Source organism: Dryas octopetala, chromosome 3 (assembly GCF_963921425.1).
Source record: "Dryas octopetala chromosome 3, drDryOcto1.1, whole genome shotgun sequence".
Classification (NCBI taxonomy): domain Eukaryota; kingdom Viridiplantae; phylum Streptophyta; class Magnoliopsida; order Rosales; family Rosaceae; genus Dryas; species Dryas octopetala.
This window is the reverse complement of record NC_141368.1, coordinates 11,038,066-11,110,154: the sequence shown is the minus strand read 5'-3', so window position 1 is coordinate 11,110,154 and position 72,089 is coordinate 11,038,066. Positions and strand designations below refer to the sequence as shown.

Here is a 72,089-nt window from a genome sequence, read left to right as displayed (position 1 = left end):
ATCTCAACTATTTTAAATTTTTAACTCACAAAGTCACAATACATCTTATTTGTCTATATTTGTTTTAATAATAGAGACTTGATTCAATTGAGATCATAATTTATTAGATATATATTCATTGTTTTTTCATATGTATTGTAATATTATCTGTTAACTTTCAAACATTTTGAGTTTGACCTTCATTTTTCGGTGGGCGGCAATGTGTGATTTCTTTTCAATATTTTAGGCACTTCTAGCAAAATTTTGTAGTTTCTTGTATTGTTCTTTGAAGGTCAGTGAGGACTATATATAATTAATTTTTTTTTAATGTATTGGTTATTCTTGGCAGTTTGTCACTCTCTGAGAATAATTGAGAAGATTTAAGGAGATTAATAATTAAGATGTAGATGATGTTGGAAGTATTTGTAGGGCGGCACGATTAGGACCATAGTTTTTTGCTTCCACCACACATCCCGTGATGGAAAACATACATAATTGTATTAAATGTGTACAGAGAAACAAAATTGGATTTGTGCATGTATCATAACCGTGGACACCGATCAATTAATATGTATGATCTATTTATCAATATGTCTATGATTTGTACAATTGTACGTGCTTATTATTATTATTATTCAGTAAAACCTTTAAAGTCAACCACATAAAACCTCTTTCTCTTACTAGGGAAGAAAACTAAGGCCTAAGGGTAGGTAGTGAGCATAATGTTGTGGAGCACTAGTCATACTGGAGAGGGTTAGATAAATTCAATTAGATATTCAATTATTGTGAATGAAGAGTTGAAGACCTAGCCTATTAATATATAAGTAGGATTAAGAAGAAAAAAAAAGGTTATTTGTATTTGACACTAACATGATATATTTAATATTTATACTAGTGCGTGTTATAGTATATATATATGGATTCATGTCAAATAATAGTGGTTTCAACCCTTTCACTTCATATTAAACTCGAGTAGCCTATCATATTATCTTAAACAGTAATGTTACACTTACCACATTTTTATATCACAATTTCATACCATCTTACATGACATTCATACATTGGACACTAAAAATTAAAAAATACAACCTAAAAAAGAAAAAGGAAATACCCTTCCAGTAAAGTAATGACACATCAGATGGGATACAAATGTGAGAGAAAAAATGTGGGACAATTAGCATTATTGTATCTTAAAATTTGTCATTCTAGTTAAATTTATTAGTAACTCATTTGAGGTTGAATGCCCAAATGACCCAAATTCATAAGGACTGTGTAAGAATGACCAATTTTCTTAAAGGTTAGAAAACTAGCCCATTTTACATGGGAAGATCATGATGGCCTCACTGAGAAGTGGGCTTCTTTTGGGTAGCTTTGAGAATTGCAAATAGTTTCAGGGTTGAAAATTCAACTTTTTTGGTATATATATTTAAGCGAGGACATCATGGATTCATGATATGTTCTTCCATCCAAAATTCGTGAGTTTTCTAAATTTTAGGAAAACCTCTCATTTTTGCATACCACCTTTTATTTATGATTATAGGTAGTGGTTATAAAACCTCCATTATTTAATCAGTAGTGCTAGAGATCTCTATTTTTTTTTTTCAACTTACAGGATATTTATACAAAAAAAGTTAGAATTCTTAACATTTTTCATAATTTGTTGGGCTGGAGTACACTTATACACTCTTTTATATTTATAGGATATCATTATTGTACATTTGTACCGGCTTTGTTTTTGACCTTTTCCTTTTTTAGGTTCTTTTCTTCTAATACTTCTGGACCAGGCCTGGCCCATGAGTTGTCCTCGTGGATATTATTCTGGGTTTAAGGCCCACTTGTACTCAACTAAAAATGACAATCCAACATTAAGCTGTGGTCTTGTGGATAATAGTCATAGGTTTAACTTTAGGCTTATTAGATCTAAATCAACATGAAGGGATGCTACACCTACACCCATATTGAGTATTTGAGTGAGCTAAATCAACATAACAAAACCCTCTTATTTAGAGAGATTGTCTTGGACTTTGTTTTTGGCCCACCCTAACCTTTGATGGCCGATCCATTAAGACCTTCTAAGATGGGCCATTGGTTGGCCTGCGGCCCAATCGGATAGTGGATCACTGGATTGAGTAGGCGATTGATTCGTGAGACCTCTTTATATATCAATTTTGCCATCAGCAACAATACTAAAATTTATTTAATATTTTAGGCAGGCATCATCCATATTTCTCTTTGAAAATGTAGACAAATAAACAATAAATGCTTTACCGTGCTTAGATTTCATCTTCCATTTCAGTCCTCAAATGCATAATTCTGAAATGTCAAAAACCAAAAAATTGCCGAAACCCAAACAAATTAGAGAAGAGAGAGATACGTAAGCAATGAGAAGTGCGAAGAAGACGGCTATGGCAAGAAGGAAGCAGCTGCCCTCTCTTTATTTAATTCAATGGATAATGAATCAACCTCTTCTACAGTGATCGGTCCTCAAGCTTGGTCATGTTAACCAAACTCATCCTTAAAAAATTAAATATTGAATTGACCTTTAAATGCTTCCCAAACTTGTACCCAAAGGGCCCAAACTCTTTTTTTTTTTTTTTTTTTTATTTATAAATAAAAGGTTGGTCCATATAAGAAAAATGAGTTAATTATATTAATGGTCCTTGAATTTCACCCTATGTATTATTTGAGTATGCAAACTTTACTTTTACGGTGCATTTGGATGGAGAAAAAAAAACTTGAAATTTAAACAAAACTCAGCATTTAAAAAATTATATGCTCTAATTTCCTTATTTGGGTACATAAATACAAAATTTTGCAAATTCTATGTGAAAAAAAACTTGGAATTTGAAGGCTGTAAATTCTAAATTTAAATTCCACCTAAATTGGTGTCATTTTCAAAATTCCAGTTTTTATAAAATAAAAAAAGTCGTATTCACCCATCACCTTGCCAATTAATCACAATACCACCACCACTACCACCATGCCACCGCTACCACCACCACCACCGTCACCACCACTGCTACCGCCAACGCTGCCGCCACCATCACCACCACAACCACCGACACCACCTCCGCCGCCATCGCCACTGTCGCCACCACCACTACCTTTGCCGCCACTACCACCACCACTGTCGCCACTACCACAACCACTACTGCCGTCGCCACCGCCACCGCCACCACCACCGCTACCAACACCACAACCACCAACACCACCTCTGCCACCACCACTTATGCCGCCACTACCACCGCCGCCGCCACCATCACCACAACTGACACCGCCACCACCACCACCACTACCGACACTGACACCACCGCCACCACCGCCAATGCCGCTGTTGCCGCCACCTCCAATACTCCAATTTTTGCCGTCACCATTTCTTCCACCGCTCGTGGGCCATCACCCCTACTACCATCGTCAACTGACCACAAGCATTATTTTTATTGTTGCCACCATGCATCACCATCACTCTTTTATAAAACTACTATAAATTTCGTATTTAAATTCCATTATGATTACATTTATCCAAACAAAAGAATTTACAAATTCTAGAATTTTAAATAACGTCATTTTAAATTCCATCATTTGTGAATTCCTAAGTAGTTTCAAACTATTTCATCCAAACGCACCATTAGATTATTGAATCCACAAACTTTTTTATGTTACTCACTTTAGTCAACTTCATCAAATTTGTTTTTCAAGTTTCCGTCAAATATTTGCACGTGATAAGTATATGACTAACTTTTGAGGGACAAAAGCGTTAAATTTTGAGACCTATGTGTTTGTCACGTGCAAATATATGACGGGAATTAGAAAATAATTGATGGAACGGACTGAAATGAATAACGTGGAAATGTTTGTAGACTCAAGAATCTAAAAGTAAAGTTTAATAACTCAAGTAATTGAGACTCAAGGTAAAGTTTGGGGATTGTTGGTCTCTCAACACTTTCTTTGGAGATGCTGTCGTCAAATTATTCCATGTAGTGTTAATCTTTTTAGAATTAATTAATTTGGGCTACACTTTACCTATTATTTGTAACATGTAATACACCTATTTATAATATTTAACAATTAGGTCACTTTATTGTAATATCTAGGTTAGTTGGCTTCACTCCACTCTCTCCCACCCTCCAAAGCCAAAGAACATGCCAAGTTCCTCACTATAACAATGCCCAGAGAGTTATCAGGGAAGCCAACTTCACCCTCATGCCTTCCTTATCAGTAGCAGGTTTTTGATTTTTTTTGTTTAGCTCAGTTTCTGAAACTGCAACTTGCAGTTTCTAAAACTGCAGTTTCAGTGGTGTAGAACACTTGATATGGATTCTTGATTTTTGTTTCTTTAGCTCAATTTCTGAAACTGCAACTATACAATTTTTAAAACTGCAGTTTCAGTAGTGTAGAATACTTGATATGAGTATTTTCTGAAACGCTAAATCCAATTATGTTAAGCGGCTCAGAAGAATGTTAGAAAAGAAACTAAAGAAAAAAAAAACACATAAATGCTTTTTGGTTTAGGATTTAGACCTTTTAGCTAAAATTGTAGAGGTTGACAAAAAAAAAACTGAAATTGTAGAGATATGAACTAGTTCAATTAATTAGAGGGACCACTAGTACTACCCAGTTTCTTTGATAAAGATTTCGAGATATGAACTAGTTCAATTAAGCTGCAACATAGTAGAGAGATGGACATAGGAGAGAAGAGAGATAAAGGGAGAGGGAGGGAAGAAGAGAAGAGGAAGAAGAGAGGGGGAAAGAGAAAGGGTCTGATACAAACGAAGACCATGAACGCCCAGATTTGTAGAAGATGGCCCGCAAAGGAATTATAAGGCTTTTGGTGTGTTTTGAGTAATAAAAAAATGTGTCAGTACCTAATAATTAATAGACTCATCTTTTTATGTGCACCCTTATTCAAACAAAACTGCCCACTCTTTAGCTCATTTTGTTCTGCCTAACCATGGTTGCTATGTGTATGGTTGGATGTGAACACCACTTCTCTTTAGCCGTGTGAGTCTTTGTATGAGGATTTCGATCATGAATAAAATATCTCTCTTCCTCCGAGAAAAATATAATAATATTAAATATGCACGTATTGTAACATAGAAAAAATGTAATACTACGTAACAATTTAATCGTGAATATAGAGCCACTCAAACTCATAACAAGCAAGTTGAGTTTTGCTATGAATGGGACCCTTCCTTGCCATTCTGACATGGCAACATGTAATTGGTCACCGGAGAGAGGACCCATCCCATTATTAAATAGTGAGCTTATATCCATAAAAAACATCTTTGATCATCTCTTATCTTTTTTTTTTTGTCTGATAATCATCTGTTCTATACTTCTATATATATGCAAGCCAAGAACTAAGCAGATTGTCAGTCTTCCCCAATTTTTTCTGTAAGCTTACTTCAACTTTTCTTTTTCGGCTTTTTTTCTTACTTCATATTAAGTTTGTTTGGTTCTGAGAAAGATAAAGAAAGTAAAAGGACTGATGACTTTGAATTGTTATTTGTTTATCTGTTCTGGTTACCAAAACGTTGGGTTACTATTATTCTGCTTCTCCCAATTGTTGATTATAGGCTTTTTCCTTTTTCTTCTATAATACAAAATTTCTTAGCACCCAAACAAGGAATTTGGTAATTAATCGATTCTTTGCCTTATTAATGTTTCCTGGATTTCTCCGAAATCAATTGTTCTCTTTTCTGGGTTTTGGGTTTGAATCAAATTCTTAGTTTTTGTTATCATGTGTGTGTTTGTGTGTATATTTTCTTGGATTTTATCGCTATAATCATTGTTCCCATGTAATCATCAGTCTTTTCTCCTTATTAAAGTGCCCAACTGCGTATTTGATTTCATTGTTTGGTTAACAAATTGGTTATGGCTTGCCATTAAAATTTGATCCTTGTTATGCAGTAGATTCAACAAAAATGGCAAAAAGCACCTTCAAGCAAGCACATGAGTTTGGTAAGTTTTGGTGTTCCTATACTTGTTTTTTTTAAAAAGACTTTATTATAGTCTATTTCATGTATGTCAGTTTCATCAATTAAATTTGTGGTTGTTTATGTCTATGAAGTCAGTTGCATAACCTACGGTGTCTTTCATATGCAGAGAAAAGGCGTGCCGAGGCTGCAAGGATTAGAGAAAAATACCCAGATAGAATTCCAGTAAGGACAAAGCTCTATTTTTTAATTCTCTATTTCTCTTCTCACTGTGCTCTTTGTGTGTCCAATTTTTGCCATCCACATAAAAGGTTAGCTATTATAGTCTAAAAGTTATATGAGATGCACTAGTAAGTTCTGCTAAAATTCATTGTTTGTTAAGTCCCCTTAACAGTGGTGTATCAATTATGATGTGTTGTTTCTCAATCGAGGTATGACCAAAATGGGGTACTTATGAATGTGATGGGCTTTTGTTCCTTATACACTATATGCTTTGTTGAATATTGGACTCTAGTTGCCTAATAGGGGATAATGGCTATATGAGCTACAAGCCTACAACTATGAATCTTTTGCATCTATATGTTCTTCATGTGTATTTTAAGATTATATATGTTATGGGTACAACCTTTGTAACCTTATGGTGTTCCTTTTGGATCCAGATTGGTGAATTTTTCCCTTTAGACATGAAGATCAAATTCAATTACTAAGCATCAGATCAAAATAGTCTATGTTGTAGTTTGGTAGTTTTTGTTTGCTACTTTGATATAAGTTGATAAATGGGCAATTGTTTACGTCTCTCCTTGAATTGTCAATTATTTTTTGGCAATGGTTATTAAGATGGCGATTCTTGATGTTTTTCTAATAAGTGCATGTCTAGCATTCAGTCGATGCATGACAAAATGATAATATTGGTTCGAATGCATCATAATAGTACACAGTTGTGGTATATTCTATTAATTTTTGCTTTTGTGCTTCAAAGGTGATTGTGGAGAAGGCAGAGAGAAGTGATATTCCAAACATTGACAGGAAAAAGTAAGCATCAGTTTCATGCCACTTCCTGTTTCTGAATAGTTTTGTGAGTTGGTTAAAGCTCTCTGTATTTTCATCATCATCATTTTTTCAATGTATGAGGTTTTACCCCTTTTGGATAAACATACACACCCATCCACTGGGTGTTGAACGGTACCTAAACTCTGTCCTACCTTGTTCTTCAAGGGGGAGAAGGTGTCACTTGGTGAAGTCCATTGACCATGCCTGAGAGTTTTCTCAAGCTCACTCTCTAGTTTTCACTTTAGCTTTTCAATGAGGGCTCATTTTCTTGTATTGTAGTATAAGTTTTTAATTAACCCACTACTACTTAGGATACCACATTAATGCTATTATAGTTCTAACTTGATTGACTACATGACAGATACCTAGTTCCAGCTGATTTGACTGTGGGTCAATTTGTCTATGTCATCCGTAAGAGAATTAAACTAAGTGCAGAAAAGGCAATCTTCATATTTGTGGATAATGTCCTCCCACCTACAGGTATGTAGTTCTCCTCTCCCTCCCCCTCCTCTGATGCTTAAGCTTATGGTGTAAATTCAATATGATAATGGATTTTTATCATGGTAAATAGTTTAATTCCTGATTGTAATAAAAATTTAGTTGGAAAAATGTTTAATAAGGTTCTGGGATATGAATAAACCTTTGCAATAGTACTTGCTACTTGGAATTGTAGAAAGAGTTTGAAGAAATTCTGACAGTCTTCTTTCTTTTTCCCAAAACAATGAGAGATTTTAGTTAGTTATTTATTTATTTATTTTCAAATTCAGTTGGAAACATGTTCAATAAGATTCTGGGATATAATTTTACTTTTGCAAAAATATTTGGAATTTCATCCAGGTAAATAGTTTGATTCCTGATTGAACTCAAAATAGTATAATTCATGATCAATGATTTGATCATGGTAAATTGTCCAATTCCTGATTAAAGTCCAAATTTAGACATAAAGATGTTCATTAAGACTCTGGGATATGAATTAAACTGTTTCAATAGTACTTGGATTTTTTAGAAATCATGAAGTCATGTCTACTTTTTCTGAAAGATTGAGAGTATTATATATATAATTTTTGTTTTGCAGGAGCAATAATGTCTGGCATCTATGATGAAAAGAAGGATGAAGATGGATTTCTTTACGTGACATACAGCGGTGAAAACACATTTGGATAGCAGATCAGATGTTGCCTTATTTTACTTTATTTTTTTATCTTTATATTTACCCATCTCCATTGTTGTTGCATTGTCTTCAACCATTCCAGTACTCTGCTTTAATACATGTCTCCTCTGTGCTTATCTGTACAGGAATAGTTTGTAAATAGATTTTCAGCAACCTATAAAGATGCAAGTCTAATGAATAATTCCTTTCTCATTGATTTGTGAAAGTTCATTTTCCTCCCAATCCTGTGTTTTCTTTGCAATTTAACTGAGTTACTGCACAGTCATGCATGAAGACTATGTTTCAAGGATATGTAGGTGATTATGAGTAGTTTGTATGCTGAAGTGCTAACCCACCAATCTTTCAATAAGGCCATAAGGCCCATAACCTTTATTTTCAGCCCAGCCATAAATCCCAGCTGCTGCCCTGTTGTCCAGCACACTCATATAGTTGAGCCCACTCACTGCCATCCCTACAAGATGGGAATGCCTGTGACCATAGAATAGCCACATAGTAAAAGATTTAATTAGACACCAGTTTGGTCTAGTAGATGACACCAGTTTTTTTTTTTTTTCATCGGAGGAGGAGGTCTTAAGTTCAAATATCATGAATGATAGTTGATTAATAAACAAAAAAAAATCTAATGATATTTCTCTCCACAATGTTGAAGAAATCTCAAATTTATATAATTGGATTTAGAACTACGCTGCTCATGTATAGTATGAAGCCATTGTCATCTTCCAAATATTCACTCCACCCACCATCTAAAAGAAAAAGTTAATTACAACTTTATCCTTTGAATTACCTAAAAAGGTATGCTTAAGATCAAGGAGGAAAATTTTGAAATTTTCGGCCAAAATTTCATTTTTTGGGGAAGGGGAGATTTTATCAAAATACCAAACAATTTTCGTTTATATTTCGGAAAATTTTGAAAATTTCCTGAAAACCTCAAAATTTCGGCTAGTTGACTTGGTCGCCAACTGTCGTCGGAGTGAGAGAAGAGATCGGGGAAGGAGAGGAGGAAGATGGGGAGATCGGGGAGGAGAGAGAAGAGATCAGGGATGGAGGGAATGAGGGACTGGGAGAGAGAAAGAAAAGGTTGGAAATGAGTCTTGTTTGTTGGAAGAGGAGGACCCAAAGTCTGTCTGGGCTAAACAAAGCAAGCGAAGGCCAAACATAGTGAGTCTAATGAGAGGGAAGACTAGAGAAGTGGAGAGTCACGGGGGCAAAGGAAGGAAAAAAAAGAAAAAAAAAAAAAAAAGGTTTATGGTTGATTGGGGTTTGGGGTTTGGGGCTTTTGGGCAATTGGAAAGAAAAAAAAAGGGTTTGAGGTTTCATTTGGTCGTTTTGGGGTTTTGTCTAGTTGTTTTTAAACTCTAATACATTTCTATATAAAAAATAATTAAAAATATTCTAAAGGACCTAAACCCTTAAAGATAATTGGATTTAAAATGATTAAATATCATTTAAAAAGATGTCATTTCTATGTAATTGTTAATTAGTGAACCATTTTTATTTAACAATATTTGTCTTCAACACGCATTATATTCATCTTATTGAATACTTATTTAATTCATGATTTAATATTGTAATATAAATAAATTTGAGTTGTTATTTATATAATTATTAATTAATGACCCATTTTTTTAACAGTATTTGCCTCCAGCGCGCATTATATTCACCTTATATCACATGAAACCTACTATATAATTTGGGTTTTTCAATTTATCAATGTAGTAGATAATATGTTAAATAAACATATGATCAAGTTTCATTCAAAATTTCCGTATTTTAATAGCAATTTCCGTTGTTTTTGTCTAATTTTGTCAAAATTAAAATTTAGCAAAAATTTCCGTTGAAATTTCTATCGAAACTTTCTCAAAACCGAAATTTTACTCATTGCTTAAGATATTTTTCTTAAAGTAAATACTTTAAAGTCTATTTTATAACCCTTAATGATAAACAAATCCACTTACAAAGTTGCAATGATAAAAAGGTCTATTTTGTACAAATAAAGCTCATGTTATATTTGTTTCCATGTTTTTTGTGCCGAGCGCTCGGTAGGTTTTTTTTTTTTAACTTGACAAATCGTAATTGTTGCATAGTGGCAATTATGGAATTCAAATAGTTACGGTCACACAGTGGCAATTAGTAACACTATAACATGAGTGTTTTTTATAATTCAAATAATTAATGTCATATAATGACAATGATTGCCACAATTTGCCAGTGGCAATTGTCAAGTGCTTGGCGAAGGTGCAGAGCTCTCGGCTCATTAAAGTGGACCAGCTTGTTACCATGTTTTTTAAGGTGGGTTAGTCGAAAACGGGCTTTTTCGTTTTGGACTTAAAAAACAAACAAGAAAAACCTTTTTTCTTAATTTTTATGAGAAAATGATTATTTTGCTTAATTAGAAAAAATCTTAACTTTGCAATCAATACTAAATTCCAGGGTTGTTAACTTGTTACAATGAATTACGTATATTCAAGGAATAAAATTTCGGGTTTCGAGGAATTTCGATGGAAATTTCAACGGAAATTTCGAAGATTTTTAAATTTCGACAAAAATTAGACGGAAACGATGGAAATTGCTATCAAAATATGAAAATTTTGAATGAAATTTTACCATATATTTATTTAACATATTATCTACTATATTGATAAAAAACATTGAAGAAACCAAATTATATGGTAGATTTCATGTGATATGTGATGAATATAATGCGCGCTGGAGGTAAATACTGTTAAATAAAATTAATATAATGAATAAATAAAATTATTATATTTTTTATACTCTATAATCTATACACTAAACCCAATACTTTATATGTCATAATATTACATTAAACCTCATATACTCTATATTTTTTAAGATATAATATAAAATATTAAGATTTATGCCCTTTAGAGTTTTTAATTATTTTTTATATAGAAATGTATTATGATTTAGGATTTAAAGATAACTAAACGAAATCCCAAAACAATCAAACGAAACTCCAAATTTTTTTTTTTTCAATTGCCCAAAGATCTCAAATCCTAATTGACCATAAACTTTTTTTTTCTCTTTTTTTTTTTCTTTTCTTTTTTTTTCTTTTCTTTTTTTTTCTTTTTTTTTTCTTTTTTTTTCTTTTTCTTTCCTTTTTCTTTCCTTTTCTTTTTTTCTTCTTTCCTTCCTAATCCTACTTCCACTTCTCTACGTGATGGATGGCGTGAGCATTGAGCAAAAGTTGTGCATAACCTTTCTTCTTCCTTTTTGACTTTTTCTTCCTTTTTTTTTTTTTTCTTTTTTTTTTCTTTCTCTCTTGGCTTCCATCCTGTGACCTTTCTTCAGTTCTTCACTTCTTCCCTTCATTTATTCTCTCCCAGCCGCCGCGACTCACTCAGCAAGTCAGCATATGGTATAATATCAAACCTCCTTCTCTTGTCTCTCCTCATGTCCTCCCTCTCCAGCGCCACACTCTCTCTCTCAAGTGTCTCCCCGATCTCCCTCTCTCCCTCCCCTGATCTGATTTTCTTCCTCCCCACTCTTTTCTCTCTTCTTTCTCCTTCCTCCCCAATCACGCGGTGGCTGAGTTTATAACTGGCAAGGAGAAGACAGACATAAAAATGGTGGGTTTGTTGCTCGGAACGAAATTTTGGCGAAATATTGGCGAAAAATTCATGAACTAGTGTTAAAATTTTCATACCCTCAAAAAATGAAATTTTCGGCGAAATTTCGCCGAAAATTTCGAAATTTAACTCCTTGCGTATATTTTAAAAATATTGAAGAGTGAGTACATGTTACGAATTAAAGTAGTTGTCTAAGATATTCAACAACTCCTCCGACACATTGGCTTTCTCTTTCTCTCATATATTCGGATATTCCGAATGACTAATTTTGTGGCGATTCATTTATTACTTAGGACATTATTTTTTTGTCCTGAAAATTTGGTCACACTCTTTCCCCTCAATTGTTAAAATCTTTTATTATTTTTTATAAAAGGATTTTAAATTTGTATCACATATTTAAATCTCAAATGATATATCATATTTCATTGATTCATACATGACATATTTTAATGATTTTTTTTTTTTTTTTGGTTAACATTTTAATGATTATTTATGTCAAAACAACTAAAACACTAATATGTATAATAACACATCATTTAATATATAAATTAAGAATTCATAACATTATTGTTTGATAAATGGGGTTGTGGTTGTATTATTTAGGGGATTTAGGTGGTGATTTCTCTTTTTATTTATGTATAAAAAACTAAAAACTAAAAAAAAGAGGACTGTATCCTTCATTTACGTTCTCCTTGGGGCATTGCTTAATGCGGGAGGGTGGGTCCCCAGGGCGTGGAGACCACAGGAACGGAGCTTGGGAGCTACAGTTGGGCCGTTGGCGCCACCACGACCCCACGCGGCGAGAGACTAAGGTGCACATGGGTGACTGCCACGTGTCAAGGTTGGCCGGTAATGACGGTTACGGCATTTGTCGTGTTCCTCGCTAGGGGAACAAAGAAGGGTTGGTCCACGCTGCCCTTGTCTGCTGTCCTGTCCCCACCTCAAAAACAAATGTTTGTATGGTAGACCCCACGTGTGGGCCATGTTACGCTCGATCACATTCTATCCCCCATCTCAAGAATTGTGCAATTATTCCCATATTGCCCATCATGCTCTTGAACAAGATATTACGTATATGTGAAAGCTAGCTACTGCATGTTGCAGTAACTTAAATTAAGCAACACATAATTAAGGAGCTGATAATCGAACTCCCATTTGCCAAATCAGTTGAAGATGGAGCTTATGATCCTGTGGAGCTGAGGTTCATGTGATGCCATATATATGATCATCATATTGCATATGTTAGTAGATATATATATATATATATATATATGATGATGAAGTCAGCATCTTCAGTTAACCAGTTACAACTATTACTATACAGCATGCAGAACTAATAATATCTATTTCAAAGTCAGCTAGCTTTGCTAGTACTGTATACTAGTATACTATTAATTAACTAGATCAGGAGGTTTAGTAAACTAGCTAGAAAAAGCAGTACTCATTATTTCACGGATTAGTATATATATATATATATATATATATTTAATAGGTGGATCCAGATGTATTAATAGTTTGGATTCTTTGCTATATACTTGTTTGATTCATATTTAGGTAATTTTATCAGTTAACATGCAAATTCAGACATGAAAATTTTATTCATACTCCCCAATTTGCTCTCCTTTCGATCTCTCTCTTAATTTTTATTTTTATTTTGTAAATTTAATTTAAAACCCAATTTTGTTCTTAAACAAAAATTTTCACCATGTTCCCCCGCCACCTTCTAAAAAACTTTTAATTACTGAGGTATTTTATGTAATTACTAGGTTTGTCTTATGCAAGAATCATTAAATATAATTTTACTCAATTCAAATTTCTGTTCTCTGATTTCTTAAATTAATAGAAATTAATGGTTGAAAAGAATGTAATAAATTAAGCTAGTACTTTGATACTATCTATCTTTAATTACTCACAACCGGCCACCTACGTACATGCATATACCTAAAAATTACTATGTTGATCAAACCATTACTGTAATGACAAGGAAACCGAATTTGGGGAGGCCGGTTTTAATTATCAAGCTTTCTTTCTCAACATACTATATATATATATATATATATATTTGTCCAGCTAATTTCATGATCAGCCACCTTACCTATTCTTTTCTAGCTAGGTTGATATATAGACTGTGATCAACTACAATATGGCTGCATTGTTTTTGAGGGATTTCTTGTGATTTTTCTGAATTTTCGGTTGCACGCACACAAATTAAATAATCCTGCTACCATCCCCAATACGATGATATATATTAACGACATAAAAAATGTATAGTACGTATTTAAATTAATCAGAGAGACTAATTAATTACCTACAACGGTACAAGCTAGGCCTTTAGCTAGCGGTGGCCAACTAATTAATCACCATTATGTGCTCACCAAACAGCTTCCTTAAAAGCATGGATCCAGTCCATGTACATATGTACATATAGCTAGCTAGACCCATGAATTTCTAAACTTTAACTAGTTAATCATGAATTTCAAGAACTAGCTAGCTAGTCGATCTCTAGCCGTCCCTCAATTTATAATGTGCCTATAGAAAAAAGAGATTGACGAAACCTCTCAAAGACACAATTTTAATTATTGAACTAAAAAGTCTGAGTTCTTGGGATTAACCAGAGAGTGATGAGAGTGGGTGAGAAAATGAGTAAAAAGTAAATGTTTGATCCCTTGCAATAGAAAAAAGAAGGTTGAAAATTGAAATGGAGTGTAATTATATAGAATGCCTTTGCCATTCATTGGATCGACTTCTATTTGTAAGCAACAAAAATAAGAAAAGGGAGGATTTCCCCAAATGGCTTAAAAAGCAGCAGTAATTCCCCAAACGTACTACATACAGCTTTGCAAAAATCTATAAGGGCACAACTTGGATGGGTAAAAACTTAACCTGAATCCATATGAATTCTTTGAAATTTGAATTCTCTTATGAACAGGTTACAAAAATTAAACATGTATATTTGTTTGAATTTACATGTACATATTATATGGATCACGCTACATGTAGTATTTATTAGGTACTAACTGCTTGAAGTACACGCGCATTCGTACGTGTTAATTAGCTTTTTTATTGTGCATAATAACTGTTAGCCCGTTTGGTTCACAAAATTATACATTTTCCAATTAAGGGGAAGAGAATGTAAGATTCTCATTCCTTTGTTTGCACTACAAGAAAAAAAAGTTTGGGCGACGAACCTAGTTCCTCTCCCAAAGTCGAATTTCGTCGCCCAAACGTTTGCGCGACGAAATTTATTGGTTCATCGACAGTTTGGTCACCCATGACTTTGGGAGACGAACCAGTAAATTTCGTCGCCCAAAGATACCTGGGCGACAGATTTCGTTCGTCTCCTAAAGCATATTATTCCTCGTCCAAAACATGCTTTGGGCAACGAAATTGTTCGTCGCCCAAAGCATGTTTTGGGCGAGGAATAATTACGTTTGTCACCCAAAGCATGTTTAGGCGACGAAATTGTCCGTCGCCTAAACATGCTTTGGGAGAGGAATAATTAATTTCCTCGCTCGAACATGTTTTGGGCGACGAACTTAATTATTCCTCGCCCAAAATATGTTTAGGCGATAGAATTGTTCGTCGCCTAAACATGATTTGGGCGAGGAATAATTAAGTTCGTCGCCCAAAGCATGTCTTGGCGACGAACAATTTCGTCGCCTAAACATATTTTTTATTTATTTAGATTATATATTTGAATTTAATATTTTAAAAAAATATTTATTCAAAAACTATATAAAACAAAATTAATAAATTTATATATCTAAATATTCATACAAAGTATGAACAATTTAATACTGTATGCAAATATAATCGGTACATACAATCACTAATGGCCCCCTAGGTCAGTAGCATCATCGGCACCGGTGGAGGAGTCTGGCATGCACTAGTCAATGTTTGGTGGCAGCACAAACACAGATACAATCCTGGCCAACTGGCCAAACATCTGCTGCATCTGATGCACCTTCCTCGTCTAATCTGCATATGCCGCTCTCAATTCTTCTAGCTGACCCTTCAACAGCTGCACTTCAGTGGACAGGTTGACTAATTCTGCAGATGGCTGAGACGAAGACCCGACGCTGAGATCACGAACCCGACCCACTCCCATTTCGCGTATCTCCCTACCACGCCTAACACCCAGTGTCTCCGTCATAATACAAAGACTGGCATCGCGATCGGGGACTGAGATCGACGCCAACAGAGTGTTCGGAGGGTACTGGTTGGCCACCTCCAAATAACTCGCCTTCTTGGCGAGCATCTCAGCCTTCAAAATGTTATACACAAGTTAGAAATTAGGAAATCAAATACAAATATTAAAAATTGTTCAATAAAACTAAAATATTAAAAACTAACGTGCTTCGCCATGCCCTTGTCGTTGCCGGGTCGGCCATAAACATTCCCGTAATTGTCAAGCTCCGGAAATTGCGAACCAGCCTGAAAAAGAATGTAATGTTGACAAAAACTCAAACAATACTATAGAATATATATATTAAATTAAATAATGGCGCACCTGACGATATGACTCCACCCGGTATGAGAAGGGCATGGAACCACCATGATGATCAATCCTTTCGGGCGCTTTCCGGTTCTTAAGATTAGCATTCGACTTCTTCTGTTAAATATTAAGCAAATTGTAAATGCATTAATGCATACATAATAAAGGAATAACATAAGAAAAAAATATTTTTGAAGTCTTAAAATGATATAACATACCAAAAATTTCGAACTCTGAAAATGAGTGCACAACCACTGCCACTGATCAAGCCGAGATGCCATATCCGGAGGAGGGCTGGCCAATGCCTCAGCTGCCAATCCAAACATGTTATATTTCATGTGCAGCTCGTGCTTCCATTGTGTGTAAACGTTTCTCAATAACTTCTCCATATACCTAGCTACATCCGGATCCTCCATCCGAATGTCATAGTTTACCTGAAAAAAATAATTATTAAATTGTTAGGAATGATCAAATTAATCATTTTGTATTAATCAAAATATACTCACAGAAATGGAGTCCATAATGCTCCTCTTGATGGCGTCATCAACCTTTTTCCAACTGGGGAAAAGCATGGGGCAGTCGACAAGGATAATCGCCCCGACAAAGGATGCGAAAGTACTATGGACCTCCTTGCTCAGTCGTAGCTGATCTTGCTGAAGAACGATTAGAATCCTCTCGTTCGTCGTGCGCGTGATTTGGAACGCCTTCAACCCTCTACTTATCCTCCTCGTGGTTTTGGTACCTAGAAAAACAAATATAACATATTAATTTCACAGTAATATTATAACATCTAAATAAAATTAAACCTAAACACAAGTGCTGTGAAAACATTTTTCTTACTCTCTGATGATGAGGCAGTACGAGTGGATGATGCAACATTATCATATAAACACTTTGTGAAAAAGTGTACAAGGAATTTGGAGGATTGGGTTATGTGATTTAGTCCAATTGTAATCTTATACTTGTTATTCTCATAGTGAAGAATAGAGATCTCTCCCAGGGACGTAGGCAGGAATTTTGCCGAATCTCGTAACAAATCTCGGTGTGATTGTGTGTGCTTGTTGGTTTATTATTTTATGTTTTCTTGGCCGTGTTTGTTCTTTATCTTTCATCGAATTATTGCTTGTACACCGTGACGATGAGAATTAGGATTTAATTCTCAAACTACACTATAACGGTGACCACGTCGGGCCCTCTGTGCCGACTGAATCGCAGACCCAGTACTAGATGAGAGATCTGGGGCTATCGCCGGGGTCGATTCGCCCTAGACTATGAGGTCGGGCTGTACTACAGGGGCGGGCTAGGCTGGGCTGGGCTGCAGGGGCGGACATGGATGCTGAACTGGACCTCCGGATCCACCCATGTTCGAGATCAAACTCATCTGCATAATTCAATAAATATTTATGTTAGTTAAAAAGAAAACTAAAGTAATGACTTACTAATCTGAATCATCATTATCATTTACTAATCTGAATCACCATTATCAATTACTAATCTGAATCACCACTAGAAGTACTCATTTCATCATCATCATCATCATCGATACCATCAACATCATCATCATCATCATCTTCATCTTCATCTTCATCATCATCATCATCATCGATGAAATCATTAACATCAATTCGGGGAAGTGGCCCAAGATCAATTGATAAGGCATCGATCTCAATTGGAAGAACGTCATGTATCTCGACTTGTTGTATGATAAAATCATTGTTGTATGGATTGGGTATGGTCGAAGATGAATCCTCTTGATAGGCCACGTCATCCTAATTTTCTCTTTCCGGAATATCTCATATATTTCGATTCTGAATCATCTGAGCTACTTTCCAACCCACACCTGCCTTAGTCACTTTCGATTCGGAAACGTTAAAACGTTAAAGTCACTTTGGGCGACAAAATGTTAAGTTCCTCGCCCAAATCATTATTACAAAACGATCATTCCTACATTCGAGCTCCGATACCAAACTTCTACATCTCCAATTGACCTAATTTTCTGCAAGAATAATCTTTGAGTGAGAAACTAATAAATGAACAGTTCGGATCATTGAAAACACGATCGACATATGAGATTGTACATATAAATGAACGGTTTTTACACTTGAAGAATAAAATTCTATTAACTCTTTCGTTAAAACCTTGTAGCTTCAATAATTGTGAAGACCACAACGTGATTATCACGATCAGAGCCATTCATCATATACGTTCATACTCAAAGATCAACCCTGCAAAAAATTGGCTCAATCGGAGTTCATCTACCCGTTCGATTATTATTATAAGAATCAAGATCGTTCATACACCCTAAATGTCAAACCTAACTTCTATATCTCCAATTGTGATCATTTTTTGCATGGATGATCTTTAAGTAGGGCACAAAGAAATGATCGATTCGGATCGTTAAAAACACAATAGAAAAGTGATATTCTACATACAAATACACTTAAAGAGTATAATTCTATAGCTTTTTCGTTGAAATTTTGTCGATTCAACAATTGTGAAGACTACAATGTAATTTCAAGAATCGGAGCCGTTCATTTTATTCGTTTATACTCAAAGATCATTCCTGCAAAAAATCGCCCAAATCAGAATTCATCTACTCCATCGATTAGTATTAGCAAATTCTTGATCATTCATACATTCGAGCACCGTTACATAACTTTTACATCTCCAATAATCCTAATTTTTTGCAATGCTGATCTTTCAATGAGGAATTAAAAATTGAACGGTTTGGATCGTTGGAAACACGATCGCATTGTATGAATAACATATATATAATTGTACAAAAAAAAAAAAGGAATAACCCTTGGGCAACGAAATTTGTTGTCTCCCAAAGTACATTTGGGCACGAATTTAAGGTTTCCTCGCCCAATGTATTTGTCAATTAATATTTTGGCGCGTGAGTTTAGGAGACGAAATGATGTCGTCGCCCAAAGTAAATTTAGGCGAGGAAGATGGTATTCGTCGCCCAAAGAACAAGTCATCGCCCAAATTTGTATGACATTGAGCGACAAATTTTCTTGTTCGTCGCCCAAAGTTTCGTTACCCAAATATGTTTTTCTTGTAGTGTTAGTAATGCTGAAAAAGTAAACCAATTAGAATTACCTTTTCTTTTCCATTCCTATGTTTGCTTTGTGTAGGAATAAGAAATAAAAATTATTCTATTTTTCAATTATACCCTCATTTATTATATATATATAATGTGAAGAATTTGTTGTGGTTAAAATTGATATCATCAAATATTAAATTAAAGGGATATAATTGTCTAGAAAAGTGTAATTAATGCTTTCTCAAGGAAAGAGAAAACAAAACTCAAGCTAAAAGGAAGGATATTCATTTTCTCTCATCTGGGTGCATCAGATTCTCATGAGCCAGGAAACTAATTTTCATGGCTGTACTTACCAAACATGAGAATGAAATTATTTTCTCATTCCAACCCTTGTAAAACTTGAACCAAACGGGCTCTTATAGTTGAGAGAAAAAAAAAAGTAGAGAAGAGAGTGTGTTACTTGATAAGTGTTGTTTTTTTTTTTTACCTCATTCTTTCATTTTACACATTATCCTTAAAAAATATATTTTTTTTTTTATTCAGTATGTCTAAACTACACATTAATCAAAAAGGGTCATTGAATTCCTAGCTAATTTTTTAGTGTGACCACATACAATATGATTAATTTCTCATAAAATAATAATCATAGATCGAGTTAAGTGGTTGCGATTAAAAACATTCATCACAGTATAGTCCACACTACAGTCCAAGAGGGTAAAAAGGGAGGCAGGGCTAAGAACAGGGACGCAAAACCCATGCAAATGGAGAATACATACAACTCAAAGACAAGTAATATATATTGGAGGGTCCTCGGTATTAACAATTAGGTAGACACTAGTTTTCTTGATCTTGTTATTTGTTTCACATCTAATGCATGCAGTCCCACTTTTCTATTACTTAATAGTTTATTTCTATGCTAGCTACTTGAAAAGTAAATCTCTCTTTGACTCTCTCTCTCTCTCACTCAAGAGAGAGAGAGAGAGAGAGAGAGAGAGTTAACCCGGCCCCCATATATAATGTGAAGAAGGGTGTAAGTTGCTTCTCTTTTTCTCTTGGTGGTGGTGGTGTACTGGTGTGTGTGTGTGTGTCTTGGGACCCAACACAAATTGAAATTAGAGAGAGGGGGGCCGAGAAAGAAAGGACAAAAAGGGAGACCACCCATATCTTAATTTTCCTTTTCTTCTACACTTTACCCATACACCTCCATGTTCTTGTGCTATCTACACAAGACAACCTCTTAAATCTTCTGATCATCAAATATATACCTGCATTTAATGCTCATTTCTACCTCTCTCTCTCCCTACACTACATATACCACACACCAGTAGTTCATTAGCATTACTACTACAATACTAACATCCCAAAACCTCAGAACCTGCTCTGCTAGATTTCCTTGCTACCCATTGTTTCAATCTTAATATGTCAACCATTACTACTACTACTACGCGTTTCTGTCTCCTTCTTTTTCTTGTATGCCTTTCTTTGCATGCATGTGATGCCCGGCATCCCGGTGCGTTACTTGATCATAAGAAGCAGCCTGAAAACACAATCTTTCACTTCAACACCATGGTTGGTACTCCATCAATAGTCATGCATATATATATATATATATATATATATATATTGTTAAACTAATATTACTTCTTCTTCTTCTTTCTTTTTTCATTTTTTCTTTATCTGGAAGAATAGAAATCCGAACTTCAAATCTCTTCCAACAAAGTGAATCTTCTTCTTTCACTTTGAGTTGTGGCATAGCATAAATAGAAATTATATATATATGTGTGTGTGTGTATTGGGTAATTAAATTTAATGGTATTTTGTGCAGAGTACTGATGAAGAAAGGGTAGTTGTGCCAAACGTGAAGTCTTTCACATCACCAAAGACAGTAGTACCTGAAGAAGTGAGTACAAAAGGAGAAAGCAGCCAATTGATTGAGGATATTGATCATGATGATACTAAAGAATCCATACAGTACACAAAGAAGGCCAAGGCCAACCTCATGAAAAAAAGAAAAGGATCAATTACAACTTCATCATCTGCAAGCTCATCAGGTACTGCAGCTCATGTTCTTCAAAGTGCATATCATGGTCATAAGACGACGCCGTCTCATCAGCAGCAGCTGTTTTCATCATCATCCTCCTCCTCATCAGTTTCATGGCGTGTGCCGAAACGTAGTGTTCAGAAGCAACCTGGGTTTAATGTGGACTACTCACCCCCAAAGACACACCCTCCTTCTCACAACTGAAGTTCTATTAATGAATAACAACATCCATCGGTCATCAGTAGTACTTATTTACTGGCCGGTTTTGGTTTATTCCCCTCTTTAATTAATTTGCAGCAATATATATTAATACTAATATATACTACTACTTCTCTTGGATCGTCAATGCATATTCCATGATGATCGATCATAATTCATATCATAGCATGCATGCATGTGTGGGAAGTTGTCAAGAAGTACTTGTAGGACCTCATAGACGTCCTAGCTAGCTATAGCTAGGTATATGTAGGGTGCAAATTAATGCTTGCTAGCTAGTGTATGTTGCTGGCAAAAGTACTATCACATATATATATATATATATATATATGACTCATGTATAACATATAATGAAATTCGAGTGGATATTATATACCACTTACTATGCTTAATTTTTATCCCCTTTTGTTTTTGGCCAGAATTTTTCATCCCATATATATATATATATTAATGTACATCGATCAGATAATGCTAGCTAGTTCTTCTTATTCTTTTCTACTATTAATTTTTCTTCTTTCTTCTACCTTGTTACATATTGTTGTAGTTAGGAGTACTGTACGTAGGACGTGGGATTCGATCATTACTCGATATTACTTTGACCTCTTCACGTGGGGGTGTTAAAGATTGGTGCAAATTAAGACATGTACATACACACCTGCCTAGCTAGCTAGCTATTCTAGTTTTAGATGGTTATTTTTGGCAAATGAATGGTTCGGCAATTGCATGCACTAGCGTTAACAATTAATGGCAAAAATAATTTAGGGTATATACATCACCACATGCTCAGTCTCACTGTAAACGGTAATGCCAGCAGGAGATCGATCATATATATATATGATACACATTTATATGTTCAACCAATCCGCGCAAGCAAATTAAGCTGGCTGTACTGCACGCATGCATATATGCATGTGGTGCAAAACTGTGCTTATATATGCATATTAGTAGCCCGGCCAGTAGATACATATTGATTTGTTAACTTGTTCGATCAGAATCTTCAGATGATATGTTGGGACCAATTCGATCGTTGAATTATATATGTATGTTATTCGATCTGTCCTCATCTTTGACCTTAATTTGATCGATAAATGTTGAGCATGCATCTTCAAGTTTGTTGTCAAGGCTGGTAAACAATGAATTGGATTAAAAAGCATTAAATAGGTGATACACTTGACTGATCGAAGGGAATACATATATCTATTCTAAGACTAATTAATTGATGTGGCCGGTGAGCATATTGGTTGTGAGATGAAGTGGTGGTGTGTCTTAGTTAATGAGGGATGGCACTTATGTATACTATTTTGACCCCACATTACTTATTCTAATTGATATATTCCTTTGTTTGGAAGCTTAGCAATGAATCTTCTAAGAGCAATGCTGTGAACACAAAAACATGCATGAGTGGGGACACTATTTCAATTGTTGATCAGCTCAATTTGAAACTTATCTATATTTTTTCCATTGATGCGTGTCATCCGTGGCCATGTTAATCTTTTCTGTATCGTTTCAATTTTATCGGATGTCTCCAAAAGAACAAATTCATCTATATGTTTCTTGATTAATGCGTGTACATATGTTATCCTTACGCACAGGGCCATGCTAATCTTCCCTATATCGTTTCAATTTATTGAATATCTCAGAAGAAACAAACTCATCTATATATATTTCTCTATTACCTTAAATACTCATATGTCCAGCCTAGTGGCTAGTAGTACTATTAGTGAATTGGGTTCAGATTATTTGCCTCTTATATATGGTTCACAAAAATAAAAATATGACTTTAGGTATACTTGATTCTTTTTTTAATTATTTTTTCTTGAGTGAGATGTGTACTTAATTTTTAATGACACTTAGTAAACTCTAGCTCAATTCGTATTGAGATGAGGTGAAAATATGGTAGATTTTAAGTTCAAAATTCAATGTAATAAGAAAGAAACAAATTTGAGAGATGAAGGATTTTAAACCCCAAAACCCTGTAAATAAGGTTATGATACAATGTTAAACAATCACTGTACCCAAAAACTTAAAACGGTTAGAATTTAACCAATAATATATATCAATCTAACAATTTTATAATTTCAAACTAACAAGGTAAAGTTAAAAAAACCCCACAAATGCAACCGAAATGCAAGCCCCAACAATGCCACCCAATGTTACTGGTAATACGTTTGTGACCTTTTGGCGGGTCCTTAATTGCCTAACTTTTTGAGGTCGTTGACAATGCAATAAACTTCTAAGGCCAAGTCCACTTAGTCCCTTTTTATTTTCATTTTGTTATGCCAAGAAAAGACAGTGAACCTTTTCTGCTGCTTGACCTTCATCGCATTATATAATATAATTGTTCACAAAACCATCCGCCAATTAAGTCCATTTGATTTGATTGTTTATTACTCAACAATAGTTTAATCACATACGTACATCAACAATATATAGTGGTCATTGGACACCATGCCCCAGAGGACCCAGACCTAACAATAGAGAGACATAAGATGCAACATTTTCAAGGGTGTCTCCCAAAAACACATAAACTGTAAATGTAATTTAACTGACTTTTAAAATCCCAATAAACCAAATTATGATAATCAAGAATTTAAGTACCATCTTTTTTGTACATGGGTAATGGAGACAAACATCCCATGTATCCCTAGTAGCCAAAATTCTCAACAAAGCCAACAAACAAATGCCATAAAAATGAACCCAATGTGTCTCTTCCCAATGTGATCCAATGGCTCAAATTGCACCCCACCTAATCCCCATCACATAGCCTTGTTAATTTCCGTTCCTTGTTTCTTTGTTTTTTTCTTTCTTCCTCATTCATCCCAAATAAAGAAAAGAAAAAAAAAAAAAAAAAAAAAGAGGTAGGAGAAAGTTGGAGATTCCAAGATGAGATCACTTCTGTCTAGCTAATTAAGAAACCAGATTTGAAGCTCCCTATACATTTTGTCTCCCAAGATTTAGTGGAGCTGGCCAACCTTGTTTAACCAATTAATTTAATTTGTATTTGTACTCTAATTTATATAATATTGGGTTAAGTACTCCTCATCCATGCATGCCTCCTCAGCCTCTGCTTGGAGGTTGGAAATTTTTGTTGTACTTTCTGAAAGCTTAGATGTAAACTTGTTTCAAGAATTTGCTTGAACAACTGGCAAGCAACTGGGGAGCTTTTATAATTTTAGGATCTCAATGAAGGATCAGTACGTGCTGTCTTATATAATAAGAGTGCTGCTATTTGCACACCCTTTTTTTCTCTTTGCACACCCTTTCCTAAAAACAAAAAAAAACTCAAAGGAAAAGACCCTTATACCCCATCTATTTTTCTTTTTGCACACCCTTCCTAAACAGAAAAAAAAAACACACACCCAAAAATCACACACCCCATCCCCATCTCCCCCCCCCCGTACACACTCCCTCACCCACACACCCCATCCCCACCTCTCCTCTCTCCGGCACCACCTCTCCTAATATTTGATTCTAGAGAGACGTACTCGGGGGTACCAAATAATTCAATATATATATATATGGGTAATTAGGCCTTTTATGGTCTGTTGTTGATAATTCAACATTCAGTAAATGCGATGCTTTTGGCAGATTATGTAAGCAGGGAACTAGTCCATATCGATCAATTTCTGTTTTTTGTTGTTTGTCTGTATGTTTGCCTTTTTACCAGGCTGTTGTTTGGAGGCTTTTTATCAGGATGGTAGGAAACCTGCTTAAATTACTTTGGAGATGATAAATAACCTCCAGACGGACCAGACCACAACTATTTTATCAGCACCAGGTGCGCAGGTAGGCTCATTTCTCAATAGTCACCCAGGACCAAAGCTTAAGGTGCTGGCACATAACTTCTGAAACATAAATGTGAAAACTGCATCATTAATCATTTAGAGAGGGAAAAGTCCGCGGTTTAACAGATTCGCCTGCATTGTTTTAGCCCCTATAACTTCAGATTTTCATGGATATAAACCACAATTTAAGGTCTTGACCACGTAGAATCACACTGCAGTTGAGGGCTGTGGATTGAGTCAAGTGTAACCTTCAATTAGAAAAATATATGAAGGAAAACAATGCAAGACTTTCGACTGACAAACCATTGAAACGCATGGTTACATCTCAGACTGAATTTTCTATTCATAAAACTGATAAAATTGTTCATTATGTGACAGGTTTCCCATACTTAAATGGCCAACCAAATAAGATAAACCAAAAACAAACTGTAGACATGGTGCATACCATTTGAAGGAGAGTCAATATATGTTGCAACCTATGCTTTCCTATTTTACAAGAGATATTTGCAGACCAATGTTATGTAGAGTGTAGACATAACATGACAGGGGCATCCACCGAAAAGCAACTCCACTTAACAGAGGCAAAAAAGCAGAGGAATAATACAACAAAGCTATTTCTTATTGCATATGCAAACTACTTATGTTTCTTCTGTACAGTGGGTTTTCAAGCATATGCATATGCGCCACCACTAACCACCATCTTCCTTTCTCGCAGCAGTACCACCATCGGACCTTCCTCGCGCGCAGGCCGTTCGGTAGTCATCCGCCGAAACCGGCGGGTTCGTTCGGTAGCCATCCGTCGAAGCTGTCAGTTTCGTTCGGCAGTCATTTGCCGAAACCATTAGTTTCGTTCGGTGGTTGTCTACCGAACCAACCGCAGCGACAGAGAAAGGGAGGGAAGAGAGAAGGGAGAGAGGAGAGAGGGAAGAGGGAAGGAGAGAGAGAGAGATGGAGGAGCCGAGGAGGGGCTTCCGGGCTGGTTGTGGTGGCTGTTTTGGGGGTGCTGTGGTGATGGTGCATGCGGAGAGAAAGGAAGATGGTGGTTAGTGGTGGCGCGCGGTGGTGGTGCTGCGAGAAAGGTGGTGCTGCGCGCGGTGGTGATTGGGCGAGTGGAAAGGAGAAAGGGGCTGCCGGGCTTGGAAGGAAAAAAAAACAGAGGGCTGCGTGGGTGGGTGGGTGTGGTCGGGTGGGTGGGTGTGGTCTCGGGTGAGGGAGATGAAGGGGGGTGTGTGTGGCTGGGTGTGTGTGTTTTTTTTTGTCTGTTGATGGGGTGTGCAAAAGAGAAAAAATGGAGTTGGGGTGTGTTGGGTGAGGGTGAGTGTGAGTGTGGTCTTTTCCTTTAATTTTTTATTATTTTTTTACAAAAGGGTGTGCAAAAAGAAAAAAAAGGGTGTGCAAATAGCAGCACCCTATAATAAAGGTGCCAAACGGGCCAAGTGCGGCCCATGTATAATGGGTTTGTTAATGTCGGATCTGTCCTATGATTGTGCTGGGCTTTAAACGAACCAGGCCTTTGGCATACAAGCCCTTTACTTGTAGTTTTTTATTTCCCTTTTTGAGTTAAAACTTATTTTATATATAAATATATTTTAATTCAATGCTAAGATTTTTTGCTTACATAATAACAAAGATGGGCTTTTTTTAGTCCAAAAGACAAAATAATTCAGAAATTTCGAAGCTGTTCACTATAAATGGAATGATTGTCTATTGAGTAGAGTCTCAAGTTTAAGGTTAGGGCTTGTTTAGCAGTGCTTTTAGAAGCTTTAAAAGTGCTTTCAAATAATTAAAAGTGTTTTTTCTTGTGTTTGGCAATCGAAAATAAAAGCGTTTTTGAATTATAAAAGTACTTAGAATCACTTCCTGTTGAAGCACCTACCAAGTGCTTCCTCATGAAGCGCTTTCAAGAATATTCACAAGAATCACTTGAATTTTTTTTCATGTTTTTCTAACAAAAGCGTTCCTAGTGAAAACGCTACTAAGTGAAAGCACTACTAAATGAAAATGCTTCCTATATAAGCATTACCAAATAGGCCCTAAATCTCCTATCTCCACCATTCCAACAACAAAAAGCTAATGGCCAAAAAAAAAAAAAAAACAACAACAAAAAGCTATTCTCAATATTAAATTTATAATTGTATTACTCTAATCTATCTCTTTCTTTACCATTTGTTTTGGGTTAAATTGTGTACTGTCTATCTCTCTACTCTTTCTATTATGTTTGTAATTTGCATTTTATTGAACGTATAAACGTCGTCGTTTTTATCTTCGCATTCCTGAAACGGTTCTCGTTTTTTTACCGCCAAAACAACTTTCCCAAATTGAAAAATAAAACTGAAGATTTTCCAACAACTACACAACAAACCGAACAAAACACTTAAATTTTTCTGTAGAGAGAGAGAGAGAGAGGGAGAGATGGAGGTGAAGAAAGCAGGAGCGTCGTTGGATTCGCTGATCTCCGCGTTCAACGGTCGGATCGCGGAGCTTCAAGACCTCGTTATCGCGCGAAACAGTAAGTAAAGACCCAACTGCCCACTTCTTTATTCGTTTTCTCCAATAACAGGCATCCACGTAAGCTCTAACATGTCCACGTGGCAGTGTACCCGGCCAGCAGCGTCACCGATCTGTCGGCCGTCGACGCCGTGTTGAAGGCCATGGAGCTTCAGGTGCAGGCCATCAAGGACCGCTTGCGCGACGAAACCCTAGCCATCCCCAAAGCCAAAGTACTTTTCTCTCTCTCTCTCTCTCTCTCTCTCTGTTTGGTTGCTGAGAAAATATAAGAAATGCTAAATATGTCAATGTGTTAGATTTTAATGTTTTCATCATTCAGCTTTTGAAATTAAAGAAAGATTTCGAATTAGTTCAAATGTTCGGTTGTGTTTGGCTACGTAGAAAGTAAAGCTACAAAATGAATTTAAAATTTTAATCTTCGGACTAGGGAAGTTAAAAGAATCAATTTTCATCATCTTGTTGCCTAGAAACTATTTAACTAAGCCTAGGAATTTTACTTGTTCTTTTTTTTTTTTTTATAAGTTAGTGATAGTTCGGTGGGTTGACTACTTGTATAAATTTTCATGAATTGTAATTAGATGTTATAATGTGATGGCAGAAACTCATCGATGCATCGCTGAAGCAGCAAAAGAAATTGCAGGACATGTCAGTTTATGCGCCCTCGCATATTCCTGAAAGAATGTCTATGTTGAATTTGGATACTAATAGATGGTAATACAACTTTCTTAGGCTTCCTCGTATTAGATATTTTTGATTGAGTTTGAAATTTATTTGTATTTGGTAGATAGAGAATTTATATTGTTTCTTTGTTTCAGTTTATTGCCGGAGGGCTCTCAACAAAACACTGGTTTTGTGCCCTTGAAGATTGAGGACGAGCCTGCAGCACTACCTAAGGTAAGAGAACAGTCAATGCAATCAATAATAGACACATTGATGCCTGTGACGTCCTGCAATTGAAAATTTCCGCGCACACACGTGCATGTGTGTGGTGATGGGGGTGGGTGGTTGTATGTATATATAGCTAACCATACAACCATTATGCAGCAAAACTTTAAATATCCCTTGCAGAATCCTGTCCTTCTTATTTGTGCACTTATTCGGATAAATAATTGCTTAATATTTCTTAAATAGTGATCCTTTTCTTCATACTACTGGTAAGTTTTTAGGTTTAGGAGTATTATCTTATTTATATATTGTTTTTTCCTTGTATTTGGGAAATGATGCACAGAAAATGATAGTGGAAGACTGATTTTTCAGTTATTGGCTAGCTTGTCCTGGAATCATCTTTAGTTATATGTTGCAATTACAGTATGAGGGTCACCTGTTCTTGTTAATTTCAGGAGAAAAAGGGCCGATCAACTCCACCATTGTGGTTCATAACTGCTGAAGAGCTGGATTCCTTGTCAGGGTGAGTAAAATTCACTTTGTTAATTTATTTTTACTTTATCTATTAAGAGAGAGTATCATCTTCACTGTCTGCTTTTGCACAACATCAGGTTACATGATAGTCAATTTTATATCTGACATAGTGACATAGACATAGACTGTCCAATGGCACATCCCAAAACCAAGTTGTAAAACTGGGACAAAGAGGAATAATAATTGTGTGCATCTATATAGAGGTGGAACTCTTTAATTTTTTTAAACTAGTATTGTCTCAAATGCTTTACAACTAATGTTGGCTGTCACCTCCCCTTCCAATTCCAAAGAAAAAATGACTTGTGACTCCACTTGAATATACATCCACAAACTATGACATTTGTTTTTGTTGATAAATAAAAAGTTTGTTGAAAAAGGCTCCCTCCTAGTACGTAAGAAGTATACACAAAATGGAGCAAAAACAAACAGGCTACTGGAATAAAATGATGCGAAAGCAAGAAATCTGACAGAGCTAGAGAAGATGTATGAGGTGTTGTCTTTGTCCACTGATACAGATATCTCATAAAGTGATCCTTCAATTTCATTGAAGAATGTTCTGCTTCTTCAAAAGCTCTACAATTCTTTCCAACTATAATATGATCTGCATACTTTGACGATAAAGGTTTCTGATTCCACTAATTATAACATTTCAAGGAAACTCTAACTTTCTTTATTTTGCCTTAGAAGATAGGAGAATTTGGTAGCTAGGGACTCAAAAGTGAGGTGATATATATTGGGAAATTGAATATCTCTCCTTTTAATTTTCCCATTTTCTGTCCATGGTGTAGGTGATGGAAAACAGGTCTTGGGTATGTAGTCCTTATTTATTAGGGCCATTTTCTTGTTCTAAGTATTGCTAACTGCAGATACATGAGAGGAAGGCTTACACTGGAGAAGATCAATGCAGCTATTAGTGACATGGCAGCATATGCTGAAGCAAATGCTCAGCTTATATCTGCCCCGAAGAAGAAGGTTTGCATTCCTTCCTGATTTTTTTTATTTGTACATAAATACTCGCACAGGTCTGACTCTGGCTATCAATTATCATGCAGCTGGCAGGAGATATTTGGGAAAAGGCCTTGGTAAGTGAATGCAAACAGGTTATGGGGTCTCAATTTTCTGGATGTTCCATTGGTGGCTATTTGGGCCTATAGGCTACTAAATCAGAGGTAGCTCCTCTATCATCATATAAGCCTCTCCATCCTTGGTGAAGGTTGGAATTGATCCCAGGGCATGGTGAGATGACAAAGGAGTTTACCAGCCAAGCTAGCTGGTACCGTTTACAACATTTCAAATTTCTAAATACTAAGAGGCAATGCCCCTTTTTCTGTTCCAACAACATTGTTGTCTGTTACAAACAATGCATCTAGTAGGATCTAGGAGCATGGGAGTCTGTAATCTGTATTACCATTTGAATCGATGGGCTTGTCACTGCTGGTTAACTTGTCAAATTCCTAAGAATGGTATGTAACTGTTCATTTATGCAATTTGTATCTAATACTGCCATAAAATATGCAGGAAGTAAGAGATATTGCAATGGCAGAAGCAGTAAAGGGAAAATACTTCTTTCTCGAAACTGACATGAAAGGACCAACTTTGAAGCTTGACAACACTGGAAAAGGGATACTAACGGTAATTGTGTGCATTCTTGTCTTTATTTTCAAGGTTTTATTAAGTTAAAAATTAGAAAAAATAATGTCATTGTGCAATTAAGAAAACTTCAATGGTTTTTGCATCACTTGAATTGAGTACATACATCGACCTCCCATGCTTCATGAACTAGGAACTTGGAATATTTTATGTATTGGTCAATACCCAGGTAATCATTTTAAGCAAGCTGTACTTGATTTCGTGAGGATTGATACTAAATGGTTTTAGGATACTCGCTACTGCTGTTTAAACAGTACAAGATTCATTGTCATTTACTTTGTTGTTAGAACAGCGTATTAACTGCTAAATGAAGGATAGTGACTGTACTTAAAAAACTTTTTCTTGGTTAGTAGTTAGTTGCTCAACTCCCATTTGCATTGCGATTTGCAGATGCTTTAAAGATTAGCATGAACATTAATCATGAGTTAACACCTTATTTCCTAGACACCCTTGTTTCTAATATCTTTTTGGTTGAGACAGGTAGAGTTTTCCAGTCATGTAGAATAAGAATTTCTGTGCCATGCAATGCCGAAATATGACCTAGTTAGTACTTAGTAGTCACATTTCTCTTTTCCTAATAACTGATAAAGAAAAAAACAAAAGAAAAGTGTTTCTGTGCTATAGCACTTGTCTTTCATGCCTTTTCTTACAAGCTCAGCTACTTCAGTGAAGAAACTCTTATCCTTGTGCATTTTGCTACTTCACAGGTTCTTCGTCACCTTGGTCGAGTAAGCGAGACGCGGATTGGATCTCATCGAGTGATCATTCTTTTGAAGCCTCTATGATAGGGATTGCTTCATTTCAAAGAACCCATGGTTTGGATCTTAATCTTTTGCAGTTTTGGATAAAACTGCAAGTTGTTACCTTGCATCCAAGTTTATTCTCTGGACTAGCAAGGTGTATAAATGTGGAGAAGCTGATGTTCTAGCCTTTGAGGCTGAACTCAATTGGATTCTAAATCTTATTTGAAAATTTGTGAAAACAGTCGTTTATCAGATCTGGTTAAAGAAGGTCTCTGACTTGTTCATATTAATTTTTTAGATGTGCTGATTTTAAAGGTAGCAAAACCCTGAATTTGTTGATTAGGATATGATTCTAAAGAAATCTAAGCGATCTTGTTAGAGTTATGAACTTTGGAAGCCTTACTTTTTGAAACATGAGTGCTAGATAGATAGATTTCAGGGTAATTAAAGTTGATTGCAAAGTTGTCGAGATGATGGACAAATTTTAAGCAATTAAGAGGAACAATGTATCATCACTTCTAGATTAATTTATAACCGTTAAAATTAGTAACTCATTATACTATTTTTTCTTGTAAATACATTTATTAAAACCAAGAGGCGGTACAAGGCAGGCCCAATAAATGTGCAACCAACCAGCCCACTAGTCCAAAGCTTAAAAAGCTAGAAACAAAATAAAAGGTCCAACAACCCAATCAGGACCTCAACAACAAGAATGAAAACTAACACCAAAAGAAAAGTACAAAAAGAAGTAAACAAAACAAGAACAGCAGCAAGAAATTCTGTAGAAAACTGTGACTAGCACCAACCACGCCTATCAAATGCTGAGAAAAACTTGTATGAAACGAGCCTATATATTTAAACAAAAATATAAGATGCATATGCCCGTCCCATAAAAAATTTTCTTAATTAGAATATTGCGAAGGAAATTATGAAGAATAGCAGCAATGCAAACGTCATTCCAACCACGCCTAACATGATGCGTGCATGGATGCGTCTTAGGCTTCGCTCTGCTGTCATACTTCTCTTTCTTCTTCTAAGAGCAAGTTCTCGACGATCAGCCATGCTTGATTACTTCTCTCTCTTGATATCAAAAACAGTTGCTTAATTCACCAAATTTAATGAGTGATGTCTGAAGAAGCAAGTTGCTAACCCTGTTATTTATAAGCAAATAATATTGGTTTCAGTGATCATATGGGAAACCTTTTAGGAAAAGGATACTATTTCTAGTCTCAATCAAACTAGGATTTGCTAGCTAATTACTATGTAACACCTTGATAACAAAGATTGGGCCCCCTGCTTATCAAATTATCTAAGGCCCAACACATGGATCGCTTTAGGCCCAACATCGTTCGAATTCCAAATCCGGGCTCCTGTCATATTCAAGTAATCACGGAAGCCTAGTCCACCTAGACTTGGAGACTTCATATATGAATTTTTATTTATTTATTATTATTATTATTATTTTTTTTCATGTAATGTGTGTTTACATCTCTTGTATCTATCTTTTATGATTGGTAAATTTTTTTTTCTTCGTATACAATCCCACTAGAAATTCACTATCATAACCCATAGGGATTACTAGTTTCATCAACCTACAATCCCTCGGTTAACAAGGAGTTAAGGACTTTCCAGTCACTATAAATTTTTATAGTCAATCAAAAGGTACGCAATCTTATGCCTCTGAGACCTCACTATTTGAGAGATTTATTTTAATGATTACTCACTTGACCGACAGAGGATCATTAGATTTTTCACTGGTTGTTGTTTAATAGTTCAATTTTGTGAATTATTTTAGCATCTATTGAATTGAACTATAGTTTTACTTGCAGTGGTGCAGTTCAATGACTTTAGATCAATAATTATAATTTTTAAATGTAATTCATGTGTCGACGTGAGAGAACTTGTAGAGATATACTTTTTCACATGATGAGCCAGTTTATTGAAATAAATTTCACTTCGTAGTTTAATTTTGTGATCTCTAAAATGAACAATTGATCTCCAATTTGAATTTCACTTCATAGTTCAAGTCATTATCTTACCTTTAGTTCAATTTATTGCAATAAAATTAAAATGAACCTCAGCACTCCATATGCTCTTAACCAGCACCACATTGGTATCCCCTCCCTCCCGAAAATTATTCGTTTTGCAAGTTGAATGAAGGAAATATACACGTAGAGAATTTGTGCTCCAACACTAATTATTGAGGGGGAAATATGCAGAGTGAACATGTGAAGCTTGTGAGCAAGTGGAATATTGGAAGATTTCAGTCTGATTGTTTATCAGACATATAAAGGAGAGTCTTGAAAACATCTTGGCCAAAAAAAGGAAACAATTAATTAAGAGAGTTAAAAACCTTTTTGTCCCAAATTAGACCAATGATGTCATTTTGTATTGATTCTATTTTAGAAACTATACAATACAGAATGCTCCAAAGTTGAAAAATGGCCCTATTCTTCAAGTTGCAATGCCAGCATGTGACAGAGTTATATCCAAAACAATGTACCGTGTGCTCACATGGGTTTCTTTGACAAATTTAGATTCCAAAAAAAATCTATAAATACCCTAATTCTTTTCACTATATCCACACCACCCAAATCCATCTAAAAGTTAACAAATATCAGTCTCTGCGTGAGGAATTTAATCCCAAAAATGGCTTCTACGTCAGTTTCAACCATTGCTATTCTCCTCTCCCTTAACCTTGTGTTTTTCACCACAGTGAGTTCAACTCATCATGTTCCTAAATGTCCACCACCACAACCACCAAAAAGCCCTCCTCCTCCCTCAAGTACCCCTCCAGCTAAGGCCTCTTGCCCAAAGGACACCCTTAAGTTAGGGGTATGTGCAGACTTGTTGAACGATTTGGTGCACCTTGTTGTGGGGACCCCAGAAAAGACCCCTTGCTGCAGCCTCATTGGGGGTCTTGCTGATCTTGACGCTGCTCTGTGCCTTTGCACTGCCATCAAGGCCAACATTTTGGGCATCAATCTTAATGTGCCTGTCTCCTTGAGCTTGCTTTTGAATTACTGTGGAAAGACTGCCCCAGAAGGCTTCAAATGCGCCTAGTGAACTGCAATCTCTTTTTATGCCTCTTTTTGGTTCTAATCATTTACACTATACTAAAATCTCATGATTTGGAGTTCTCTTTAATTGTAACTATGTTATGTGCTTTCTGATGTATCAAATTGGGTTGGTTACGTGAAAGCCTTGGTGAGAACAATCACCTTCTCATCTGCTATACCAATCGACCTTCTACAGCTTTGTGTGAATAAAAAAAGATAATTCTTTGATTGTAGAGTGTGTTTCAAGGAATTTCTTGTTTCCCTAAATTGAGAATTTATTACTTTTTAGTGCTCTTTGAGATAGATCTTTCAGTGCTCTTAATACTTGGAAATTGTGGTGGGAAAACTTCTACGACCCGATAGTGCTCTTAATGAAAATTAAAACATCCAACTTAAACCAATTGACAATAGATAGAGAGGTCACCATATAAGCCATTATACAAGACATTATATTCCTGATTTGATCTTTTTCTCAACAGCTCCTACACTTAAAGTTATTAAACATTTTTTTTTACTTCTATTAGATAGTATGACATTTTAGTTAAATATATGTTTTTCTACTCCTATATATGACATATAGGGTAATTTCTTTGCCCAATTGTCACTTTGAATCATTGATGAGTAATTGAGTACATCATGTTTACATGTGGAATAAAACTTGTATGTCCCCATGATAAGGGACATGGCATCCCTCCTAAGAGAGAGACAAATACAGAAATGAGAGAAAGAGAGAGAAGAGAGGGAGAGGGGGAGAGAGACGGTGACAGAGATGAGAGGGAGGGATGCCTCCTCTCCTATCCCCGTGATAGACAAGTCCTTCTCTTAAATGTGTGACTTTGATTAACATGTTAGATTAATTGAGAAGAAAATAACTCATTGAGTAGAACCGACTACACAGCTAAATCTGGTTTATTTCAATTTTCAATTCAACAAACAACAGGCATCAACATTAAGTACATATCAAACACAATCTCAGAGCTAGGTAGACCAGCTTCTAATTAAGCACAGACAAAGCCTTGTGGCACCTTTCCCCCACAAGCATTAACAATCAAGCTAATAGCAACAGGCACTTTGAGCTTCACAATTCCCAACACATTGGCCTTAATTGCAGTGCATAAACACAACGCAGCTTCAAGATCTGCAAGACCCTTTATTAGGGTACAACATTCCTTGCTGGGTTTGGTCCCAATAACCTCGGTCACCAACCCAAGCCAACTGCCACAAACACCAAACTTAAGGGTATCTCTGGGGCATTTGGTTTGCTGCTTAGGAACAGGAGGAGGCAAGGAAGGACTTTGGGGAGGGCAGGGTACCTTGTGAGAGGAAACAAGGGACAAAAATATGATGAAATTAAATAGAATGAAAAGGGGAACTACCTTGGAACCCCTAAAGCCCATTTTGTTTCACTCAACAAAATGGAGGTGATACTCAATGGGTTGATATTTAAGAAATACAAGGGATTGTCAAATATGAATGGAGCTATATATCATCTATATTAGAATGTAGGATAAAATCTATGTAAGGATAGTGGCTGAAATTGGGCTATATATGGTCCATGGATGGTGCTGAAGTTAGATTTTTTTATCAATTGGGTGGTTGTTATCAGTGGCATCTTGTTCATATGTGGTTGACAGCCAGCAAAATCCGATCATCACATTTTGATTTATTTGAAGCATTTGTCTGCTCTACCATGGCAAAAGCATCCAAGAGGATTCAAGGGCCCATGGTCGAATCGGTCTATGCCAATATGTTCTCTTGAATATCTTCAAATTCAGTTTGCTTCAAATTAACTCGACTTAGCATAAAATTTTCCTGATTTACATATAGAAGGAGTGCAGATGATAAACTAGGAGTGTGAATAGCAATGGCCTTTTATTTAATATGATTCTCAAATATATAATTTTTTTAGTTACATAAAGAAGATATCAAAATCTTGCAGAAAAAAAAGACATCGCATTCTTAACTTAAGCTTATTATAATCCAAATATATTACTGAACTCCCCCTCTCCCACAAAATATAATTATAGGAAACTTAAAAGTGAGGAAGTTTCAACCTCATTTTAACCATAATAAGATATTATTTGTAGGACTCACTTCATATTGTAGTTTAATGATCAAATCCGTTTATTTTTGTTACATAATGTACCAAGCAAAAGTTTATCAAATGATTTAATTAATTCATTAAATTCTATATTTTTCACATGCCTACAACACCAAAGCAGTATGAAATCTACTACATTGGATTGGATTGGATTGGATTTCTATGTGATATATCCCTCATTGGATCCAATCATATCGGTTTTTCGATCTATTCATATCGGTTTTGCAATATTAAGATCTAATCCAATCCATCAAAGTCATCGAAATCGATCAAATCGGATTGGATCAGTCGATTTGAGCGGATTGGATTGGATTTGAAATACTCCTATTTCAAGTGTTATTAAAATTACTATATTCGCTTATCTATTCAATCAAAGTTAGATGTTTTAATGGATAGAGACTTATAAAATAAATTATTTTGTTCATTAAATTACACAGGCTTTTTTACTCAAATAACACCTGAATTATAGAGGGTGTGCTCAAATACCACCCAAACTTTTTTTTTTTTTTTTGTTAATTTACCACCTGAACTTTCACATATTGGCCAATCTACCACCTACCGTTACTGTAGTTAAATTTTCTGTTTATTTCAAGGGTATTTTTGTCAATTTATATGATAAAAGCATTTTAAATATTAAAAAAAATCTAAGTAAACCCCCTAAAAAAAGGTATTTCCATTTTCTATTTTTTACTTTTTAAGTTTTTTTATAATTATATTTTAAAAAAAGTTTTTAAAATAATATTATTTTTTTATTGTATTCAAGGACAAAATGGGAAGTTCAGGAAATTTTTTGATGATTTAACAGAAAAATGGATGTTAGGTGGTAAATTAGCACACATTAATAATTTCATGTGGTAAATTGACAAGAAAAAAGTTTGGGTGGTATGAGAGCACACCCCCTATAGTTCAGGTAGTATTTGGGTAAAAAAGCCAATTACACAGTAGATTCCGTAAGTAATACATTATTATGACTAAAATGAGATGTACCATATTTGATGGGCCCTAATTTAAAAAAATATTCATTTAGTATTTTTTGAAATTTTGCTAATTAGTTATTTGGGTCTCATTGGTTGATATATGTAGACCCATGTGGGACTTCTTCGAACATGCATTATGGGGGTTACATGTCGAATTCGGGCTATGGTTGTCTTATGTGCTCGTCCAAGCTCGACTAAAAAGTAGCTTGCTTACTGCTTACACTAAAGTAGCTTGGTTGGATCCATGGGCCTAGTAGCCAACCTTGTATGCAGATGGTCTTACTTAATTAAGGCCCAACTTTCTAGAGTTGGGTCTTCACTTATTCAGCTTGGCTATGAGCCCAGTAGCATCCCCAGCAACATTTCTAAATATAAACAGTTATGTCATATAGTGTTATATAGATATCCATCCAAAACCTTACAAATTATAAAATAATAGTTTCCATTTCATCAATAGATTAGATAACAATGGAATTTCATAATCTTCTTTTCTCTAATTTTAGGAAACAATGAACACCTTTGAAATTGGTGTTTATTGTGCTCACTTGTTTATTTTATTTCTTCAGTTTAATTTTTTATGGGCTCATGAGATTACTCACAATGAACCTAAGAAGTTGACCTCAGTGGTCTTAATTCCCATTATGAAAAGTCCATGGAAATCCCAGAAAAAGGACCCAACATAAAAGATAGACATACCATTTCGTGGGTCCCAGATGATGGCATGCATGGCTTATCAAATATGTTTTTTTCTTGGACTTGTCACCGAATCACCTCATTATAATATTATAGGCTTTATAGCAGACATTACAATTTAGTATTTACAAAGCCATTGGTTTTGGGACTTTGGAGTTTCCTTTATAAAATTGTTGTTTGAGCCTTGGGGAAGAGGTTGCCTACTTATACGTGAACCATGCTCCAAACAAAAGGTTTGGCCATTACGGCGCTCAAAAATAGAAATTTTCCCACCCCCTATAACCCATATAAAACCCATTGAAGTCTTCCTTTTTACTCACACTTTGAATCCCAAATATTTCACTCTATACTTTAATCATCTTCTTCTGCTTGTTCTAGCTTTATTTGAGAAAAATGAGCCAAACAGGTATGCTAAGGACTGGTCTAACGTTTGTGTTGGGGACCATGTTTGGAGCAGTGGTTACTAGTCGACGTTGCCATCACCACCGTCATGATCATGATCATGAAGGTCGCAACCATTGGTCTTGTCCTCGCCAAGCCCATGACAAGAGGATTGGTTCAAACCCAGGTGTTGTGGAAACTGCAACCACCACCATAGCAACAACTCCAAACATGGAAAACTAGTCTAGTGAGATCTCACCAGTAATGCAACATACACAACATTTTTATGTTACATTAGTTCTATCTTTATTAAAGATGTGATACACATATGTAATAAAAAATGTGATACAAATAGCTTTATCTGCATATATACGAAGACCGACAACCCAAAACCACCACAGTTATGCTTTTATTATTATGTTTCTGTCCGTTGTATTATAGACATTATAGTAGAGAATAAGGAGGCATCCTGTAAAATTAGAAAATTTTAAGTTCCACTGTCATTCCTTGGTTTTTATTGTAGCTTACTTTTGTATGCCAATTCAATTCAATGCAGTTCTATAAATTTAGATGATTAGATTTCTAAATTTGAAAACTAATATGTGTCGATCAAGTAACTGAATTTATCATAAATAATAAAGAACATGAAGCAAATAAGTAACAAAGGAAAATAGACAGATAATTGTATGTTTATGTTCCAATTTTTTCATTTTTATCGTTCAACAACCAATCATATCAATTGGACCAAATTTAATTGATATTCAATCCAATCTAATTCAACTGAATTAAATTTCAAACTCTACAAAGTACAAACTGATCAATAATGAATCAGATTAAGTTTTTACTTCGAACCAATAAACACCCTAGAAGTGGGCAAAACAATTGGGTAAAAGGACTTGATGCTAAACCAATTCAATAACATCTGTTATGTTTACATGGGCTCAAGCCCACCCATCCAACTTTAAATAGAAAAACATTAGCTAGGACAAACCGAAATAGAGTGTCAATAATATCAATCAAGCCTAAAAAAAAATTTCCATTAAGAGTGAGGCCCTAAAACGTTTTCGAAAATTGAGGAACACCACAGAACTTATGCCAGCAACCAGCTAATTAATCAACATATAGCCTTGAATTAAGCTTCTATGTGTTCTTGATGAAGTAACCAACCAAGATACCCAAAAGACCAAACAGCACCACAAACAATAATGAAAATCCACCACCACTGCTTTTGCTAATTTCTTTTCTCACCAGTTCCTGCTCAATGAAAATTTAGAAATAACTTAAAAAAAGAAAATAAATGGAAGGAAAGAATGCAATGGAGAGAAGTCCATGCATCAAAGCATCCATCAATTGGAAGACTAAAACAATCAAAAACCACTCATAGAAGGACAATTTTTCTTTCTCCTTTTCTTCATTTTCTGCCACTAACTATTGAGATTAGCATGATAAACATAATGTTACCAGAAACGACAGGAAAGCAGAAATGATAAATACCATGTAATGCATAATCACAAACCATACCAATTCCTGACGTAGTTTCTGATTTTGTTGCAAAGCAGTATTCTTCTCTTCAGTCAACTTGGAAATAGACCATGCCTGGGGAAAAACAAGGTAATCTAAATCAGCTCATCAAATCAAATGCAAAGATGACACTCATTAAAACAAAGATCATGCATTTTAGGACAGGAAAAAAAAACAAAAAACAATATAAAGATTATGCATTTGAAGATAAACGTGAAACAGTAACATAAATACAAAATGATGATATATATTTTAGATATACATATTTGATAAAAGGAACTATCTCCTTCCTATTTTCTACATAATCCCAAATAGTTACCCTACACATTGGAAACCACATAATCCCAAATAGTTACCCTACACATTGGAAACCCTACAATCACTATTTTAATAAGAAAGTTCAAGTAGTTAGTATGTAGCAAAATCAAACCGATCATATTTGAAGATATTGCCACCCACTGACACCTATGAACATCCTTTTATTAAAAATTATAATAATTTATTCCACCCAAAAAAAAAAAAATTTAATAATATAGCTTAAAACAGTAGTGCACAGATGTATACTAAAAGATTACACAGTTATAAGACAAAATTAAATGAAAGAAAAAACATGTAAACAAATAGAACCATACGTACCATCACAGGAGCCACATTATATAAGACAAAATTTATCCTCCTTAGATGAATTTGGGAAAAAGAGCAGCAGAATATAGGAAAAAGAAAATGCAAAGAATCTGATTAGTTGTTGGATAGTAGAGACGTTTATGTTTAGTGGGATAGTGGGATAGAGTTGAACTGCTCCTAGGAAACACACGCTGGGTTTTTAATTTTGTTATTCTTTTACAATTTTATCCTCCTTAGATTAATTTTTATTCTTTTAACATTTTAATTGACGAAGGGTATTTTTTGGAATTTTTGAAAATTTCACCTAATGGGGGTGTTTTCTTTATATATATAGATAACAGAGGAATTTTATTAGAGTTCCTTTTGACCCAGTTTTTCAAAAGACTCCTGATTTCCGGGACAAATTTTATCAAAGTGTGTTAGTTGTATCCGGTGGTCAATAAAACAGGGCAGACAAGTCTATTAGGTTGATATCAAGGGATTCTTGCATGGTGATGTGAGTTCAAAGAAAGGGTGAATTCCATTTGCACCCAAGTTATTGCTCAACTCACCCATCCAATTTGATCATACTCATCTAGCCTTTATTTATTAATTTTTAAAAATAAAAGGAACAAACATTTCTCTCGCCTCTCTTCCCGCTCCATTATTCTCCTCCACCATTTACCCCTTCCCCCAGCCATGGTGGTTCCTCTGCACAGAGGGCCTGTGCCATGGCCACCTGGCCATGGTTTCTTTAAATTTAGGAAAATTAATAAGGAAAAAAAAAAAAGTTTGAACAAAATTAACAAAATTGAAATTAATAAGAGTTATATAGAAAAGTCAGAATTTTTTAACTGCTCTGGGTGTGTTGAGCAAAATTAGATGTGAATAGAAGCTCCCCTCGAAGAATCCAGCAGGCAATAAATCAACTAGTATGGTAGTGAGGCATGGTCTAAGAACTTCTGACAATTAAAATGTAGAAATACACCACCCAGGTGCACTGTCTTTGTTTGATGAGAAATACAGACTTTATTAATAACCTATAAATTGAAAGCACAAGACATAGTGGACGAGCTGTCCACTGGAATGCATACAAGATCCCAAACCAAGACAGCAAACAAGGTCTAAGAAAAAACCTGAGTACAATTATTACAAAACAGATAAACAAAAGAAAGTTTAAGAGACTGCCGCCTTCGGATCCTGAGGAAAATGCTATATCTCAAAACTCTGACGAAATTGAAGCTCACAAAGAAGCCCAAAAACGAACTCTATCGAACAATCCTTCCACTTCTTCCCCCCTAACATTTTCAAATATCCTTTTGTTTTGTGCACCGTCATTAAAAGTTTTCACATCATGCCATTGACAGATCTCAAAATTGAAATTTATCACAGTGGTTACTTTACACTAAAGAAAACTAAGCATGCCTCCCTGGCATGAAAGTCAAGAAAATACTGTTCAGGCAACCTATTAGTTCCCTAAGTATAATGGGATGCTGGCTTCCACCAAACGTCGATTAAGAACTAAGCAGAAGAAACCCCATACAATGAAGATAAACTAAATACTATGTGGTATCAACAGTTTTGAACGACTGTTACTGACCATTACATATCTTTTCATTCATAAAGTCATGAATTTAGTAAGCATCATGCTTGTTAAAAAAAATTCTACAACCGAGTCAATCACTAAGATCCGAACCCTCCAAAATAGAAACTATTGGGGCATACATGTTAGAACTGATATACTAGTCAAGATGCTTTCAACTATCTCTATATATACACAATAAGTCCTTACTTTGGACAAAATGAAAACATTAGAATGATAAAGTTATCCTTTCACCAAACATTCAAGATTTTAGCACTTCACACAATTCATGCAGATTATATGCAAGAGAACGAAACAAGACCTGCCTACTCCCAAGGTAAATTTCCTATGAAATTTACAAGTTACTATATTCGTTTAAAAGAGAAGCAAGTACATCTCACCTCTGATGATTTCTCTTTTGGTTCCTCAAGAGATCTTGATACCTGAAATGTTGCATGTAAAATCAAATTGAAGAGCCAGTCAACAGACAGCAATCGATTGTCAAACTTTCCTGAAAACTTGCAAAAATAAAAAAGCCTTACAGCATCAAACAAGGAAGAATTTTGATTCCCATTATCAACCGCTGTAGCCCTTGGAGAAGAGCCCTCTTCCGATCCCTCAGGGACAGGTGATGGGGGATTGGCAGGAAAGTAAATTACCCGCAATTTGAACTCTTCCACTACTTTACCATCCTCCTTGTTGAACTGTAAAACAAATTCACACCAAAATTAAGTAAAGAAATATCCAAAACAGAACTGATAGGATATACCCTTAAGGAAAAAATGTATAAGCAGTGTCATCCAACCATTTCAGGAGTAATGTCTTTCGTAGTTGAACCATCTGGTGCAACAACACTTTGAAGGAGAAATTTGTCCTTGCAATGCATATCTGGGGGTGCCTCTTTTTGAGCTTGCATTGTAACTACGAAAGGCAATTCCCAATCAGGAAACCGTCAGATTTTAGTTTAGAAAAATTAAATAAAAGCTAAAGATATCTGAGAAATTAACATGAAGAACCATTTACTATAAAATGCGATTGAATATTCACCTGTAACATCGCACGTTGATCCGGGCACAACAATACCAGCATTGGGTCGGACACAGTATTTTTTTGGATTGGTTGTTTTAACCTATTCAACCACAATAACCAAACAATAAGCATTATGAATCCGTAGCTTATAAGTTTAAACCACGCCAATAAAAAACAGTAATGGGAAAAAAAACAATAACCTTGAAGGCCACATATTTATCCGTTTTGTTGGCCAATTGCAAGGAACATGAGCTCTGCTTCTTCAGTTCAACTTTTCGACCACATGCAAAGGAACCCACAAAGAAGATTAAAACACTTTGACAAGTTTCCAAATAGCAAAATCAATATCAACAGATCATTTGATCACACACTAAACCAACCATAAATCCATTATGTACCTCGAAATTTCGGAATGAAAGAGGAAAAAACTTAAAAAAAAAAAAAAAAAAAAAAAGTTCATTTCAAACAGAACATTATAGTATAAGCTTAATTAAGCTGAACCGAAGTCAATTTCACATATTTAAGGGAACAAAAAGGTTAGAATCGTAATTGACAGAAGAATCTCAACTCCATTCAACCCAGCCATATAATTATTTGCAGAATTAAACTGCTCATTCCATTCCAGCAAAACCCAACATGGCAATCAAAATTAGTTTTTTCCTGAATTTTCTCGCTAACCAAACGGAAAATCATATGAGAGAAATGAAATTACATGTTTTTTTTTTAAAAAAAAAAGACTTACATGGGAATTTGAGCTCTGTGGGATGAATGCTTAGAAGATCTCCAGTACTCATGACCACAAATCGAACTATTTTTCTTTTTTCTCTCTGAATTTCTTCAAACAAAAAAAAAACAAAAACTGAAATGAAAAATTAGGGTTTGGGAAAATATGATCCGAGAGATGAGGAGGAAGAGAGATTGGAAGCAGAAATAGCAGAAGAAACAGTTTTTGTGATTCAAAAATTATGGACAGAGATACCGTCACAGGAGGTCTTGTTTACTGTGACAGATTTCAACTATGAGTGGGGCCCAGATCTGGTGCCAGCTAGTGGGTCTCGAAGGAGATTATCCGAATCCTACGGTGGATGGTCTGTTTGTGATATTGAGCAAATGACTGCTTGTTACGTTGGGTATTGAATTTTAATTAATTTATGCTTTTTCGTTCAGTCTTTTTCAGGTTTTTAGTGTTGATTAATTGATCCGGGTTCGTCTGTGGGAGAAAGTCTTACCAAAATACCCCGGTCATTTCCAGCAATTTTCATTTTGTGCATATATTTCTCTAGGGTATATTTAGTAGTGTTTTTTTTTTTTTTGGCCAAGAGGTTATATTTAGTAGTGTAAACTATTAAAAAGCCACTCTTTTGAACTTGAATAATTCAAAACCTCCAGCCTTAATTAAATTAATTCAAAACCCCTTATTAAGGATTTAATCTCTCCCAAAACCCCCTGATCAACTATATAATTTGACCCTCCTTTGTTTTCAATATTCCAATTATAACCTTGAAAAAATATCAAGGCCAACTATTTTGGAAATCGTTTTCTTTCTCCCCCAACATGATCTCTCTCTGCTCTCTCGTCACTCTCTCTCCCCGTGCCTGTTGACCGGCGATATCGCCGTCGTCTGCCAGCCAACGAGGACGAAACCGGTTGGGTTCTCCTCGCCTCTTCCTCCTCTATCTATCCATGACCTCCTCTTAACTAGAAAACCCACAAAAACCCAAACCCAGCCTGTGTCCGATCATATTCTCCGGCGGTGACTTCGAGATTCCGGCGGTGTCGTAGCCGCTTTCCACTTCCAGAAGCTTCCTCTCGACATGGTGAGTGTGATGGTGGTCTTCAGTTTTTCAACTAACCAATGTGGACGGCGAATCGACTCCGAGAAGGTCCGAGACTTACCGCCACCATTTCCGGCGATTCGGCGGCGAATTGAAGTTGTTCAAGTCCCATTCTTCTCCCTTCGACATTCTCTCTCTACTGGTATACAAATTTGGGTTCAATTGCTTCGAATTTCAAAAGCCCTAATTTGAAAACCCCAACCCCCGCTGCTGCCACTCTCGGATTTCGGCGGCTCCAACCACCCATGGTTAAGGTTTTGGTATGAAAATGCTCATCTCTCTGAGTTCTTTATGTTTGTTAAATCAATTCTTTGATTTGGATACTGAAATTGAAATTCTTGTGAATCTGATTTATAAGTATATTTATGAAATGATTTGTAAGTATATTTGTAAACTGTTTGTGAAATGTTGTGAAATCTGATTGTGAAATTGATTCACAAACATTTTTGAAATGTACAGTTTGCGAAATTGATTTTGTGAATCAATTTGTGAAATTCTTGATTTATAAGTATATACAGTTTACTTTATTTATTGATTAAATAGTTTCAGTTCGTGAAACATGAGTTTTAGATGAATTTTGAATGAAATTATGGTCTTGAAATATGATAAATCAAATTTGCAGGTGGAAACAGATCTAGGCAGCCACCAGAGGAGGTGGCGGTTGTCGTGTACTCGGCGCACGTGAGGTGATCATATATTTGAGATCTGGACGATGACGACGTTGTCTAGGGTTTGAGTTTGAGATCAGAGAATTTGACAATGACGACGTAGCCTTGGATTTGAGTTTCAACGAATTCAGTTTCAGTGCATTCAGTGAACTGAATTTGAATTCACTAAAATTGAATTTAATGAATGCACTGAAACTGATTCATTTTCAGTACATTAAGTGAACTGAATTTGAATTCACTAGAATTTAATTTAATTTTAATGAATTCACTGAAACTGAATTTAGAATTAGTGAGTTAGTTTTTAGTGAAATTGAATTCAGATAGAAATTGAATTTAGTCTCTAGTGAAACTGAATTGATGTAATTGTTTTTTTTTTTTTTTGTCAAGTAAATGTATGATTATTATTTTTTTTCGTTGAAAATAATAGTGTAATTATTTTTTTATTTTAGTTAATAATAATGTAAATAATTTTTTTTTGTAACTGAATTTCTAAATTTAATTTTAATAAATTCACTGAAACTAAATTTAGAATTAGTGAGTTTTTACTGGAATTGAATTTAGTCTCTAGTGAAACTGAATTGATGTAATTGTTTTTTTTTTTTTGTCAAGTAAAGGTATAATTATTATTTTTTTCTGTTGAAAATAATAGTGTAATTACTTTTGTATTCTAGTTAATAATAATGTAAATTTAAATTTTTTTGTGTAACTTTATTTTTGAAATTCAGTTCTACTGATCCACGTCAAAGTGCGTCAGCGTGCGTCATAAGGTTAAAAAATGTATTATATGTTTTAGGAGGTTTTTGGAGAGTTTCTAGATAAGTGGGAGTTTAGGGAAATTTTTAGGTTGGTTAGGAGGTTTAAAATTACGGACTATATTTAGTATAGATTCGATCAGGTGCGCATGTTCCGCCGAGAGCTCGGCAATGATTTTTTAACACAGGTGAGCACTACTCGCTGCTGCTTCCACCGCCGAATTTTAAGGGTAAATTCTCATATTTTCACATCATCCCTTCCTAGGTTTAGCTCCTGAAGCTAAACCATAACATAAAAGTCGTTGAACCAGCACCGAACACTTGGTAGTTGTAAAATTTTTCATCACCGAGCGTTCGGCATCAGGTGTAAATGTCCGCACGTTCGCACCTGAATGGGCCCATATATGGTATATTGGAAAAGGTTGGCAAATGAGAAAATTATTGTATGTGACCGTAACAACGTGTGACTATTAGGGATGAATCTTTGTTGTGGGCTGGACACCCTAATTTTTTTTTTAAATACTTATATATATATATATTAAAGCCCAGCCCCCAAAAATAAAAAACATCACCTCAGCCCATAAACTCCCAGCAATCACGTTCTCAGACTCTCATTTCTCTTGCTCTCTTGTTTGTCATTTCTCATCTCTCTCAGTATCGCTCAATCTCTCTTACGTGACTATGTCTCTCTGCAACAATCAACATGGCGCAGTAGGGCAGGTATTTCTAACTCTATGTATTATCTTACTTTTTATTTTTTAATTTAATTTAATTTAGGTTTAAATATTTGGCCATTTAGGCTGAATTTAAGATTTTTATTATTATTAGGGATTTAATTTAAGGTGTGAATTTAGCCATTTAAGGATTAAGTTATGCATACATTGAGACTTAATTGAATTTACAAAGTATTATGGAATGTGTATTTATTAATTTAGGGATTTTCATTTTAGCATATCCTTACATGTCATATATGTTTATAATATATGGTGAATAGGTTCTAGTTAATCATGTCAGAGTCCAATTATCAACAAATTCCGAAGAAAAGAAAAAGTATTCTTTCATCTTTTCTAGTCTATGTTTTTGTATAGATATGCATTTTAAGGGGTAAGGCTCACTATGTCCCTCCTTAACTAGGTGTATCTTTTTTATTTATTAATGAAATTTTCTCGTACCGTCAAATTTTTTTTTTTAAGCCCCCCCAAGTTTTAAATCCTGGCTTTGTCCCTGTGTGGCATTATGACGTGGTGTTACCAATCTACTTATGTTATAACACGTGTACTATTTTAAGAGTATTTTTAGGGTTAGAGTTTTAGAAATTAATGATTATATACGATTATACGTGTTACAACTTAAGTGAATTGAGAAAACTATGTTATTATGCTATCAGGTGTTACAGTCACACACCATAATTTCTTTGACGGATGATTCTCTTTTTCCTTCTTCTATTAACACCCATCAAAGTTTACATGACAAAGGCCACAAAACCGTGTTTCCATAGAAAATACACAAAAGTATCCAAGGCTAAGGACAAGTGAGGAGACCAAAACGATATAGACCAACACTCCAAAACAATCCAACCTATATATAGCACACTCTTTACAAGTTCAGATGAATTTGTGTCGAGCGTCTAAATGCTCAACGAAATTGTTCAAATGCTCGAAGTGTTCGAATACACAACATTATCTATGTTGTTTATTGATTAGTTACAATGGACAATCACGTTAATAGTTATGTTAGAGCATCACTAATAGAGGTAGCAAATATATAAGTCAAAACTGTCTTTTACTAACCGGTACTTTGACATGAAAATTTACTACTTAAAAAATTTGTCACTCCAGTTGATGAGGCAAATAATTAGAGCAAATATTATTTTATTGATTTAATAAGAGCTACTTTATTGGAATTGATTTCAATTTGACATTGGGTCAAATATATCATGATTTTTTCTTGGATCAATTTGATTATGAGTTTGCCTTATCCATTGGAAGCCTAAAATCTAACATGGCACTATAAATAAAGTTTGTCTTATCATTTGCCTCATCCATTGATGCTCTTATTTGTAGAATGAAGATACAATACTATAAAAAATTAATATACATAAAACTAAAGAAAAGAAAAACTATCTTTAAAATTCAAAATAAGATTGTAATTGTCAGTAAGTAATACCATGTTACTAACTGACAATTACAAGAGCTATGATTTGCCGATCAAAGGTTCTTTGATCGTTGTGTGAGCTGACTATAGCCAAGACCAATAAGTTGAAGGAGATGGGGGGTATTGTTTGGATGAAACTGAACCAGATTTGGCAAACGAACACAAAGGAAAAGGGCTTTCATGAGAAAATTCGGATTAGTGAATTTCATAGGGTGCAAAGTTTCGTCTTTATAAAAGAGGTCTAAGTATCTACATATAAATCATGAGAGAGAATGAAATAGAGAATAAGGAGATTAATCAATTAAGGGACAGGGAAGAGATGTAGTTAATTACTTAATTGTGGTACGTTGTATTGTATATAGAGTAAAATAGACTACATTTAATTGATGTTGAATGTCTATCACTTGAAATGGTTTAGAAACAAAAGTGTTGCTGGGTCAGATAATGCATATGATCCATTAAAAGTAATGCAAACAGAAGCGAGATTCAATGGCTTTTCGATGATTAATTGGATACTAATTATGTTATTTAGACACTTGTGTCAAGCAACCCAACTTACCTAATCAAAGATTCATACTTGAAAATAAAGCTTACCTCCTCATTTGGTGAGCTAGTACTTTCAAAGGAGAATGTTGCATGATTACTTGGTTTTATATGGACCTAGAGTCATCATGTCAGCATTGGTTTTCAATTTGTGCTGTGTACAAAAAGCATGGGCAAAGGTATTCTTATATTTTTTTAGTTTTACTATTAAACTCTAAACCATAGAAGAAGAAATTTAGATTTATAACTTACAACTACAATTGAAAATCAAGTTATACAAGATAAGCAGATAATTCATCTTTATTTTTTGTTTATATAGCTCTTTAATTAATTTCTTCAATATTACCTCAATGGGTGAGCACTGAGCGGAGGACTAGATTAGTCTTATGAGTAGAGGCACTGAAAAGGTATGAATACCACAAATATCAGAAATGCTCATTTAAGAAATTTAATTTAAGGGTCCAAGTGTGAGACAATTCATTTTAAGGACCGAATTCATTGGCTTCAATGTTTATTAATTTAATCATTATATTAAATTAAGAGTTAACTATATTATTCTTTACTTATCCCTTTAATTAGATCAATTACAAATAAATCAATAAAACTTGTACGACAAATATAATTGACTTATAGGTCCATCTTAATTAAATATTGGAGCCTCATGACCCTTAATTGGTCCACAAGGAAATGGTGGTCCCTCTCTATGTCACTTAATAGCTGAAAAAACTAACCAACCAGTCTCGTTATTAAATTTTGTGTTCCAACTTCGAAAATGCATGTGTTATTATATATGCTTGAATTTGGCTGGCAAAACAGCATTCTGCAGTACTATAACAAGTCCCAAATTAAAAGAACTGTAATTCCTAAAAAGTGTCAGGAACCCAGAGAGTGATTAGAATACCGTAAGTCTACATGATCTACATACAGGGAAACATATAACTTATAAGGCCCAAAAACTTGTCCAAAAAATTAAAAGAGTGATTAGAAATAATTTGGGAATTGAATCAATTGCTATAATTTTGAATCAATATCTTCCAACAAACTTGCGACCGAAGAATAATACAAGATAGGAAAATTTTATCATATAGTATATGTCATGCAATTACTTTTTTATCCTTAAATTTTGATGAGTTCGGTTTTTCTACAATAGAATGTGATTGTATGTATAAGATATATTACATTTAAAGACAAAATTTATCTATATATTTTGTTTGTTTATTTCTCTCATCATGTGATCTAATAAGCGATAAGAGAGATAGACACAATATTATATACAAATATTACATTAAAGTCTTTCTCTACATCTAATAATCTAATAGCCCGGTGAAGCCGCCTAAATAAAAGTGTCCCACCTCTATTATTGATGCGGTGCAAAGTGCAAAACAGTACGGTACAAATTGGGAGTTAAAAGAGACCTAATTAAGCACCAGAAAGATCTTCAGAGACTGTAGAGGGAGCGAGATGGAGCATGGTGGAGATGTTATTGAAGTGTCTTTTCAGACATATAATATGGGGATACAGATGAAGCTTTGAATGCTACTGAACCCTACCAAATCAAACTAATAAATGTGTTCTCCAAACCATGTGCATCATTTCATCATACTCTCGAAGACGAAAAGTGCCTTCTCATTAAGAGCCGTCCTGGTCAGTACTGCTCATGGTTTTTCTTTTATGTCATCATGCATGTGTTACCTGCATTTCTTAATAATACATTGTTAGACGAATTCGTATTAATTAAAGAATCATTTTTGCATTAATTTTAGTATTCTATCTCCCATAAAAAATCGGCATTGCATGGGGTTCCACAATATTATGGGTTTTATCTCTCATACAACAGAGTTTTGAAAAAAAAAAATTGGAGAAAATAGTTGGTGTGTTTAAGATTATTGAATGAAGACATTATTAGATGCCATTAAATCATGGCCAAAAGGGCACACATTACAAACTAAGAGAGGGAATTTTGGTCATATTATGATGTTGGTACATGGCCAAACGGCCCAAACCTATGAAATGAAAAGGATAGGCCAAGAGCCAGAAATATCTAATTTGCTGTTGGCTTAAATTTCTGCAGTTAAAGAGCGTGGAAAGTTAATATTTTTAATAAAGGGTATAATAATTTAATTCTATTTTAAAAAATTAATTCAATTGTAATATATGAAGAGGATGCTATGGTCAAGAAAAGAAGGCAATATTGGGGTTGATGGAAACAATAACGAATTGATTAGGAACATGGCCTTTGAATTTTGTCACTACTTTGTCTTGGGAAAAAGAAACAAATTTGAGGAAACAAACAAAATAAGAAGCAGAGACAATTGGAATTGGGCTTTGCATGTCTGGGATCTCCATCAAATATTTAGTGGGGTCCTGGTATGTCCTGGACTTTAAAACAAAATGACCCCTTTTAATTTTGGACCGCCGTTAATGAAACCATGGAAACAAATTTTCAAAATTTTCTTTAAAATTTCAAATTTTTTTATGTTTCAAAATATTACGAATCAAAATTGTTTTAGTTTAAATTTCTAATAAAATCGAAAGAATTCTTTCAAAATTTGTTTTGAAATTTTCATATTTTTAAATTCCCGAAATCCAAAATATCAAACTTTAATTTCTTGAATAAAACTAACCAATATTTAATTTCTTAAAAGAGAAAGGAAATTATGATTTTGACCAAGTTTTAAACGGATTTGACAATATGCCTTGTATTGCAATTTTTTTCAAAGTTTAAGGGAGTTCAAGACAAATTTCATTTTTTTTAAGGAGCAAATTGCTCCCAAGGGCCAAGGCATAGAGGGCATAGGTGAAATTCTCCACAAGTTCAATCCAAATCCACACCCCAACCCACACCCAATTTGGTTCCAAAGTGCCAAGTTTGTTACCTGGTTTACACTTGATCCAACAAAAAATAAATAGATAGCGAGTCTAGTTGTTATTAAGTTCATATATTTATCTATAACAATCATTTGACTAAACAACAATTTGGTTAATTTTTTACATAAATAATTTTTTAAACATTAATCTAAAAAATAAATTGTTGTAATCATAAAACTACACTCCAAAATAGACAAGAGAAGACCAAAAACACAAAGAAAAAGACAACGAGCATTTCTCCAAATTTTTTAAGACGGATTTACATTCTCTCTTCATCTTGTATTTACTTGTTTTAATTCTAAACGTGCAATACAAATCTAAGGGATTATATAACTTTATTCACAACCAAAAAATACTAGGAACCAATTCATCTTATACCATTTACCATTAAATAATAAACATATAACTAAAATTAAAAGTCAAACAAAAATAAATAGAGAAAAAAACAAACAGAATATTGGATCCTTTAGCCTTTAGGAGTATGAAAATTCAAATATAAGCCCCCCAAAATGGGAGCAAAAAGCAATGTAATGAATAATAGCCAAATAGGGAGCTTTTTGTCACCATTGGTTACTGTTCACCATAACTCACCGTATCTGCGGAACTGTCTGTCACCTACTCACTTTTTCTGCAAAGAAGAAAAGACACCATTGATGAACAATTTGATTTGAATTCAGCAAACCTACCCAGTCCAACAACATACACACACAGAGACACTGAGGAAGTCCTCTACAAAATTGGGAGATCGATATTTTTCTTCACCGTCAAGAAAAGTCAGAAAGTCGTCACTAATAATATCTCACCAACTATCAATAAAAAATGACACCATCAAACCATCTATAATGGAAAGTCATTTTTTGATTAATTAGCGACGGTCCTGTTGTAGACTCTCTCTCCAAGACAAAGTTTACTAATTCGTACCCCCTAAAATCCCTCTGCATATATCTTCATTTACTCATCACCATCATCATTTCACTACACACATTCAATAAAGCGGAGCCCGATGTGGAGTCCCCTTTCGCCGGTTCATCAACCCGGCCGAAATTTCGGACACAGGTGAAAAAACCGGCCGACAAGCCGCTCGGTACGCCGACATGCTGCTCCTCTTTTTTCTCACAATCTCGGTCGTAGCGGTGCAGGCCAAGGTCATGCACCCCACCTCACCATATAACCCACCTGACCCGGACGAGGTCCGGGCCGGTTCCAGGACCGAGTCGGGTGTCATCAGACCGTCGTCTGGACCCGGTTCGGGTAGAGCCATGAACTTGCACTCACGAAGATACCTTGAGAGGTCACCTTCCGTTCTGATAAGGTAATCGATCTGCAACAGCAAAAATAAGAGAGACCCAAGTGAGACAAGGTAGGGAATTGAAAAGGGAGACCCAAGTGAAAAATAGAAATAAAAATAAAGAAAACAGTAGAAAATTTCAATATGTTTGTGTTAATTAATTTTTCGAGTTGTGGGCATGAACAAGGGCCGACCTTGCAGGAGAGAGAGCAAAAGAGATATGGGTCTTGCAGGCTTCTGTCACAGGTACTGCAGATGTTACCGGAGCCTCTGCAGTTCCTTGTCTGCGGCCTTTGGTTTAAAAATACCACTTTTGCACTGTTGGTTGTGTATGACTGTAGAGAGAGAAAGTAGACAGAGAGTGAGAGAGAGTGTGTGTGTGTGTGAGAGTGAGAATATCCCCAGAAAAGAGATTAAAAATTAGAATCAAAGAATTGCATTCATATGTAGTTTGATTGGGTTCTTTTGAACAAAGGCACAAGCTCATTTTTCAGCAAGCAAAGAGAGAGCGTGAGATTGAAAAGCAGAGTCTTCACAAAAAGAAATTAACTTTACTTTTGGCCATCAATTGGGTGCAGCTAAAAAACATGGTTACATGGGCGATGGGTCTTTCATCATAAACTTTTTCCTTTCTCTTTTTTTTGAAATGACCTTTGTAAGTAAGCCAATTAAAGGCACACACTACTACATGATCTGCTGCACGTAGAATTAAAGAAACCCAGAAAGTATAATTGAGCTAAAATGGTGAAAGGAAACATGGGTCTTTCATAAACTTAGTTTCAATTTCTCATTTCTTATAATATGTTCAATTAAATGACTTACTTGGACAAAAGCACAGTCAATTAGCTTGGTAGCATCATCCAGCCTTATAACATCATTGTAGACATACCTCCTTATCTGAAACATTTTGCAGATAAGTAAAAAAAAAAAAAAAAAAAAAAAGCATGAAATATCAAAATTTGATGATTGAATTTCTTTTTAGAAGACAAAAAAGAAAAAAGAAATAAACTTTGGGAAACTTTTGTAGTGAAATTTTTGAAGGGAACCTGTAAAAGTCTGTGAGAGCGATGAGGGTTCAAGCAGTGAGGGCAGAGACTGATGCAACAGTCCAAGCAGTAGATGTTCTTCTCGTTCTTCCTTGCCTCCTCATGAATTATGCAAGCGTTGTAGAACTTCTCAGTCAGTAGAACCTCAAGCCAGCAGGGTAGTAGATTTTTGGAATCAAACTAATCAGACCCAGAAATCACAAACAAAAAATGAACAAATTCAATTAGTATTTCCGAAGAAAAAAGACACACAAACAGAGAGGAAAACAAAGCTGGAGAATAGAGAAAATTACAACCCACCATGTTTTTTTTTGCTTCTTATTAGAGAAAGAGACAGTGAGTGTATGTCAATTGTGGTCAGAGCCTATGAAGATATTGGTGGAGGAGTAACCATTATCAGAGAGAGAGAGAAGTTGGACTTTGAGAGAGAGAAACGGCGCCTGGCAAACTGATACACCAGTATATCACCCTTACCAATGAGAGAACAAAGAAGGAGAGAGGAAGAGAGAGAGGGTTTGCCTCATTTATTGAGGTGGTACTATTATTATTATTATTGTTATTGTTTTTTCTTTTTTATTCTGTCAATATTATTGAATTTATTGTTTCTTCTTATAAACATTGGGCTTGAAAATGAAGTATAAAATAAGGTTCAGACCAAAAAATTAAGGAAAGAACGAGAAGGATATAGCATTTTCTTTTGAAAAACTTTTATGGTAAAAACATGTATAAGCTGTATAACATATAAATATATTTTACTCATTAAATTTGACAGATTTATTTTTTCATACTATAATATAGATTCGTGAACCATTGAAACTGTCTGTATATTATGCGTTGTTCATACCGTACACAAACTATTTCCTATATTTATAAAATGATGTTCATCACATAAATACATAATGAGAGGCGCTAAAAAACAATTAGAGAGAGTAGGATTGATTCTTAGGGTAGGTAAAAATGAGGCAATCGGCCCCCAATTTTTATAGACCCTTATATATTGTAATGATTTTGGTAAGCACTTACTAAAAAAATAAAATCAAGTGAATGTACATGAAAGGTCAAGAGTTTCATTTTTTTCTTTGTTCACCTTGGGCCCGTAAGATCTCAGGGCCATCTTTGTGAGCCAATTCATTTTAAAGTGTTTGCATCGAACTTCTAACGTTAGGGCTTAAAAGCTTAACACTATAGTTCAAACGCTCAACTTGTAACAATTTGTACACTATAACCCATATTTACATAAAATAAATAGTCATTTATATGATTTTTTTTTCTTGAATATTACTTGTGAAAGTGTTAATACACACTTATAAGAAAGTAATATACACAAGTTTTACAATAAAGTAATATCCATAAGTCTAAAGAAAAATAATCTTAGTTAATCAAAATTATGGTTGTTATTGCTCGTCACCATACTTGTATGATTGACAATTAAAAGTGTTCATACAGTCGTTTATAATATAAAAGAGTTAAATTAAATATAAAAATAAATATTTATTTCTGAAAAGTGTGCAATAGGTGTATAAATTATATTAACTGTTATCTATTTATACTAACCAATTTTTTTATTTAGGGATAGGAAATTTGAACTTGATACTTACTCTAATATTAAAAAAATAAATTTCACTATGCCAATAATTAGTTGGTAACCAATATATTATTTGAGGTGTAAATTTAATAATCAAAATATTCAAATATGGTAACTTTAGTATTATTGATATAATAAATATAAGTAAACCAAAAACATGAAGAAAAAGATTTGGAGGAAACTGTGAATCAAAACCAAAATCAAAACTTTCCCTTTCTATTGCTGTTTACTAGGAGCCCATGTCCCGAAAACCCTAAAACCCTAACCAGATGGTTCTTTATTGATGGTCGGACTGTTGGTGCTCTCTCTCTCTCTCTCTAAAAGTCACTGTGCTAAGTGCTAAATGACAAGACAAGAAACAGCGACTTTTCTCAGTTCTCGGTAGAAAACGGTAAAAAAAAAAAGGTGCAAGTGGGATTAGGGCCTTTATAAAAATCGCAAATTTCATTATGACAAGTTTATCCCTTTTTCCCTTGTTTTGAGTTTTATTTTCCCTTTCACATGAACATTGATAAGAGTTTGTGATTGTAAATCTTTGGGCAAGGCTGAGTTCATGCAATTTCATGTAAACAGTAGTAGCACATTTTATGCCCTTTCGATGAAAGCAAAACGTGTCCAAGAATATGCTTTGTAAAAGTGGAAAAGGTTATGCAAAGTTTGTCCAATCTTTGTTAAGCTGGTCAGATCTTAAAAGTAAGAGAAAGGCCATAAAAGAATTAGAATTTTTCTGCACAAAAAAGTGGTATAGAATTTGGATATGTCAAAATTAATTGTCGAAAAGCTATAGAATCACAATCACAAAAATGTCACATGAAATTTAATGTGGCTCACTCAATTAATTTAATCGAATTATATCTGTAAGTTATGTTTGAGGATTTTTACTATAAACAACGTGATTACAATATACAATGAGAGTCAAAATTACTCCTAATAAAGTGGACGATACATCCTATTTATAATACATGAGAGAATTTTTACCTTTACAAATTTACAATATGAAATAACATAACTTAAGCCGATATTGAATCTGTGTAAAGTCAAATTAAAATGTGACACCAATAATGTATAATTTTGTGTATATAATGCTATGCAATAGTCAGTAGTCACTTTTGTTGTTTTTTTTAAATTTGTTAAAGGGGATTCAATATTTCAATTTAGAACCCATTCTAACAAAGGTGAAAAGAAATACTATAACATTAATAATTAGTTAATCATTGTCGAAACTCGAAAGACATAAGAAAGAGAGAATATGCAATATAGTAGACGCTCCTAGGGGTTTTCATAGACTCAATACTGCCATACTAATTTTTTAATTAAACAAGAAGATTTTTATTTGTTTACCCATATAGCCTTATCCATGCACTTTATAAAAGGGCTTTTGGGAAGACTCACCTAAGCTTACTGTCACACAAATATATATATATATATATATCCTTATCAGTGTTGCACGAAAATATAACTTGTCTTAAGTTATGGAGAGCTTCAATGCAAACATTTGAAAGTTGCTAATCACTCAACAAGAGGTGTCGAGCATTTTGTGTTTTTTCTTTTTTCTTTCTGACTGTTAATTCCTTTTTATTAAGATATAGAATGGTTTATAAAAGCTTAAAATTTCAAAATTATACCTAACATAAAAATCAAAAAGCGCTCACAACAGGCACGAGTGTTCACATGTGTAGCAGCCTACTTAAGTTATAGCTAGGGTAAGCTTTATTACTTGTTTTTTTGTGGTGAGAAGCATTATTATATGTTCATGTTGAGCTTTCATAGTTTAGGTAATTCTGAAATATATAATTTTTTATTGTTAATTTTGTTTTTAATGATAACTATATTAATGATATTGAGATTTGAGAAATAATTAGCTAAGGTACTATTGTAGAGAGCTATTAAGCATAAAATAATAGCTAGTTTAGTTCATTTGCGTATTTAGGGACGGAACTGGATCCCCTGCCTTGTTTTCCTGCAAGGCAAGTACCATGCTCAAATATGAGCCCTTGACATTATGTCTTTCAAAGGCTCAGATTAAACCTGATACCAGCTTTGCAGGGAAGTAAGGCAGAGGATCCAAGTCCTTTAGGGACACTCTTCATATTGTATAACAAAAAGTAAAAGGTAAAAGGCCTTGAAGGGGAGTGGAAATTGAATTTGAGAATTTGTCTTTCTTATTTTTTTCCCGAAAGAATAGGGAAAAGGACAAGAAAGTTGGCAAAGGATACATGCATGCTGGAGTAGGGGTCGGCAATGGGCCGGGCCGGGCTGGCCCAGGCCCAATCTTTCGGGCTCGGGCCGGGCTCGGGCTTGAATTACAAGAGCCCAACAGAACTTTCGGGCCGGGCCGGGCTGGGCTTGGGCCTGAATACACAAATCCGAAGCCCACCCATCGGGCTTGAGACTAACGGGCTTTAGAGCCGGGCCGGACTAGGCCCGAACGGGCAGCCCAATAGGCCCGAACGGGCAGCCCAAATTAGGCTTTTTTGGCTTCTCAAATTGCTTAATTTATTGCCTAATTTATGTCTAGTTATAAAACTTAGCAGATACTAATTCATTGGTTTTGACTAATTCATTGGTTTTAACTTGCCAAAATTTTGCAATGTCAGCTCTCAAAGTCACAATTTAACAAGTTAACAACATATAATTTAATTATAAATAGAGGGGGAAATGCATCACTATAGAATGTGTACATCCCAACTAGGTTGGCACCTACACAACCTATCTATCATTTGCATTTCACATGTACATCCCAACTAGGTTGGCACATACACAACCCTCAAAACTGAAATGTATTGATTTAATTATACTAAAAGTAACAATATGCAGTTATGAGTTATGGTGCTTAACTCCTTATGGAGTTTACAAATTACAAACCAATAGTGAAACTGAAAAAATAAAATCAGTTAATCAGGTGGCTGATTCAGCAGGGGAAAGGCTCTCTTCTTCAACAAATTCAGGTCTTGATAGCTTGATATTCATTAGATCCTCTGCCCAATCCTCCTCTTGAGCAGCCTCTTGCATTCTTGCCTCAGCTAAGCGCCAATCTTTGACGCAGATTAGAGCTTCTATAGTGTTCGGACTCAAGCTAGCCCTCTTCTCCGATACCACTCTACCACCTGCACTAAAAGCAGCTTCGGATGCAACAGTTGAAGCTGGAACAGTTAGCAAATCACGGGCCATGATGGAAAGCACAGGATATTGTGTATCATGTGATTTCCACCATCCCAAAACAGAAAATGCAGTTTCATCAACATCATCTAAAACCGGTGCATCAAGATAGTATTGCAAATCAGAAGTAGAACAAACAGAGGATTGCACCTTTGCCATTTTCAAGGCTCTCATAGCACTGTTTTGAAAGTTAGGAATAGAAATTGGGGAAGAACTAGTACTACCAGAAACAGTACTTTGAGGATTAGTTGTGGTTTCAGTAGAGTTTCGTGATGATGCAGCAGGCACATTAGTCTTGTAATGGTCATACAATTTAAACAGAGAAGACTTAATTTCATCTACCTTTACCTTTATGTCATCTTCCTCACAACCAATAACATTTAACCACTCACTAATTGCCCAAATTTTGAACCTAGGATCCATAACAGTAGCAAAACAAAACAATTTAGGAAAAGTTGCCCAATATTTATCAAATTTACTTTTCATAGCAACCATAGCAGTTTCAAATGCATTAATATGAGAATATGATTGAAATGCACAATGAATATCAATCAAACAAGTCAGCACACGACTAGAAGTAGGATAATACACACCACATAATATTTTTGTTGAAGAATCAAAAGTCTTTAAAAAACCACAAACAAACTGAGCAACAAGCCAATCATGTTCAGATGGAATCGGTAAAGTAGAACTTCTAGTTGATTGATTTATTGTCTGAACATATCTATGCAAGGCAGCTTTATATTGAATCGCTACTTCTAACAATGCATATGTGGAATTCCACCTATGAGGAACATCATTGTCTATGTTTCTCTTATCCAAACGAACATCAACACAACATTTTTTCCAAATTTCATGTCTCTTATTTGAAGAATTCAAACTACGCACAATTGCAACAATTTTATCAATAGAAGGACCTAAAATAGCCAAACCATCTTGCACAATCAGGTTCATAACATGAGCACAACAACGCACATGAAACATTTGTCTAGGCACATCATCAATCATAAGATATAAAGGCAGCAAATCAGCAACAACATCATTATTTGAAGCATTATCTAGTGTAATTGAAAAAATTTTATTGTGGATACGCCAAGAGTTGAGTTCCTCATGTATATGAGTTGCAAGTGACTGTCCACTGTGTGGATACTCAATCATTTTAAAACAAATAATCCTTTTATTTAAATTCCAATCAGCATCAATGAAGTGAGCAGTTAATGACATAAAACCAATTTTTTGTCTAGAAGACCAAACATCAGAAGTCAAACAAATTCTGCCTTCATATTTTTCAAAATAAGACAGCAATTGAGATTTTCCTTCAACAAACAGTTTCATAACATCCCTTTTACAAGTTGTGGCAGAAATTCCTTTATATTGTGGAGTAAAGCCTCTTTGAATCATTCCTTTAAAATCATGTTTTTCCACGAAAGTAAAAGGTAATTCTGCCCTAACTATAAAATCAACTACTTCTTTTCGAGCATTTTCCTCTTTATAAACAAAATTTGACAAATTACCAGCAGCATTTGATTGTAAAAGCATTTGATTACCAATATTAACATTTTGGCTTTCAAGATGTTTCCTATAATGACGAGCTAAATGAGTAGTACCATTTGAAGAACTGCCATCTAATTTTTTTCCACATATTGCACATTTTGCTTTTGTAACAGATTTACCATTTTCAATTTCAACAACTTTTTCAAACCAGTTCCACACTTCACTTCTACTGGATTTAGGAATAGAATTAGATTGGGGTGTGGATGGGGGGGAACCAATGGATTCATGGATTCCAATTACACTAGACTCTGGGTGAGTAGACATCCTAAAAAAACTACCAACAAATAACCAGCAAATAACACTACCAGCAAATAAATACCAGCAAATAACACTATCAGCAAAAAAATACCAGCAAACTGCAAATAACACTACCAGCAAAAAAAAATACCAGCAAACTGCAAATAAACACCAGATCTTATCATAAACACCAGATCTTATCATAAAAAAAATACCAGCAAAATGCAAATAAACTGAAATTCAGCAAATTGCCATTTGCCACTCACACAGCAGCCAGCACCAGCACCAACACAAGAGGCCAACTCCTACACAGGACAGCTTCACCACAAGCTATTAATCTTCACCACAGCTACACACACAACAAAAAAAAAACACAATTAGTGAAACAGTGATGAATTTTTTGCTGAAATCACAAAAATGACAAAGGGAGGCAAACTGGCAGGAAAATGACTTACACTTACACAGTTACACGCAAAGGGAGACAAACTGGCAGGGAGCTTGCGGCGGAGTCGCTGGTGCGAAGGTGGCGTTGCGGTGGTGCTCGGACTGTCTGAGCGATAGTGCTATCAACTATCCGATCGCAGTTCAGATCTCGATCTGATCATTAATTGATCGGATCGAGTCCGATCGATCGGAGTTTGGTGGGTTGGGCTTGCTTTCTGGAGAGAGGCTGGGTTGCTAGGTAGCCTGGGTTCGATCGGAGTTGGGGGTGGCGAGATGGTGAATCGGTGATGATGGTGATGATGGAGAGAGGCTGAGACTGAGTGAACCCTAGGAGAGGCCGAGAGGGTCTGAGAGTCTGATGTTGAAGGGGTTAGGGTGGCGAGATGGTGAATCGGGGTTAGGGTGGCGAGATGGCGAGATGGCGAGATGGGGTTAGGGCCTTAGGGGTTAGGCCGAGAGGGTGGATGGCGAGATGGCGAGGTGGATGGCGAGATGGCGAGATGGCGAGGTGGCGAGATGGCGAGATGGCGAGGTGGCGAGATGGCGAGGTGGCGAGGTGGATGGCGAGATGGCGAGGCGGAGGTGGCGAGATGGCGAGGTGGCGAGGTGGATGGCGAGATGGCGAGGTGGCGAGATGGCGAGAGTGATGATGGTGATGATGGAGAGGCCGAGAGGGTTTGAGAAGTGAGAAGTTTGAGACTTTGAGAGTGTGAAGTTTGGCGAGATCACAGATCACTGATGACTGATGTTGAGAGTGTGAAGGAGGCGGCGACTGTTGAGAGTTAGGGTTATAGTGAAAGTGTGAGACAGTGAGAGTGTGAGACGTTTATATACTTATGACTTAGGGTTTAATATTTTATTAGTTTAGGGTATTTTGGGGTTTGGGCTTAGGGGTTTGGATGGGGTTTGGTCCGTTTGGATGGGGTTTCAGGGTTTGGATGGGGTTTGGATGGGGTTTGGATGGGGTTTGGATTTTTTAATTTTATTACATGTGTAATATATGCTTTATTATATATTTTATTACATATGTTTTATAAACAAATGATGCAATTGTGTTTTTAACGATCTGAACCGTTCAAATTTTAATTTCTCACTCAAAAATAATTCATGCAAAAAATTAGCTCAATCGGAGATGTAAAAATGACGTAACGGTGGTCGAATTAATGAACGATCGTTGTTTTTCTAATGATAATCGAATGGGTAGATGAATTCCGATTTTGCTGATTTTTTGTAAGGATGATCTTTGACTATGAATATAGAAAATGAACGGTTCAGATTGTTGAAATCACGTTGTGGTCTTCACAATTATGAAAACAATAAGGTTTCAACGAGAAAGTTATTAAAATTATACTCTTCAACTCTTCAAGTGTATTTATATGTAGAAGCTCATATATCGATCGTGTTTTCAACGATCCGAACCGTTCAAGTTTTAGTTCCCCACTCAAAGAGAATCCTTGCAAAAAATTAGCTCAATCAGAGATGTAAAAATGACGTAACGGTGGTCGAATTAATGAACGATCGTTGTTTTTCTAATGATAATCGAATGGGTAGATGAATTCCGATTTTGCTGATTTTTTGTAAGGATGATCTTTGACTATGAATATAGAAAATGAACGGTTCAGATTGTTGAAATCACATTGTGGTCTTCACAATTATGAAAACAATAAGGTTTCAACGATAAAGTTATTAGAATTATACTCTTCAACTCTTCAAGTGTATTTATATGTAGAAGCTCATATATCGATCGTGTTTTCAACGATCCGAACCGTTCAAGTTTTAGTTCCCCACTCAAAGAGATTGCTTGCAAAAAATTAGCTCAATCAAAGATGTAAAAATGACGTAATGATGGTCGAATTAATTAACGATCATGGTTTTTTTAATGATAATCGAACGAGTAAATGAATTCCGATTCGACCGATTTTTTGTAAGGATGATATTTGACTATCAACATATAAAATGAACGGTTCAAATTGTTAAAGTAATGAACAATCATGCCATCATGGTTTAATAACTTCAATTATAGTTGTATTATAAAAATTGTATATGCACATATACATTTATGTTTTATTATAGTTGTAAATTTGTAATGTTGTATATAATTTTAAAAGTTTATTATTTATGGTATTACATACTTACATAGTATAGTTTACACTATTACTATTTAGTATTTACTAACATTATAGAATTATATAATAACTTAATAAACATATTAATAATTTATTAGAATAAACAAACGAAAAACCTATTAAATATGTTATGATTCACCAATTAGACAAATAAACTAGTTAGCTCAGTTGGTTGAGAGTTGAAATTTGTTCTATGAGGTCTCAAGTTCGATTTAGAACATAGCCAAAATCCTATATTTTTTTTATTGAAGATATTAAACGGGCTTTGGGCTTTGGGCTTCGGGCTTTGGGCTTTGGGCTTTGGGCTTCGGGCCGGGCTTTGGACCGGGCTTTGGGCGGGCTTTGAGCGGGCCTAAGCGGGCCGGGCTTTGGGCGGGCCGTGGGCTTCAAGGGGATGGCCCAAGCCCAACCCAAAAAATTTTCGGGCCGGGCCGGCCCGGCCCAAATGTCGGGCCACATCGGGCTTCGGGCCCAATGGGCTGGGCGGGCTTCGGGTGGGCTTCGGGCCTTGGGCTATTTGGTGAGCCCTATGCTGGAGTGGCTGCTGGTGCTGGCGATGCTGAGATATTCTGAGCTGCAGACAAATAGGGATTAGGCAAGCCACTACAACCAACCGTACGCATTCATCACCAGCCTTAGGCCACAGCACAGCACAGCAGGCACCATCCCAAACCACCCCCTCCCTCTCTCTCTCTCTCTCTCTCTCTCTCTCTCTCTCTCTCTCCTCCAGATACATTTAATGGCACATAATATCACAGCGTAGAATTATAGCCATAGCACTATTGCAACAAATATCATATCCCCAACAGCAGGTAACCCAGATCTCCTCCTTTATTACTGAATTGACTAAAGTGAACCCTATTTTCTCTCATTATTACCCCCTAAATCTCTGGGTAATGCTAAAGATTTATCCAAATCTTTTTTCTTTATCTAGTTGGACTTATAATTCTTTACGTGACGTATTAATTTACTCAAATTTTATTATATGTGTTGACATTATCAAAAAATTTACTTAAATCTTCTTTCTTAACTGCTTTGACTCATAATTCTTAACGTGACGTTCTCAGATTTTTTGTCTTGATATGTGTATAAATAAAAAATAAAAAATATAGAAATAATGTTATTTGGAGAAATGTGGAGATGAGGAATACATAGAGATAAGGATCACCTTCTCAAGTAACATTTCACTTGAGTCTTTTCATTTGATCACTTAATTTGATCCAAATAATATTACTTTAAATTTATACTAATTAACTATATATTGGTTTACTCTAATTTATAATCATTACATTTTGAAAATTGTGTAAACATCTTAATTGAGTGATATTTCTCTTTTTAATATTTAAAATTATAACACTTAAATAAAAGTGTAAACATTAAAAAATGTGTAAATATTTTGATTTAATAATATTTCTCTTCTCAATATTTAGAACCATAACACTGTAAAAAAAGTGTAAGCATGTTGAAATATGTTCTCATTTATGCATGTTGAAATGAAATATATGTAGATCATAATATAAGAGATCGAACCTTCAATAAAATATAATATATGAGACATCTCTTACAATCAAATAAGACCCACAACACATAGTGTCTATTTTATTATGAAAGAAAAGCCCATAAAACTTACCCAATTGAAGACAAACTTTCATAAAACTTGGTATCAAAGGCAACGAATATTGAAGAGCAATCCTTGAAATTAATATGATTTTGGGCAACTATATTTATACAAATCTTAACTCTAATATAATCAATTTCATTATAGAAAATCAATTATCCATAATATATTGGTACATGTTTTATAGAGAGAAACTACTCTGTAATAGAGATATGACTGATTTGATATTCTACTATAATAACATCTAATAACATGATGACACTTATATTTTTATACTTTATAACATAACACTTTTTCTAATTTCAAGACATAATCTATCTTTTATAATATCAAGTTAACTCATATCCATGTTATAGATAAATTTTTTTCTATTTTATATATTAACCAAATTAGAGACTTATATGATAAAATTTTATTAATTTATTGATTTTGGTTTGAAATCTGGGAATATCTTCTCACGAGTGGTCAAACTGTGAATACTTAGATTGGTGACTGCATAGGGCGACCTGTGAGAGTGTGTGAAAGGGACTTGTGTTTAGAATGGAAAAAGGCTGAAAGGTAGTATTTTTGAGACAGTTAAAGGTCAAAGATACCCCTTACGACCTATCATATGTAAAATAAAAAGGCACGTAATTGCATATGACAAGAAAGGGTGAATATGACTTTTTGCTGCACGGGAGGAATTGTTTCAGGAAGCATACAGGCGTGAGACGTTTAACACTTAGCAAAGTAATGTTACATACATGTAAACATTTCTGACCATATCTTCTGTTTATGTAAGATTCACTTGCATAAATGCAATCGAGGTAGACCTCATTTTTGTGAGGGGAGTTCGACTATAGTAGCATATATGACATATAAATGAATTTAACTGTATATAAATTTATATTTTAGATAATGAAAAAAGTGAATTCATCGAAGTTTAAAGATTAAAAATATGTTCATATATCATATATATATGTAAAAAACTGTACAAGTAATTTGTAAACCCAAACGCCACCCACATAGTAAGGGCAAAAGGCTGGAATGGACTGGGATGAGATGGGTTAGAAAGAGATTTGCTAGGAAACAAGTTGGGTTAACCTAAAACTTCTATCTAGAAAACAAAATTTTAAAATGAAATGGGTAGTAGTTTGGGTGAGCCTAGGAGCATTAGGGGTTGTGGTGGGTTGTGTCGTGTTGATTCGGGTCGTGCTAAGTAAGGTATTCAAACAATTCACCCAATTCAATACGACTCGTTTATTAAAGACTTATTCACATCAATGCTCCATAAAAGTAACTTCGATTTTCAATTTACTCTTTGAAATTTCATTCCAAAATATCATATCTCGTCAAGTTCGTTACAAGCTCAGTCAAATAAGCTGACGTGACAGTTTATTGCCCCTTCCACATAAGCGCCACATAGACTCTTTTAACGAACTCATAGACAGACTTAACGAAATATGGTATTTTAATTGTAAAGTTTGAGAAGCAAAGTGAGAGGAATGAAGTTTCATATGGCAAATTGAAAATCGAAGTTACTTTCAGAAGGCATTGACGCGAATAAGCCTTTATTAAATGGGTTAGAAATCTCCAAATCCAAGACGACATGTGTAAACCATTTAACTTATTTAACCTGTATAACCTATTTAACTTGTTTGAATATTTTTTAAAATTTATTTAAACTCATTTAACTATTAAATATTCAGGTTTTTAATAATTCAGTGCCTAAATAATTAAAACTAATAAACATATAATAGTATGAGAAACACTCTGAAAATAAAAAATTTAATGTTGAAAAAGATAATTTTAACTTTATAAACAAATAAATTAGCTTAACTGAATGCGTTAAATGAATTGGGTTGTAAACAGGTTTACATGACCCATTTGATAAACGAGTTAAGCGGGTCTTTTTTTGTTATATATGCAGATTGGCCAGAAAACAACTTGTTTTTACTTTTTAATCATATCTAACAAGTTGACTCAAATTTGACCCAAAGTTATTTATGCTTAACTCAAACGTACTAATTTTGTGTTGATTTTAATTCGTATTATAATGTTGTGTCAAGAATTATTATCTCTAAATTCTCAGTTAAGATTGGACAAAAAAGAAATTCTCAACTACGGAGTATGGACGCATAAATAATACTTTTGAATTTAATACCTTTGCCAAAAAGGTATCATCAATAGTGATCTATTGATCTTTAAAGTCTGTGGACCAAATGTTAAAAAAGGTGTTATGACGATCAATAACCATGCATGATGCATGTGAGCAATGAGCTCAGATGGGCAAGAATTTTGAAGGGAGGGTACATGAATAAGAAACTTTCATGAATTTTTTTTTTTTTTTTCAGGAACGAGTGAACGACGACAATTTTAGAAGAAATTTTATGCCATTCCAAGGAGCAAAATTATATGTTCTTGTGATATTTGGTGAAGCATTCCAGTTGGAAAAACATATTAATATTAAAAATGGTAATAGAAAGACATGATGATAATTGATAAGCAATTAATGCTTATGGGAAGAGCAATTTTTTGCTTTGCAAGTTTGCAGTCTGTGTGCTTGAAATGTTTTTTTTTTTTTTTAGCCAACTGTGTGCTTGAAATGTTGAATAAGAAAGAACCTCAGAATTAAATTCTTTTGTTTTGAACAGGTAGCCCAAGTCTACAACACCTTGCTATGGGATTGGGACTTGAAGAGCCAGTTCTGCTCTAAAGGCCAGCTTTTTCTGATTCGCATACATCACCTTGTCAGTTTCAAATTAAGTGATGTAAAATTGTTAACCACATATTGAGAACTAATTAACATTCACCAAACATATTAGCAAGGATATATATACAAATCAATCATAGGGTTTTAACCATAGCTAGCTACTTTTACCGCACGGTGAATTTTATGTACACCCTGAAGACCAGTTGGACTTGGACTTGGACGCATCAAGCAAGCAAGAGAGGAACAACACAAGCAAAGCATTGCATTGCATTTCCAAGATTGGGCCTATACACTACACACAAATGTGAAGCAAAACAAATAGGACATGGGAATTTATATGCAAAACCAACAGCAGACGGTCCAAAAGTAGCACATTAATGCAACCAAGACAAATCCCAAACATAGAAAATGCATGTAAGAGCTGAACTGCCCATGCACATATGATCTACATATTTTTGAAGTGTCCTCACGGGCCCAAATAAAGACAAAAGTAAGAAAAGTGGTGATCAGATTCAGGGCCTCAGTGCAGATATTCAAATGTTATTTCTTGCAAAAGTAGACATCAACCTGAATAGCGATTTGGGTTCATTATTGTCTAATACATACCAGACAAATTTTAGCCCCCCAAACTCCGGCAATCCACAAGATTTCAAACCCTTCCTTTCTTGTGTGTATATTGTTCAAGAGGAAATGAGGAATTGCATGCCTACTCATAATTATTAATTAATGCACTCAAATTGCATATTTCATGTGGCAGTATATGTACCACAACTATGACCATATATCCCATTGCATAATTGAAGTCTAATCCTATAGGAGATTATGACAACGGAAATGTTCTCTTGCTAAACTATATTTATATTGTCAAAAAGTAAATCTAGATTATTGATTAATTTGATTATTAACTGAATGTGTGATCCATATATAAGTTTACAGTGACCGTAACCTTTCAAAGTCTCAAAATTTTAAAAAGCTTTAACATATATATTAATGGTGCTTCATAAAATTTTGAAAAACTTTTGTTGGCCCCCTCCCCAACCTATAGAAGTTAGCTCCGCCTCCGGTCCATACCCCAGATTGGACCATATAAAACATCTAGAATGTTAATGTTGTAAGATTATCTTGTAAGAGAACATCACTCCGTTGTGACAAACATAGATATAACTAGCTAGAGAATCTGAAATGCTATGTTGGGCAAGATAAGAGCATAATTAAGGTAATGTTGGCAATTAAAATTCCAGCAATAATGAACAAACTTAATTAGCTAGATGCACTTGTTTAGTGACCTGAGAACTAAACGAAACACCTTTCGTGCATCTTTCTTGTCCTTGGAATGCCTTAGGTGTGCTTTGTTTACCTTGAGAAACTCTAGAATCTCCTTTAATGCAATGGGTTTCCTTCTGAACCTTATTTGCCTCAATTCAAATGCTTCTCTAGCCTCATCCTCTACAGTAGACAGTGCCTCCGACACCTTGCTAAAGTCATAAGCACATGAAGAACATGAAGCAGTACTCTTGCTCTGCACAGCAATGGAACCACTGCAGCCATCAACTGCTTCATGATTGATGGAGTTGTGTGTTGAATTCAATGCCTCTGTCAACTTGGTGAAGTCATAGCAAGAAGCAGCAGCCTCATGCTGCCCAAAGGACTCATTGGTATTTTGGGAAGGTCGACCTAATTTCGATTCTGGCTTCATGGTAATACTCAATCAACTGCACAAGTACACCCCAAAAGTATATTTATAAATGTTCTCTTCTTACAATGTGATCTGAATTATTAATTAGGTCCACTTTGGATTGAATATTAAATTGGATTCGCAGTTTAATAATTTTAATGATTGATCATAAATTAGGAAATTATACATAACGAAAGCATAGTTATGAAAAAAATAGAAATCAAATGAGATAAATTGTACACAAACAAGAACACACAAAGGGGAATACCAGATTAATATACGCTACATTCAGAAAGATGACAGGAGTCCAGAAGATGACAAAAGTCCAACTCATTGATGGCTGGTCCCTTTTTATATAAAACTAGAATTAGGGCTACAGTTAAAGTGAGAAAATACCAATATACCCTGTAATATAGGAAAGGCCTATAACATTTTTCTGAGAACTGTGGCAACTGGTATTATAGAATTGACCTTAACCCAAGCCATTAAGTAAAATTGGGCTAAGCCCAAAACTTTGAGTTCAAGCCCAGTATGAATTTTGAATATTCCAATGCGAAATTGTCCAAAATCTGGGCCAGACTCAAGTTGGGCCTGACCCAACCCTGCCCACTACTGTGAACATTACAATTCGCCAATTTTTGTCGACCAAATAACCATTTTTAAGTTCTCAAAAATTGAACAATCTAATCCTGTTTTAAGTAAACCTCTAAACCTTTCATTGAACCTTTAGGATTTGGCAATCATTTATCTATCATTGGCATAGAAAAGAAATAGTAGTAGAAGAAGAGAAAAGGATTCTTCTTCTTCTTCTTCTTCTCCTTGGTAGTTACTTGGTTAAACCAAAGTGGTTGACATATTTTAATTCTTCTTGCATAAATATATTTATAAAAAAATTGTCACCAAAATTGAAAAAAGGGATATCCTACGATTATTTGTCATTCATGAATTATTCTGAATTTATGAGAGATACTCATACAGTCATAGTCTTTGTTTCTAATATATTATGAAAGGAATCTCATCTTTTCTGTATACAATCACAATATGACATATAAATTTGTCTGATGATAGAAATTTCAGACTCTATAAGTGAAAATGTAAACCTCTTATAATTTACCATTTTCACCCTTAAAATTAATTTAAGTGGTCAAGATAAATAGAGTAATAATACTAATTGGAACAAAAAAGTAAAATTCTTAACATTCAAAAGTGACAAAATTATGAGAAAAAAAAAAAGAGAATGCTATCCACCTTCTTCGTTGATTTTCTCCTTTATTATTCTTATTATGTAGTATATTTTTATAATCGGAATTGTTTATTTATTAGATTATTTTTTGAAGATCATTTCTACAAAAAATCAATTAAATCAGAAATTATTTGATCATGTAATTATTATCAAATAAATAAACGGTAAATCAAATTATTACAAAAATTATCTATTTATTTGATCATAGTTACATAATTAAATAATGTTCAATTTGATTAATTTTTTACAAAAATAATTTTTATAGAATGGTATAAAAAATGAACGATTCTAATCATAAATTTATATTATCAAATAAGAATAATAATAATAAAAAATTTGTGAAGAAGATAGATTATAAAATGTGAAAAACAGTTCTTTAAAAAGAAAAAAGCAAAATGATCCCTACACACTATTATAATATTAGGTCTGCCAGTGGCAGACTGCTCCGCATGCAAACAGGTAGAGGGGATCATCATTGTTATCACAAGTACCTTGAACAAAAATCTCAGCTGGTCGTATATATGCAAAAGTAATTAATATAAGGACTTAATTATTAGTTTTAAGTATACTTTATATTAATTAACCCCAAAATGTCAATCACGTCACTATTTTCCAACAAGATGACTGAAACACAAAATATTTTTATTTATCATTGACTAGTAATGCATTGGGTGTCGAAAACACAAAATTATAAATTAACAAAGGAAAACCTTTTAAAATTAGAAGAAAAATGGGGTTGTTGGGGTGCTTTGTCTATTTGACCAGAAGTAGTGAAATCTCAGCACCCTTTGTTTGGTGAATCACAATTCACAACACAATATACATGTAGTTTTATTAATGTTTTAATTAGATAGTGTTTTAAGGAATCTATAAATGATAACCAGACAATTAGAAGAAAACAAAATCATCCTATTGATATTGTTTTAATCGGACCTTTTAGTGGTTGTCATTTTCTGTAATTCCAAAACTAAAGTCTAGTGGAGGATATGGACGCTTATAATTAATTTCCATCGTTGTATGAAAGAAACTA

General features: G+C 34.8%; 6 protein-coding genes, 1 non-coding gene and 1 pseudogene across 8 annotated transcripts; 3 read left to right on the top strand and 5 right to left on the bottom strand.

Moving 5' to 3' along the window:
* The first annotated feature begins 5,237 nt into the window (after positions 1-5,237).
* LOC147290844 (autophagy-related protein 8f-like) lies at positions 5,238-8,328 on the top strand. Of its 2 annotated transcripts, none has more exons than XM_086235560.1 (6): positions 5,238-5,373; positions 5,890-5,940; positions 6,085-6,140; positions 6,895-6,947; positions 7,327-7,445; positions 8,041-8,328. In XM_086235560.1, exons 2-6 carry the CDS (start codon positions 5,904-5,906, stop codon positions 8,127-8,129), a joined length of 354 nt encoding a protein of 117 aa, XP_086091686.1. In that variant the 5' UTR covers positions 5,238-5,373; positions 5,890-5,903; the 3' UTR covers positions 8,130-8,328. The 2 variants fall into 2 exon arrangements, with proteins under 2 accessions (XP_086091686.1, XP_086091687.1); XM_086235561.1 differs by having other exon boundaries at positions 5,278-5,373; positions 5,893-5,940.
* Positions 8,329-22,960: 14,632 nt separating this feature from the next.
* Positions 22,961-23,056, bottom strand: LOC147290843 (U6 spliceosomal RNA; annotated as a pseudogene).
* A 10-nt stretch (positions 23,057-23,066) lies between these two features.
* On the bottom strand, positions 23,067-23,168 carry LOC147290842 (U6 spliceosomal RNA). The gene has a single exon (XR_015121560.1). It is a non-coding gene; the product is annotated as a U6 spliceosomal RNA (small nuclear RNA).
* Positions 23,169-27,678: 4,510 nt separating this feature from the next.
* LOC147290841 (spindle/kinetochore-associated-like protein) lies at positions 27,679-31,872 on the top strand. The gene is made up of 9 exons (XM_086238286.1): positions 27,679-27,815; positions 27,902-28,026; positions 28,413-28,525; positions 28,630-28,708; positions 29,155-29,222; positions 30,100-30,205; positions 30,286-30,315; positions 30,752-30,865; positions 31,591-31,872. The coding sequence occupies exons 1-9, from the start codon at positions 27,719-27,721 to the stop codon at positions 31,666-31,668; spliced, it is 810 nt and encodes a 269-aa protein (XP_086094412.1). The 5' UTR covers positions 27,679-27,718; the 3' UTR covers positions 31,669-31,872.
* Positions 31,873-34,221: 2,349 nt separating this feature from the next.
* LOC147290840 (Bifunctional inhibitor/lipid-transfer protein/seed storage 2S albumin superfamily protein) lies at positions 34,222-34,980 on the top strand. Its single transcript, XM_086234884.1, has one exon. It carries the CDS (start codon positions 34,276-34,278, stop codon positions 34,687-34,689), a length of 414 nt encoding a protein of 137 aa, XP_086091010.1. The 5' UTR covers positions 34,222-34,275; the 3' UTR covers positions 34,690-34,980.
* Positions 34,981-35,576: 596 nt separating this feature from the next.
* LOC147290839 (Bifunctional inhibitor/lipid-transfer protein/seed storage 2S albumin superfamily protein) lies at positions 35,577-36,204 on the bottom strand. The gene has a single exon (XM_086234885.1). It carries the CDS (start codon positions 36,080-36,082, stop codon positions 35,684-35,686), a length of 399 nt encoding a protein of 132 aa, XP_086091011.1. The 5' UTR covers positions 36,083-36,204; the 3' UTR covers positions 35,577-35,683.
* Positions 36,205-39,719: 3,515 nt separating this feature from the next.
* On the bottom strand, positions 39,720-44,539 carry VAP27-1 (vesicle associated protein). The gene is made up of 8 exons (XM_086235140.1): positions 44,315-44,539; positions 43,773-43,843; positions 43,591-43,672; positions 43,349-43,464; positions 43,086-43,247; positions 42,945-42,986; positions 40,359-40,433; positions 39,720-40,091 (listed from the first exon to the last, which is right to left on the bottom strand). Exons 1-8 carry the CDS (start codon positions 44,364-44,366, stop codon positions 39,978-39,980), a joined length of 714 nt encoding a protein of 237 aa, XP_086091266.1. The 5' UTR covers positions 44,367-44,539; the 3' UTR covers positions 39,720-39,977.
* An 8,838-nt stretch (positions 44,540-53,377) lies between these two features.
* On the bottom strand, positions 53,378-55,840 carry LOC147290837 (PLATZ transcription factor family protein). The gene is made up of 5 exons (XM_086235838.1): positions 55,814-55,840; positions 54,727-54,906; positions 54,503-54,577; positions 53,875-54,015; positions 53,378-53,713 (listed from the first exon to the last, which is right to left on the bottom strand). Exons 1-5 carry the CDS (start codon positions 55,838-55,840, stop codon positions 53,378-53,380), a joined length of 759 nt encoding a protein of 252 aa, XP_086091964.1.
* Positions 55,841-72,089: the final 16,249 nt, after the last annotated feature.

Coding starts and splice junctions, on each gene's coding strand:
- LOC147290844 (XM_086235560.1), top strand. CDS start 5,904: ATGGCAAAAAGCACCTTCAAGCAAGCACATGAGTTTG. Junction 6,141..6,894: donor AATACCCAGATAGAATTCCA/GTAAGGACAAAG, acceptor TGTGCTTCAAAG/GTGATTGTGGAGAAGGCAGA. Junction 7,446..8,040: donor TAATGTCCTCCCACCTACAG/GTATGTAGTTCT, acceptor TTTGTTTTGCAG/GAGCAATAATGTCTGGCATC.
- LOC147290840 (XM_086234884.1), top strand. CDS start 34,276: ATGGCTTCTACGTCAGTTTCAACCATTGCTATTCTCCTCTCCCTTAAC.
- LOC147290839 (XM_086234885.1), bottom strand. CDS start 36,082: ATGGGCTTTAGGGGTTCCAAGGTAGTTCCCCTTTTCATTCTATTTAAT.
- VAP27-1 (XM_086235140.1), bottom strand. CDS start 44,366: ATGAGTACTGGAGATCTTCTAAGCATTCATCCCACAGAGCTCAAATTC. Junction 43,465..43,590: donor ATCAACGTGCGATGTTACAG/GTGAATATTCAA, acceptor TGCCTTTCGTAG/TTACAATGCAAGCTCAAAAA. Junction 42,987..43,085: donor ATTCTTCCTTGTTTGATGCT/GTAAGGCTTTTT, acceptor GCAACATTTCAG/GTATCAAGATCTCTTGAGGA.
- LOC147290841 (XM_086238286.1), top strand. CDS start 27,719: ATGGAGGTGAAGAAAGCAGGAGCGTCGTTGGATTCGCTGATCTCCGCG. Junction 28,709..29,154: donor AGCCTGCAGCACTACCTAAG/GTAAGAGAACAG, acceptor TGTTAATTTCAG/GAGAAAAAGGGCCGATCAAC. Junction 30,866..31,590: donor CTGGAAAAGGGATACTAACG/GTAATTGTGTGC, acceptor GCTACTTCACAG/GTTCTTCGTCACCTTGGTCG.
- LOC147290837 (XM_086235838.1), bottom strand. CDS start 55,840: ATGGCCCTGAGATCTTACGGGCCCAAG. Junction 54,907..55,813: donor TGAGATCTTACGGGCCCAAG/GTGAACAAAGAA, acceptor GGGTCTGATTAG/TTTGATTCCAAAAATCTACT. Junction 54,578..54,726: donor GCTCTCACAGACTTTTACAG/GTTCCCTTCAAA, acceptor AAAATGTTTCAG/ATAAGGAGGTATGTCTACAA.